The 63112-nt window shown below is 36.5% G+C and overlaps 3 protein-coding genes across 4 annotated transcripts; all 3 read left to right on the top strand.

Annotated features, from left to right (window-relative positions):
- Positions 1-2795: 2795 nt before the first annotated feature.
- Positions 2796-10516, top strand: LOC145783154 (transcription factor E2F1-like). Its single transcript, XM_082594946.1, has 9 exons — positions 2796-2955; positions 3699-3825; positions 4812-4925; positions 5430-5605; positions 5708-5866; positions 6230-6388; positions 6574-6688; positions 7142-7298; positions 7836-10516. Exons 1-9 carry the CDS (start codon positions 2840-2842, stop codon positions 8150-8152), a joined length of 1440 nt encoding a protein of 479 aa, XP_082451072.1. The 5' UTR covers positions 2796-2839; the 3' UTR covers positions 8153-10516.
- A 12577-nt stretch (positions 10517-23093) lies between these two features.
- LOC145783144 (sodium/hydrogen exchanger 9B2-like) lies at positions 23094-37323 on the top strand. 2 transcript variants are annotated; one of them, XM_082594933.1, is made up of 13 exons: positions 23094-23488; positions 26146-26251; positions 27303-27452; positions 29704-29874; positions 30097-30239; positions 30623-30750; positions 31339-31514; positions 32119-32225; positions 32569-32702; positions 33119-33243; positions 35209-35345; positions 35898-35975; positions 36278-37323. In XM_082594933.1, the coding sequence occupies exons 1-13, from the start codon at positions 23330-23332 to the stop codon at positions 36416-36418; spliced, it is 1755 nt and encodes a 584-aa protein (XP_082451059.1). In that variant the 5' UTR covers positions 23094-23329; the 3' UTR covers positions 36419-37323. The 2 variants fall into 2 exon arrangements, with proteins under 2 accessions (XP_082451059.1, XP_082451060.1); XM_082594934.1 differs by having other exon boundaries at positions 23382-23488; positions 26143-26251.
- Positions 37324-49517: 12194 nt separating this feature from the next.
- LOC145783017 (CCN family member 2-like) lies at positions 49518-55440 on the top strand. Its single transcript, XM_082594778.1, has 6 exons — positions 49518-49736; positions 51191-51437; positions 51871-52022; positions 52363-52537; positions 53247-53452; positions 53594-55440. The coding sequence occupies exons 1-6, from the start codon at positions 49680-49682 to the stop codon at positions 53888-53890; spliced, it is 1134 nt and encodes a 377-aa protein (XP_082450904.1). The 5' UTR covers positions 49518-49679; the 3' UTR covers positions 53891-55440.
- Positions 55441-63112: the final 7672 nt, after the last annotated feature.

Raw genomic sequence — 63112 nt, 5'->3', positions numbered from 1 at the left:
ATTGTATCGTTATAGTAGCCCATGGTTAATAGGCCCACCCGCTTATTAAGCCCACTTTAGTCTTGTCCAAAATTACTAAATGTACAGAAGTGGTATCCATTAGCTCAGTGGTTTCGCACCCGGCTCAAGATCACACGTCGCTAGTTCGACTCTCGGGGTGTGCGCTTGAGCAACGCATTTCAGGACTGCTCTCCATTCAGTGGTACCGTACCTAGTAAATGGAATATAATTTCGCGGCAACAACATTTCTACAATCGGAAAACTTCATTCTGCCAATCTCTGTAACCGGCCCTGCGTCAAGAGTCTCTACATTCTACAAGTATTCGAAACTACCAGGAATAATCTGTCAAGGATAAATTGTCAGTCCGGGGATAAAGATTCAAAAACCAACCAACCAACCTGATAACGAAGTCCCCCCGCTTAATAAGCCCAAAATTGTCCAGTTCCAAGGTAGGCTAAGTAGGATAGGCATGGAATGCTGTGTAATCTGGCTGTCGAGCATGAATTAGAGCTTGTGACTGTGTTTATCATAATGGGCACTAAGTAAATCACTGTTGTTTCTTGCTGCATTTTCTGTATCAAGAGTGTTCTCTCTATGCTTTTTCGATTGTGTTGAAGTTCAAGAGTTTTTATAAATTAATTCTAGTTGACAAAAAACAGGGTTTGGCCACGTTTGCATCACACTATTACATCCTATTCACCGCACAGCTTCTTACTGTAGTTAAAGTCCATGAAATTTTGTTTCAGTGAAATTGTTCACTAATTTAATTTTGTTGAAACAATTGATTGTACGCACTACATTTTCACTGTAGGCTATATGAACAGCTTTAGTGGCTGGACAAATTAAAAAAATGATTTCTAAAGAACGGAACCTATTTTAAATCAATGGATAGCTCAGTTGGTTAGCGTGTGGCTTCTGGAACGAAGAAGCTTCAAGATCAAGTGACGCTGGTTCGACTCTCGGGGTGTGCGCTTGAGCAACGCACATTAAGGACTGCTCTCCATTCAGCGGCATCTAATGAATGGAATAATTCTCCAGCAACAAGACTTCAACAATCGGAAACTTCACTCTGTCAATCTGGGTGACCGGGCCTATGTCAGTGATTCAAAGCCTCTACATGTCTACAAGTATGCAAAACTGCCAGGATTAAGCTCTGCAAGAAGCTTTCCCAGTCTAAAGATAAAGATTCAATCAATCATTTAACCTTCTGGTTTTGCTAGCCAAATTAGTGCTTTTATAGTGCATGCAAAATTATGTATTATTATGGTACATGTTAAAAATTATGTACTGTTGCATGCAGGCGCGGATCTAGGAGTTTTTTTGGGGGGGGGCCAGAAAATTTGAAAATGAATTAAAAAGTAATAAAGATAAAACAGATATGAACAATCAGTGGCGTAGCCAGGAATTTGGGGGGTTTTGACGGCCGGCGGGCGAAGCCCGCCGGCGTGTTCGCCAAAGGCGACACCCAGCGGCGGGGGGTCTGGGGGGCCTCCCCCAGAAAATTTTGAAAAATTACTTTGAATTTGGTGCATTCTGAGAGCATTTTCAACAAAAATATGGGTATAAATATTCCTGTAAAATGGTGCTGTCCGGTGGCATAGCAAAAGGATAAGATCATGTTTTCTTCGGCATTTTTTCGGTAATAAAGCTAAGTCTCTATGTTTTCTTGTTGCTAATTCCTGGCTGAGATGTTTGGTATTGGCAAAACTTGCTCTTTCAATGCAGTTTCGCTTAAAATTAGGCAAACTTTGTTTTAGAGACATAAAGACTGAAAGCATCATTTTCAATATCGTGACTTCACACGCGTGCCAAAGGGGGGTTGTAAGTCCGCTGTGGGACTAATATCAGCTGTTTAGAAGCATATCAAACCATTCAACAATTTCTCACAAAATTTCGGGGGGGGCCCGGGCCCCTTGGGCCCCCCCCATAAATCCGCGCCTGGTTGCATGGTGTGTTTGAGTGCTTATTCTAAGTTGTACTTTACAATCAAGTGGCACATGACCAGTGACCACACGACTGGACTTCATTTTTGATGAAAAGGTGCTCTTAAAAATCGTCTCAGGAAGACATGGAGTTATGACAGGAAGCGGTGGCAGATGACCAACACTAGCCCCCTAGATCGTGATGAATGGAGACTGAGGATGTGCCTTGCCAGACCCCGTCCAACCCTGATTCTAGGAAATGAGACGTAAAACAGGAAGAAGAAAATGTGATTGCTTTTGAGGAATTTTTAAAGCATTTGCTGAGACATTTATGTGGCAGAATCTGACTGATCTGAACTGTGCTAATCTAACAGGGTGAAAATGAGTTGACCTTCCAATTAAAAGAAAAAATTATCCAGTAAAATTGTGCAAAAGGAAAATCGTGTCAGCTCCAAACCTAAAAAGGTTGTGCTTACGATTACATGGCAGGCCTGCTATGTTGCATTAACATGCTGATAGACTTACTTTTAGTGTTTAGCCAACCAGATATTCAATAGCCAGCCCAACATTCTCATCTGCTTTGTACAGATACACACACATAGTCTGCCTGTCAAATTTTGAGAACTTTTTGGTTCTCGAGTCAAAACGTTTATTCACCCCTACCTTAGATTCTTAGGCTTAGATGGTTTTTGGTTATCGAGACCTGCAGAGTTTTTCTTTCCAATTTTACGATTTTTCAGTGTGCCCACTGCCCAATTTTTCAATGATTTTATTATCTGCTACTGTTAATTAGAAACTGCTTTTCAACTTATTCTATTACCATCACCTTAATTTTTTCCTTTTTTTTGTATTTTCTATAGATATTGGTTTTCTTTAAAAATATTTTTAGCATTATTATTATAATAATATATATATTATGAATATCATGAATTCTGATAACAATAGAGTGTTTTCTACTACAATGGCTCGAGAAACATTTACAAATAATCTTGCCTCAATATCACCAGCAGCATCAAATCCTTTATCAATGAAGTAAGTTTATAACAAAGAGTATAAAGTAGTGATTCATTAACTCCATCAGTATTTTTAAAATGTTTCTACTTTATTGCCTCTTCTTGTTTTAGTTAAACTTACCAATATTTTGTGTTAGTAGCTTTTTTTCTTAATCATAATAGACCATTTTGTCACGGCTGTTCCTCTGGACAACAGTGGCACAAGCCCGTTTTCACTTTAGTCTTGTTTGTCTCATAAGCCTTAGCTTAGAGTGTGTTTGTTGAGATTTTAATGAAAGCCTTATTATAATAGAAAGTCTATTGAAGTGTAGCCTACTATATGTGAAGCAAAATCATATTAACAGCTTGTCACTAAATAACAAAGTTTTCATCCGCAGTTTGTTTTGTAAAGCTAACTAACATGTTGAATAAAGAATTTCTTCAGTTTAATTTCATCGGTTTGTTATGACTTATCCTTTGAAGATAGGTTGGTTTATAACCTTAAGTGTTAAAGCCAATCTGCACACTGGCGGCAAAAACAATTTCTCTAGTGATAGTGCATTGGATTTTGAAAGTAACGATATCGTTTGACTTCTGAATGAGATTACTATTTCCAGAAAATACATGAAACTACTCACTTAGCATTAAGTGCTATGGTCATTGGTCAATAGACTTTAGAGTACAATCAGACTTTGAATTGGCTATTATGCATTTTCGATTCTTTGGGATAGGTAAGTGTTGGTATCTATCTTATCCTAACCTAACAAATAAATGTTTTTATAGCATTATGCAACCAAACCTTTCATCCAGTAGTTATCAAGAAAGTGGAGCACTGCAGTGGATCACATCTAATCCACAATTGGTTAACTTATCCTCTAGCAACTTTGTTCCTTCTGACCATCCAGCTCAGGTGCGTCTAGATATGTTCTTACAGAAACAAAATCTCGCAGCAGCATTTGCATGCACAATTTGTAGGAAATAGTGGATTTGACTCGGAATACCAGAAACTTAGTTTGCATCAAAGCTGATCACTTTTAAAAACGTAACTGAACTTGTAGTACCGGTACAGTCAATCCCGTTTAATCGGCCCACGTTAAATCAGATTACCTGCTTAATCGGACCGTTTTTGCTGGTCTCGAATGTAAATCGTTTTTTGTTTACAATTTTCCCGCTAAATTAGACCACTACCTCGCTTAAACAGACCACTCCCTTACCAAGAATAGGTTTTATGATTAACATTTTGCTTTTTATACACATGTTTAGAAAGATAACATGTCAACAGTTGATGTTCAGCATTGTGCTATGTTCTCGCAAAGTTATTAGTGACAAGATTGCCAGATATTTTTTGTTTTCCAGCTCAATTGCAACTAAAAAGTAGCTCGATCCATTCACAAGTTGAAACAAGCCAAAAATTAAAAAGTTTGCACAAGTTAAAGTCAAAAACGAAATTTTTAGCTGGATAGTAGATATGATATTTATTTTTTGTGAAATTTGGTTTTAAATAAAATGAAACCAAACAAAATCAACCACCACACAACCCGACGATGCTAAAAAGTAAAATCTTTAAAATTTAGTTTTCAGTTAATTTTACTTGATCTTGTGCGGATTAAGCAGCACAGAGAAACACGGGACAGGAGTTCAAGCTGCACTAGATGGAATAATAATAACAAAACTTAGACGCTATAACACCCAAATAGGCAAAACTGGTAAAATTTGTTTTTCTTGCTTAATTGGGCCACACGTTTAATCAGACCGGTTTGGCCTGGTCCCCATGACCAATAAAGTGAGGTTGACTTATAATGCAAATCCATTACAGCAAAATTGTATATTGTGTTGTCAGTAAGCTACTTGTTTGAGCAATGGCACATTTACATAACAGGAAAATCAAATTATTAGGTGAAAAGAAAGTTGGAGCTGGATGCTCATGCACTGCTGCAAAGTTCTGCTACCTGTTCAAATCAAAATGATATCGAACAATTAGTCAATTTGCAACCAATTAATTTTAACAAGGTAAAAGGATTTTGTTGATTTTATAGTTAGCAACAGTAGATTTGTTTGTAAATGTCCTAGTGGATTTAAGGATCTATATTTTGTCTATGAAAAGTTTAAATATATTTATCATTGTACCTTACTCTAAATCCAGAAAAGATTTGCTTTTGGGAATTGTCCCAGCACTTGTCCTCCATGCAAGATCCTTCAAAATTTTTCTTCATTCACAAGATTATTGGAATATGCAAACCACTTTGTTGGTATTTCTATACGTTAGAGCTGCTCAAGTTGCTACCGGCCTTATAACGGTTGTCGAAATATTATATTGCGTTGCATAGAGTGACGGCAAGCTGATGTGGCGTCATATGGTGATGAAGAGTTGAAGAAATGCAATTATATGACGTCATATTGTAATTAATTGGTTTTAATTTGAACCCACGTCATACAAAAGTTGTGGCAAAAGGAGAAACAAAAGAAGTCACCACAAACGTTGTGTGAGCGTTACATTCTCATTAACGATTGCAGCCGGTGACACTGAAACCAGTCGGCAAACAAGGTGGAAAGCAAGACCGTTCCTCACAAGCCTCCAATACGCCCAATCGAAAGCGACCCCGAACCATATCCAGCAGCTCTGCCGTTGTCCAGCGCTCACCCGGAGAAAAATCAAGATATGATACTTCTCTTGGTTTGCTGACTAAAAGGTAGATTTTTCAAACTATTTTCTTGGTACTGAGTTTTGTTTAAATCGTTAAACTACGATATCTTGATTGTCAAGTTTCCTTCATTGATTTTTTTCTTTCTAGATTTATTCAGCTGATGCACAGTTCAGATGATGGGGTTTTAGATCTCAATCAAGCCGCTGGAATGCTTTCAGTGCAAAAGCGAAGAATCTACGACATAACCAATGTTCTTGAAGGGATCAAATTGATAGAAAAACGATCCAAAAATAACGTTCAGTGGACGTAAGTACAACTTTGCAACGAACGGGGTCACATTTCGCATTCACCACGCATAGTGCCAATGTACCTTCACTGTATCCACCGCGTGTGAATAGAATCAGAACAATATATTGCTTATAGCATGACATAGTTCTTGTCTTTTGCAACGTCTTGGTCGTATAACAATTTGCAAGATAGTGCACTGCGTATAGTAACTCAGGTTCCGCTTTCTAAAAGGCAAGTCAAAATTTAAATGTATTTTTTGGTGAGGCGCATAGTTGTAATACCGGTATAGAATTTAGACGACATCAAAACAGTGTTCACTAGCTAATGACTATTCTCAATACATTGGCCAATCTTGCATGTAACGTGTTGTCCACGCTACAGAGCATCAGCAAGCAGAGGGGGATCAGAATCGGATCAAGATACAGACCTCTGCCAATTTAGGCAGGATGTCAAGAGATTAAAGTCGAAAGAAAACGATCTGGACGACTTGATACGGCAACGGCAAATTGAACTTGAGCAACTGTCGGAGTCAAATTCAAAATATCCTTTTGAAAAATATTTTTCTATTTTAACCCAATTTTGTGCTCGTGTTGCCGTAACTGCTTTTGAGAATCCTCTTGAGAATTGCAGTGCATAATATATTTTAATCTTAACTTGTTCATCGTCTTTTCACGTTTTTGCAATCTATGTTTGTCAGTTTCCTTAACTCTTATTTTTGCCAATACGCATTCGTATGTTACTTACCATGATATAAGAAGTATCCAAAGTTTCAAGGACCAAATCGTTATCTGTATCAAAGCCCCCCAAGACACAAAACTTGAAGTACCAGATCCAGGAGAGGTATTTCCTCCTTTACATTGTTTTTCTGTTATTGTTGTTGCTTTGTCACTGTTCAGAAAAGAAAACTCATCTATGTGTGTTTTTATGCTTGTAATTCATAACCATTAAACCATGTTTGCGGACATGAAGCAACTGAAGACTCAACTATAATATAAACCTTGCGATTAGTGAAGGACATTGAAAACACGCTTCTGATTTTTCATCTAACCAGTAACCTACTACGAGGCATTTGAAAACGGAAAATTGGAATAAGCGTCAACACAAAGTAATCAACTTAAATTTCACGCAGTAAAAACGACTTATGTGTTAAATTTTGTCCATGTAGCCTACTGTAACTCTTGCATTGGTGTCTTGACGGCGGCCACTGTTTGAAGATTCTTGTGGTGCAGTTAAGTTAATATGTTTTTTCATGTTCTACAGTTGGGTTGAATAAATTAGTTATATTCTTTACAGAAAATACAGATGTTGTTGAAGAGCACAAAAGGAGAGATCGACGTGTTTCTCTGTCCCGATCCAGAAGACCTGGCATCACCCAGCAAGTCATGCATGTCACCTGCTTCTGGAGACGGCTGTCTATCTGATTCCACTTTAGAAAATTCTCCTAAACTTGGTATTTATTCAACATACGGTAATATTAACATGTGCACATCCCTTATGATCGCCATACATCCTATTAGAAACGCTACTTTTTACTTTTCGCACTTAGCATGCGATGACCGAAGCATATGGCACTTTTTTTCCATATGGGTCACTCAAGTAGGTTAACAGGCTGAATAAAACCGGTTTTAGTAGCCTGGTTAACACCGGGAGCAGCTGACTTATTTGCTGGCTGTTGTGCTGCATTGCTGCTAGGCAAATACATTTGCACACAGAAAGCTTGTCTGTTCACACGTATGTTGTCGTAACGGGCGTAAAAATATAATTATTGGCAAGATGATAAATTTACATGAAGTTTTAATGACGTTTTGTGCAATGTGTAGTTTTTTTATTAATTTTATTTGTCGTCAGAGGTTTGTAGTCAGAATACTTATTTCTTTGTCGATCCCAATGGTCGTAAAGTTGAAAATATCAAGTCATAGTTATATCGTCAAGATTGAAACAAACAAAACTATTCATTTTCTCATTCTGATTTTTCACAATGTTTTAGATTTGATGGAACGTTTATCCTCGCCCAGAGATGAAGATCAATATGACTCCCTCCTAACGGATGAAAACGCCACCATACCATCATCCCTAAGATCTTCGCTCTTGCAAGCAAAGAATCCTTACGGAGAAAGAGAAGCGGAAGCTGATTCTGCGTTCATTGATGAAGACTCAGGATCATTCATCGCTCTTTCTCCGGCTATTAACCCGGATGATTATCTCTTCAGTTTAGATGACAGCGAAGGAATTGCTGAATTATTCGACATAAACGCCACTGAACTGCCCAACTCATCTAACGCCTTCTCTCATTCGACCTCATAAGAAAGGTGATATTCTTATTGGAAAGACACTTTATCTGCAATGAAGATTCATATTGAAGTTGTCCACATGATTGTTTTAAAAACTTAACGCGTAGCAATTGCAAGTAGTGACGTACTTGTAACCGACATTTGAAAGATTACATCACACCAGCAATGGTTGGTTGTTGAAGGGATATTTTAAAACAGTAACTTTCACCTCAAAATCTCGTTCTTTTGAAGGTTTGCAGTAACTTGTATTAAATGTGAGTGCTAATGTGCACACAGTCTGAAAGAATAAACTATGCTGCGACATTGCATGTTTAAAACACTGCCGATGCCCCATTTCAAACTTTGTCTTTTTACCGACCTCCACTTGTGCGATCCCGCTGTAGTAAGTTGTGTTTAGTTAGAATTTTTTTTTATAGTTTTGTGTTACCGTCGTTAATTAAATGTATCTTGTCTTTTGTGTTTAATAATTTTGTCTCACTTGTTTTGTGCGTTCTACGTTTTTTTGATGTTCCTATCGACTCTCTGTTGACTTGCTCAATATGCAGTTACAGTATGTCTGTTGCACCGCCAGCTACATCAACTTCACAAAAACGCAAAGCTTCATTGTGAAAATCACAGTGACCTATATACCATACTAACATAACCTACATAGTAGGTAGGTTATGTTAGTATGGTATATAGGTGACTGAGTTTCGCTTTCAGCAGCATGATCGTTGCTTACGTCACGATGTAGATACTTACGACCTATTTTACCCTGATGCTGCCAGTTTCCTTGTCATGTGCTATGATGAATGGTGTTAGTTGTTCAAGTGATTTGACAAAATTTTACAGCAATAAGGCCTTACAGGTAGAGACGTGAGTCGTTTTTTGTGCATCATGCACGTTTGTGCTAGGGACGGTACATTACGGACGCGCAACTCCGTTGTTCCGCCAACATTAGAAGGGTCAATTGCCAATTTGACATTTTTTACGCTTTGCTGCTGGCTTGCTTGTAACTAAAACCCTTAAATTATTTTAAAACCAATTTCACTCTTATATAACCCATAAAAAGTACAATATTTTGTAAATTGGAAAAAAAACGTAACCCTTCTAGTGTTGCGGATAAGCCAAAAGCGGATGTAGTTTCGCTGTATGATGATGATGATCTACAATCCCCAGTTTGTGCATGTAAAAAAACATGTTTTAAAAAAAAGTGATCGTTTGTTTTGCACCAACAATCTGTCTAAAATTAAGATGTTGAAACAATCTGAAATACCGTAATCAAGACATCGATAAGTTGCCAAAATAAAACTTTGTCACTAAACTTTTCATTAAAGTCTTCATCAAAAAAAGTAGAACGTATCATACTAAAATTGACAAACTCAAGTTTATTAAATCGAAAGAACTTCAATTTGTCAATTTATTGTGGTGCTGTCTATTTTTTTATCGATGTTAACCCGTATCAGTTGACTAGACTGTAGATTCACCAATTAGACTTTAAACAACATCATAATAGGCTACATGCAATGAAAGAAATGACAGGAATAAAAGATATAAACAAACTAATAAAAGTAATTAAGACAAGCAACAAAGTAGGTTGACTGTTGACATGGTCAAGATTGGTCACCACTGGAACCGAACAGTCCTCATTGGTAGCACTTGAAGTTGGTGGTTCATTGGTACCACTTGCTGAGCATGCGACCACACTTCTGACTTGCAGAACTTAGTCAAAACTGCAGCAAACTAATTTAAAAAAAGTTATTCAGCATCTATATTTCAGCACTTTCTTTTGCAGTTCTTAATGATAAATGAAAACAGTTGTTACTTGAAAAAAAAATATAAAACGATTGAAAATAGTATAAAAAAACAAATAAAAACAACGATTAAAAAAAAAGTTTTTAACCATTCATACTCACAGCACATAAACTCGACAGACAACAATCAAGACAGCAACCTCAAGCCAAACAAAAGAACGACATTCTGACTCCAACACCATTCATCATGACACATTACTTGGAAACTGTGTTCTGAAAGCTATTTGCAAACCGCTACTACCACAGCGAACTCGCAGCATCAGGCCAAGACAGTTCATTAGTGTCTACATTGTGAAATACCTGAGTTGAGACTAGGGTTGAACGGATAGTTGTAAAAGCTTGATATCCGTATAACGGGTATATACGGATATTTGGCAATTTTATTACCCGGTTAACCGGGTATTGGAAGGAACACTGAAAGCTACCCTGTCGCAGCATATCTAGTCTTTTAACCACTAAAATACACATGTTATCTTACAAGCAACTCAGTTACAAGTTAATGGTTCAACTCTGTTTCATTTTTACACAATAAAACGAAAACTATCGAATGCTTATTTTTTCTGTAATGCATTTCGAATAAAGCACAACGCATCAATAGTTGAATCGTTTAGACGAGACCGGAGTTTTGTAGCAAAAAGCCCGCATGCACTGAATGCTCTTTCTGCTTCTACAGAAGTGGACTGAATGGTAAGCAGCGCTTCATAAAGAATTTGAAGATTGGCCGGCCGTTTCGCTGTTGCTTCATAGACTTCACATTCTTTTCGGATTGTCCTTCTGCTAAGTTCTATGGTATTGGATTTGGAAGGTGGAGTTGCAGTAGCAGCAACAGATGCTGACATGATGGCTTGCTCTAGTTGTTCCTTCAAAGATGTAGGCCCTCTTTCTACCCTTGCAGAAGTAGTTGATACCAAGTTGCTTTCATTTTTCTACTCTAGATTCAGGATCTCTTGCAACCTCTCCAAGTAACCTTTGCAATAGGGTTGCTGCGAGAGCGTATACCTTGCTTCTTTTTCTGAATTCACCAAACGTGTCAAGTTTATCATCCATCAGAAATCTGGGATCATGCAGGTATTCAAGTAAGTGAGTGAGACATGTGTCTCGCCTTTCTTTGATTCTGGTCTGAAGGCAAGATCTGATACATTCTGAAAACGCAGAATCAGTATCAGAAAGAGTTTTAAGTACAAAATCGTGAATTTGTTAAGCTGTCAGCAGCGTGGAATCTCTTCTTCAAAGTGCATCTACTGCGTGTTTGACAGGTTCAAGGACATTAACCACATCTTTGAGGATCTTTGTTTTCCTCTCAGTGATTGTAATGGGAGAATTAACTTCAACAAGAGCCAATCTGATGCATTTCTCCACTTTTACAAACCGTTCTATCATTTGTAAAAGGCTGTTCCATCTGGTTTTTGAATCTAGAATTAACTTCAGCTCGGTATTGAACTGTCTTTGAACATGCTTTTGCAAAATTTCATTCTTAAGACGACTTCTGCGAAACAGAATGACCATCTTTCTAACCTTCTTTATCACGTCAGAAACAAATTCTTGAAGATTTAAGCCATTACTTTCACCCTCCACAAAATCTAGACCATGTTCTTCTACTTCTTCCATCTCCTCTTCTAAATGTTCCGATCCTTCATCATTTTCACTTTCTTCTTCCAGTTCATCAACGTTTTCTTGCCTAGCATACAAGAAATCCATGACAGCTAAATGATAACCATGTGCAAAGCAAAGCTGATGGATGCAACAAACCAGTCTTCCAAAACTTTTCATCACACTAGCTCCATCTGTGGTGGCTGCAACAATATCTTCCATCTTTAGGCCAAATTCGTGCATTCTTTCTTTCACCAAATCCTCTACTTTTTTAGCTGGCATGGAGCCTTTTATCCTCGCCATTCCAAGATTAATGTAGTCTTCGTGATAGTGAAGGTTTAGATTCATGTATCTTCTGTTTCTTGTGCTTGTATACTCATCAAGCGTGATATAGCAGAATTTTGTACTCATTTTTTCCATTTCGATTTTATCTTTCGTATTGCTTTTCAGTTGGTGGTAGAATGTCATGACAAGATTTCTGACAGTTACCACGCTTTGTGGTAACTTATATCCTCTGGATCAGGGGTTCCCAACCGGGGGTACTCGTACCCTCTTGGGGTACGAGATTAAACATCAAGGGGTACGAAGGTCCTTGGGCCACAGAGCAGCTTTTCAAACAGATTTCACAGTACAGTTTTATTTTGGAATTGTAAGTGATATTATACGGTCTTTGCTTTGAAAGAAAATTGTCTACAAATAATTGTTGTTATTTAGTAGGCTAAGAAGCCTCATTGTCTCATAACAATGTGTTTTTTTACTTGCTGCTGCTGAAAATGGAAACCTTGCTAATTTTCCTTATCTTAATCAAATTGCAAATAACTCTTTGCTGCAAAATCTCAAAAATGAAATTATTTCCCATTTAAAGATGCTGGTTGATTCTTTCGATGGTTACTTTTTTGCTGGTGAATTGAATTATTTCCAGCATTGGATCATAAATCCATTTCTTTTTGGTTTAACAAAAATGTCGGATGAGGATAATTTGAAGGAGAACATCATCGAAATGAAAAGATGCCAAAAGTTGAAACTGTTATTTGACAAATCAAAGCTAGAAGATTTTTGGTGTATTGCTATGAAGCCTTCCCAAGTCTTGCTATGGAAGCCATGATAGTGTTAATTCTCTTCTCAACAACTTATTACTGTGAAAGTGGCTTTTCGACCATGATGTGTATCAAGAATAAGTACAGAAATCGTCTGCAATATGAAAGATGATTTGCGTGTTGCCTTAAGTAAAATCGAACCATCGTTTGAGCGAGTTTTATCAATGAAGCAGCAACAAATATATGACAGAGAAGTGACAAACAAAATAACTGAATTTAATTTCTTTTTGTAATTTTTGCATTTTTGTGTGAAATATCGGTTTAATGTTTAAATGAGCTATGAAAGCAATTTCATTTAGCAATAGCTACCTAAAAAATTCAATCAGAATTTTTGAGGGTACGAAGAATGCTCTGACCTGACAAAGGAGCACGAGCAGCAAAAAAGGTTGGGAACCCCTGCTCTGGATAAAAATGCTTGTCTCATTTGATTGCTGGTAGCAATTGTGTTGAAAGAAATTCTGTCAACAGCTGCTAGCTTTGCAACAAATTTCTCTAACGAATCTTTGGCTGGTTTAAAAAAATTGTCAATCCTGCTTGTACCAGTGGAACTGCTGTCTGTCATTGCCAAAGAAGAACTTTGCATTTTTGTCTTTTTAGCCTCAACCTGAATCTTGTGTTTCAAATGCAAGTGGTTTCTCATAGCCCCTGTAGATCTTCCTTTGCAGGAAATAGTAGTTTTACACGTTTCACACTTTGCCTTCTCGCCATTTCTTGAACGTAGGAAGTAAGCCCACACAGGATTTTCACTTTTAAAACGTTTGAACTCCATTTCAGTCTTTTTTATACACTCGAAGTAAGATATAAGCCTACTGTCTCACGCTTCTTTCACTGCGTTTTGCGTTATCTAACTTTTGGACTGTGAGGCAGGGTTGCCAGATACTCAAGCTTTAATAAGGCCAAATCCATTATAAAATAAGGCCAAAAAAAGGCCAAATTTTTTATTTACTTTTAAGGCTAAATAAACGCTAACAACTTAATTAAAATAATTTTTTGAAAATGCCATTTTACAATCAAATGTGACAGATAATAATTTAGCACTGTCAGAGCAGAGTCACTATATACAGAAATAGTGTATAGTATATGTATATAGTGGCTCTGGTCAGAGCATAATGACCGGTTCGTTTGCATAATTTGATTAATGAAAAATTACTGTAGTAGCAGATAAACTAGAAACCATTATATATTACTTCAATTCATGAACAGTGCTATTCGGAACATCTAGCTAAGCAATAAGCATGAATTTGTCTAATTGAGTATATGTACCAGCACTAGCGTACGCAGGGGGGGGGCCATTGGGCCATGGCCCCCCCCCCCCCCCCTTAAAAATGTTTTAGTAGTTAACGACGTAGATTAAGGCATTTAATATGTTTTGGATTGCACTGTCAGAGCAATTAACAATGTTGTTCTATAGACTAAGCTAATACGAAATACATAGCCCAATCCACCAACCCCACCCCAGGTATGCCAATGTAGCGTAGTGTTCTGTAAGCCTATTATAGTGAGAAAAAAATGGATAAAGTCTAAACTAAAACCATACTGGGATATCATGAAGACGTCTGGGATATCAATGGCCAGTGGCGTAGCCAGGGGGGTTTGGGGGTTACAACCCCCCCTTTGGCACGCGTGTGACATCACGATATTGAAAATCATGCCTTCAGTCTCTTTATGCTTGGGAATGATGCTTTCAGTCTAAAAAAAACTTGCCTAATTTTAAACAAAACTGCATTAAAAGAGCGAGTTTTGCCAATACCAAACATTCAAACATCTCAGCCAGGAATTAGCAACAAGAAAACATAGAGACTTAGCTTTATTTCCGAAAAATGCAGAAGAAAACATGATCTTATCCTTTTGCTATGCCACCTGACAGCACCATTTTACAGGAATATTTATACCCACATTTTTGTTGAAAATGCTCTCAGAATGCACCAAATTCAAAGTAATTTTCAAAATTTTCTGGGGGAGGCCCCCCAGACCCCCCGCCGCTGGGTGTCCTCTCAGGCAAAAACGCTGTCGGGCTTCGCCCGCCGTTGTCAAACCCCTTCCTTTACAAATTCCTGGCTACGCTACTGTCAATGGCCCCCCCCTTGACAAAATCCTGCGTACGCCACTGTGCAGTGTTGTCAGATTGGGCGATTTATCTGCAATTGGGCTACTTTTAGTTGGGCTTGGCGCCAAAAAATGTTGGTTTGCGACTTGCGCTTTTTTGGGCTACTTTTAGTCTCTGATTTGGCGCGAGACGGCGCCTAAATTTGGCAGAATTTTAAGTTGTTTGACAGTGAATTTTGAGTTGGCAGTACTGAATAATTGGTAGAATCCGACCAGCCTTTGAAAATGTGGGTAAAGTTTCGGTTTATTACGGAAAAAATGACGTTATTTTTTTGATTCGGCATGAGGATTGATTTTACTGCTGACCATTAGCAGCTTTGACTGTTGTTACAGCAATGCTGTATTCATTTTCATCCGGGAGAATGGAAGGACTGACTGGCGAGTGGCGAAAGCGAAATTGCACTTGTATCGAATATCGGAAATTATAGGGTAGTTATGATCTTGGTTTAGTACGGTACCGTACCATAATTTTTGAAGCTTTTATTGCTGTCTAAGCTATAAATTAAAGTGGGAAAAATTGAATGTCAGTGGAGAAACTTACTGAATGTTAACTGGTCTTCCTTGTATGATTGAAAAACAATGATAGATTCTTGTATTTTTTGTACCAAGGTGTACGAGTTTAGAAATGCTGCAGGGGAGTATAAATTTAGAGAAGTTGCTCAATTGGCACTAACAATGTAGCCTATACCAATCAGCAATGCATTACGGTAGTTGAGCGAGCCTTTTCGAGAGTTTCTGCAATCAAAACCAAACTGCGAAATCGTATCGGACTTCAACTTTTGTCAGCGATTGTGAGGATCAGAACTTTGCTGCAACAATTGGAAAAATGCTGTTTGATCCCCGGTCATCAATGCGGAAGCATGACAGCTCTATATATGAAAATGAAGCTTCAGCAGTTGATGATAGAATTTTGTTGGGTGTTGGTTCTTGGTAGTTCATCTGAGTTGACGGGCTTATGCCATGCATTAGCATCTACTATGGAACCATTTGTATCTTGAATTTGAAAATAGGAATTTGTATGAAGTTTGTATAGCATTGGCTCGTCTAAGTTTTTTTCTGTTGAACAATGCTTGATTCAATATTGAACATTGTACTTATTGTATGTTGTATTAATGTATGTATTTTGTATCTACACAATCAGCATGATGGACAAAGATGTTGCTTTGTCCATGACTCTTGGGGGCATGCCCAAAAACCCCCTAGAAAGCCTGCGCCTTCGTTGCTCAACCGTCGACGTCGCGACGGCAAATTGGGCTACTTTTAAGTTGCTTTGGCGCATTTTTGGGCTCTTTTTTAAAAAAAAAATCTGGCAACACTGCCACTGTGTACCAGGGAATCAGGGATGTCTACAACTGCAGGATTGGAAACTATTTTCAGTGCTATACATGACTACAGAAGAATTAAATATTAAAATAAAACACTGTATGTATCAACTAAAGAATGTCTAAATTCAATTTCGCAATAACAATATAAAATATAGCCTTCACTCACATCAAAACTTATTTGATGTATAGAAGTTTAAAACCACGAATCTAAAAAATCAAAAATAAACGAATGCAAAGATTCCCTGTCGTTCTGTAGCATTTTGCGTATTGCAAACCGGATCAGAAGTAAACGTGGAGTGTTCAACAATCAGTGAAATGTGTTGTCGTAGGCTTTGATAATAAACTTATTCACAGACTAACCCAGTACGAAATCAATACGTTTAAGATGTCATAAGAACTAAAACTAATACTCGGTTTTGAAATTATTTAGCAGCAAACAAAATACGACAAGATTGAACAAATGGAATGCAAACACATCACATTAACAAACAAGGCAAGTGTATACTTTACGGTTTACGGCAGGTGCAACTTAATAGAACCGCCCTGTCCACCGCTAACACATTCTCTACTCTCTACCTATGTCTCTACTCACGAATTAAAATTAAAACGAATATAAGCTAGGCTCTAAGTGATGATAGGTGATACTTTTATATTACAATTGAAATTGAATTTCCTTAAAATAATACTTTCTAAACCGGTCAAAACTTGCAGCCATAAAAAGGGCCAAATAAGGCCAGATTTACTGGCCTTATTTGCATCAATTTTTTTAGGCCAACTGCAATTTAAAAAGGCCAGTTTTCTGGAATTTGGCCTAAAAAAAGGCCATCTGGCAACCCTGCTGTGAGGTGAGGACGTGTAGTAATAGAAAGACTTGCAGACTGCAGTGACGTCATAACAGCGCTAAAACCCGCCGTCTAGATCAATCAAAACTTCTAAGAAATATTTCTTCTAATGTTGCCGACTTCGCAGTTTTCACCTCCATCGGATTTCAAAATTGCAAAAGAGGCATAAAACACTCAACACACAGTAATACTTTTACTTTTTTTATTACACGGTTGACCGACAAAAAACTATCCGGATACCAGATAGATGGAAATGTCTTGATTAACCGGTTAACCGATATCCGGATATTTCAACCCTAGTTGAGACTGATGTGATTTTGAACCTACGCTGCATGTACTTTTTTCTTTTTGAAATATCATAAGAACTGTGATGACTGACTCGCAAACATTGCAAAACTCCGAGCTTCACTAAAAAATGGCAAACTTTTGCTAGTGCTGCTAAATGTTCTTCGGATTTCCAGCGTAAAAGTCGTCCAATTCGAGTTACATTTTACCTGAAAAGTGGTTTGATAGTACAGATAGTTCAACTTTTGTGGTTGCGTGTGAAATAACTTATTCACCGGACTGCTAAAAATATTCAACTTTTCAAACTGGACCTTTGTTCAGATTAGTTGAGTAACCCTGGTGTAGGATATGCAGTGATTCTCAAACTGTGTGCCGCGGCACACTAGTGTGCCACCACAGATTCTCAAGGGTGCTGCAAATCTTTTTGAAATTTTGGAAAAGAACTGTATAAATATTTAAAATAAGCCATTCAGACAAGCATGCGACTTAAAAGCGCTTAACTCCTTCAATAGATGATAAATAAGCACATGTGACGATGAAACCAACTATATGGCATTGCCGATACAGCAGGGTAATTGCCACGTCACTATTGGGCTGCTATGTTAGCTATTGCTAACATTACTTCCCACCATTTGGAAGCAATGAATCAAGCAATCTTTCTGCAGAAGAACAGCTCATTGATTTACGAAACGACCCATTTTTTCAAACGCTGTTTCCACAAAAAAAACTTGGATGCGTTTTGGCTGTCTGCTTCCAAATTCTATTTCATGATCCGTGCAAAAGCAATCAAAATTATATTGGCTTTTGCGTCTTCATGGCTATGTGAACATGGCGTTTCTGTTTTGACTGAAATTAAAAGCTGTAAACGAGAGAGACTGCTTGAAATTGACGATGAAATTCGGGTATATGTTTGTCAACAATGCAACCTCGTTTTAGTCGAAGCTTATATTGGTATAAACAAGCACATCCATCGCATTGACACGTGAAAATAATTTTTTTTAAAGCAACTTTTCTTCTTTTGTAAGTGTGCCGCGTGCGTTTTATATTTTTTTTAATGTGCCACAAGCTGAAAAAGTTTGAGAACCACTGATATACAGTGTCGAAAATAGAAGACGTTCAGCAAGGTTGCCAGGTCCGCGGTTTTCCCGCGGAATTGAGCTAGTTTGGTTGAAGAGTTGCGGGAAAAATAGAGCAGTTGCGGGTTTTTGGGCTTGTTTTTGTTTTTTACTGCGGGTTTTTAGGCTTGTTTTTGGAGCAATATTAAGCATAAAATAGCAAAAAATCACAACAGTTTTCATTGAAATTTTATAAACTTCGCTTTACAGTGAATGAATCAGAGTGAATTTTAAGTGAACTTTTTTTCTGTTAAACTGGATAAGCGCATTTAGCGCCTTAGCGAAAAAGTGGTGAAAACGTCTCGTGAAGGAGGAGTGGTATGGCTGCTTGTTTGATCTATTAATTATTACCCGCTCCCGGTTAGGGGCGCTGAAAGCGGGGGGGGGGGAGGGGCGAATGCCTCCCTGCCCTCAATTTTTCTGTAGATGGGGGGCAGGGGAGCAATTGTGCCCTTTTAAGGTCATGTAAGCTACTGCACAATTTGCAATATAACAATTTCTGCTATTCGCTTTCAGCCTAATTATAATCTTTCATTTTTGCTTCGAAATAATATTCACGACACAAAATTCGGTATCACAGTAAATTAGGTCCACATCATTATAACATAGCATGATGCCCTTCCGTGCCATTGTTCTTTGTATAACGGACACTTCTATCATTACTCGATAGATGAGCATTATCGCTATATCTTATCAACTTAAAAAAATGGCACTTCAGCAATAAAAGTGCCCTTTTTCATAATCCTGCCCCCCCCCACCCAGTCAAAAATCGTTCCGGCGCCCCTGCTCCCAGTGCTCTGTCTTACTGTCTACTAAAGTGTCTAGTAGAGTTATATACCGCTACACAACAGCAAGAGCAGACGGATCAGCAAATAACGACATCGCTTTTCCGTTGATGGACTTGTCATCTGTTGTAACAGCGATTACCATGAATCCGATGTTTTGAAGCCCAACAATAACTTTTTCAAGAAGTCAAACAATAAGCAGTGCGACATTTTGTTAGTTGACAAAATATGAACATCTTTAAATTTAGAAAATATTCCAGAAATCATGAAAGCAAAAGCTGTTCTTGCAGCATAAGTGCTGTTGAAAGCAGCACCTACAATGTTACCCCTTTTGTAATCATAAAAATGTTTTATGAGATCTTCGTCCACGAGTAGCATTACAGTTTTTGAACTAGAATTAGGCCTAAGTGTTTTGTATTTTAACTTGACATACGAAAGAAATAAGTTTTCTTCTTGCTCAAGAGAAGGACACATAGCACAGGGTGAAGTTAAGCTTCGAATTGTTGAATAACTTGGCAAAAGGCAACTTCCTTGTTCACGAATACATCTGTAAGCTCGTGGTGGAACATTATGAAATAATGGCGAAAGTATTAAAAAGTTTGGTGAATAAACCAATCGATTTAGTGTTATGAAAGTTAGCTGTTGACAAATAAACCAAATAACATTTTCATAATTTAAACAACCTTCAATAGACATTAAAATACTAATAACAAGCTCGCACTTTAATACAAAATCACTTTCACTTGAAAAGGTACAATTTTCAGAAGACAATAACAACAATTGTAATACTCTCTCCAATGTGGATATAGAATTTGCATGCAATGGAAAAACATAGTCACCATTTTTTTGGAAAATTCACTGAGCTTCTATATACGGTTACGTTTAAGTGTCCATCTAAAACCGCTGCACTGGTAACAGCAGGTTCAATTATATCATGGCTGTTCATTTCACAAATCAATATTTTATCATGTTCGTCCACAATCTGCCATGAAGAATTGAATTTGAACTTTTTCTTCACATCTTCAATTCAAGTCAAACTGTCCTTTTCCAGAGCAATGGTAAACTCTTCTTTGCTGTTTGCAATTGAGAGAGCTGAGCGTTTTTTGTTGTCTCAAATTTGTCATCACGACTTGCTTTTTTGGATGTCGAAGATTTGCTCAAATATGATACACAATTTGGTAATTGTTATGGTATGGCGCCAGGTACTAATTTCGAAACTTTCAAATCATGGGATAGATGTTTTCCTGTTCTCTCATCAAATGTAGAAACAGCTTTGTTGATGTCATGTTTGTGAAAGTGAAGTTCACATACCGGTACCTAAAAATTGCAAATATTTTTAAACAAAACCGACATTGCATCCGGACTCATTAATTTGCGTTTACTTGCTTTGTACAGATATTCCTCATTTTGCAGTTCAGGAATTTGTGAAAGCTGTAAACCAGCTAACAGCTCAGCAATCTGCTAAGAGTAAACAGCCCCTGACAGCAAAATCTACCATTTTTACATTGATTCAACGTCTGCAGACATTGAATCAATGTAAAAATTGTGGATTTTGCTGTCTTGGTAAAGTAACAAGCATCTGACAATATAAAAACGTTGTATAAAGGAAAACATTTCCTGGCTCAAAAAGACATTGCACTGTTTCGAACAATTAATCTATATCTAAACAAGCAAAACAACTCTATTCAAGCGTAAACTTAAAACCGGTGTTTCTTTTGCCAAGTCGCCTTTTTGAAAAGCTATTTCTGTGCTGGCCTACAGGGAACATTTCCTTCGACGATGCATTTCCTTCACAACTGCTTTATCCTCTCGTTACCTTTCCAACATTTTAGCTAGAAACTTGAGAAACAACTCACTTTATTGTACGTACAATGTACTCTGAATTTTAATCGTAAAAAGTATGTCAGATAGCAAAGTTGCCTGTTGTTTTCAATGATACGACCTTAGAAGACGAGTCAATGTAAAAAGATCAATTTTGTTAGTTGGGATACTGTTGATGTAACTTTATTTAAGGAAAATTAAACCGTTAGGTTTGGTGGCCGTGCTTAAATTTACTTTCATCGACGTATCCTTTAAATTTACATCGCATGCACGTTTTAAACTTCCTTGGTTTTGTCGCCGTTTCCTTTTGTTGGTTTTATTCCCGTAAACTGTTGGTAAATTTATCATTGCTGTTGTTTTCCGACAAAGAAAAATAAATTGAATTGAATTGAAATTACATTCTCGTTTGTCTTGGAGCGCAGACACTTCGTCACGTTTGTTTTATTCAACAGAAAATCCAGCTAGAAAGAGTTGCAATGTTTATCGTTTCAACGGCTTCAGATGTTGAAACAATGCAAATGTGGAAACTTTCCACATTTCTGGTCAGGCTTGGAGTAATTTTTGTCTATAGTCTTTGTTTTGCATCAGTCCATATTTTTTACAAGTGACGGGTGATTACTGATTATATAGTTTCGGGAGAGAGTTTGCTTTCTTGTACCAAAGACAGGCAAGACACAACAATACAGCAGGGTTGAGCATTATAACAATATATTTTACATATTTACAAACAGTTTTAACAGTCGAACGTTTTCGGCTTAACTTAAGCCCTCATCAAGAATATAAAAGTATTTATAAAAATGCAATAAAATACTAGATGTATATCACGTACCCTGTGGTGCAAATTCTTTTGTAGTTACGTTGCCTTTTACTAACGTAATTTGTTTTCCGTCTGTCTGTTTGTTTTCCACACTATTGCTTTTAATCGTTGCACATTTCTTGATGCTTGGGCCTACAGTCAATCAGCTAGTTAGGCTACCTTCAAGAAGTTGAAATTTGTTGCATTTTTATAAATATTTTCAGATTCTTGATGATGGCTTAAGTTAAGCCGAAAACGTTCGACTGTTAAAAATACAGTATTAATTTGTAAATATGTAAAATATATGGTTACAATGCTCAACCCTGTTGTATTGTGTCTTGCCTATCATTGATTACTGATTAGACAAATATTTTTCTGAAATCAAGGCATAAGTCTCCATTATTGTGAGCTCACTAAATGTATCCGTAGTGTGTTCTATTTGGTATCTTGTTTTTATGTGGTTATTGGTTTATTTACATGAGAAAGGTTGTGGTCAGCACCTAGTACTTTCTGTCAAGAGTTATATCTCGGTTTTTTGGTTTACATATGTTTATAACAATATTATGAAGTCTCTAGCGATTTCAAAGGCACTAGACCTTTTTACATGAAGATGAGGGCTCACCTATTCTGTACTTTCAAGTAAATCAAAAGAACGTGTCTAATTGATTCGGCTACAATTTTGACCACCATTTGAAATACTGCATTATAAACTTCTTGATTGTGTGTCTGCTGGTCAATTGAAATTTTTAATAAATGGTTTTGCAGTAACATCTGATTCACCAGGCAAGTCGTGCCAAACTGCTATTGACCTAAACCAACGCCAGCCTAAACACGCAAATTGTCTGTGAATGTAAGACGCGTTCAGCCTACATTTCAAATTAAAGTGGCGAAAAGAGTGTTTAATCTTTGTGTCAGTTTTATGGGCCGAAAGCAACCTCGCGTTAAGACTAATAATTGCAAAATAGAAACATTTATTGGAAAAAAAGAAATCTGATGTATCACTCCCGCATTGGTGACGTTTGGTTTGTTCATCGACATCGTACGAACGTCGAATTAGATTTAAAAGCGTCAGAGATTTGTTTTGACTTGAGTTTATTTTCTTGCAAGCTTAAGTGCAATTGCTTGACATACTTCAAATACTGCAGTTGGTTTGAAGTATTGCTGATTTGCAGGAAAACAGTGTGGGCCTACCACCAGTTTTAAAATGCAGTTCCAATTCCAAGTCATGTAGGCTAACCCCAATCAAGTTTGGTCTAAGACTTTTTCTAGCGAGAAAGTTGATAAACCGATGGGCTGTGGCAGTTTATTTGCTCACATAGGTGTTGCAATTTGGAGGTCAATATATTAACGAGATTTCTTTGCGATATCGGTCATTTTGAAATTATTGTCCAGGAAGAGACATCAGAAACCATCAGACTATTGGGGATCTGTTGTTATAGATCAAGTTGTTATAGCAACTTCACATTTCTTCAAAACTTATGTACCGGTTATTGAAGTTCTTTTATTAACTTTCATTTCAAGAACTGTCTTTTGCAATAGGCCTATCACTTTGTATTGGATCTGTGCAAGCAGCCTTTTTATCTGCCTGGGAGCACAGATTTTTTGTTGTGGCCGGTTTTCTCGTGTAATTTTTGAATGGATTTGGGAGAAACAAACTCAGTCAACCGTGAAGATCAAGTCATAGAAACACAGCCTCAACCACTTCATCAAGAAAATGATGTTTTTATAGTTAAAGATGACAGCCCTAATGGAAATGATATCACAATGATACAAATGAAGGAAACTAATTTCCTGGTAAGTCATTTGAAAAAGTTAACCTCTTCTGTTTAAACAGACATTGCCGTCGGCTGCAGCGTGGGTCAGGTGTATGTCGGAAGGCGTACACCGATGCATAGCGCTTAAGTCCGTTTTCCCGCAATGCAGGATAAAGATATGAAAAACAAACAAACAAAAGCCTGCCATAAGTGGGAGGCTGGCCCCAGAATTTTAACGACGCTAAAATTCCTAGCGAAATAAACAATGTAAATATTAAGATTGTAAAAATAGATTGACAGCGGATCTGGGGCGTATGCTCCCTAGAAAAGCTTGTCAGTAATTGCCTTGTGTCGCTTTTTGCGTAGCTTCTACTCAAATATTCTACCTTTGCCTCAGATTTACTCCTTTGTATTTGACTAAATTCATCCAACTAAAAACAAGATTTTCTGTAAAAATTAAAGCCACAGATTTTGTTTTAAAATTGAAGTTAAATTTTAATTTTTTTTATTATGGCCAGGAAAAGATTTCAATAGCTTATTTAGTGATAAAGTTTTGCCTATGGTCTCGCATAAGCTTGCTAATATTAAATAGACTTTCAAGGAAATTCTGAATATTTGTTATCTGTGTCCCCACCTTAAGCTAGGCTACTAGGTTACCTAATAAGCATGCCTTTACAAGGTACATTTCACCTCATACTTCTATCAACACTGGAGTAGCCACTGTAATTTGCTGTACTTGTTTTGGTTTTGGATCCTTATCCTCGGACTGACACAGCCTTGATAGGTTTTGTCTGATAGGTCATTTCTATTAGTTTCGCATACTTGCTGAAACTTTTGGCGTTGGGCCGGTTACTGAGATTGATAGAGTGAAGTTTTCCGATTGTTGAAGTATTGTTGCCGGGGAATTATTCCATTCAAAAGTGCCGTTAAATGGAGAGCAGTCCTGAAATGTGTTGCTCAAGCGCATACCCCGAGAGTCAAACCAGCGCCACTTGATCTTGAAGCTTTTTCGTTCACAAAGTCACGCGCTAACCAACTGAAGGTGAATTTTGTGCTTGACTTTCATTCGGAGTATTGTAATAGCCTATATTTGTTTTTGAGAAGCAAATAAATTCGTATCCCTCACTGCTGAAAACATGTGATTTCTATGTTCTATTTTGCAAACAAGCGGAGACAAGTAATTGTTTTTGTTTATTTTATCAAAATGCTCAAATAAACAAGACGCAGTTGCTGCAAACACTTAATTTATTGTATGTAGCCTACACAATTGCATCATGCCTCTTTGGGCACCCACAAAACATCAAATTATTTGAATTATATTAATTCGTCCAATTATGCCATGCAGCTCTGATTATGTAGGCTATTATGTTGTTTGGGCAATTACAAAGTCAACAATAGTTCGATGTATATAGCCTATAAACAATAAATTTTTACAAACATTGCATTGTGTCTTTACGCTTATATAGTTCAATTATAAGTTATAGGCTACAACTTCTGAAAGTAGGCTTTCAACAAACGCCTTAGCCTACTGCATAAGAGGCGGTTTCTATTGACTACGGCACAGTAGCCAGTTTCACAATGACCTTGCCTGCAGTTATTTCATATGTGTTTATAAATAAACTTAATAAATAGTTGTTTTGACAATTTTTTGAGTAATTTCAATAAAATTAAGCAACATGGACAATTTTCAGCGTTGCTTCCCTCATAATGTTTTGATTTCGTACGGCTATGGACTGTGGTAAAATGCTTTTTAACGACAAAAACCGCTAAGAGACGTTATTAAAAGAAGAAAAACATTACTTATCATCATATAGGGGAGACTGGGGTAAAGTGTGCAATGGGGTAAGATGAGCAACCCCTGTTTTTGGAAAAACGAGTCAGCGGATTTTTTTTTTATTCTGGATGTATCACTCATAATGCCACTTCATTCAATGTATTTGTTATGTCCACTGCGAGTTGCATTTTACAATGGCACGCAATTATATTGTTTATGTCGAAAATTCGAAATTTTTATTTTTTTGCCAAAAACTGAATAACTTTATTGTTACACTATGTAAATCAAATCTGTTTTTTTGTATTGGTAAGTATAAAGTGTGAGGATATCCAATAAAACCTTCAGGCTGGTTAGTCTTGTAGTTTTTGAAATATTTGTAATTTGGCACAAAAATTAGGATGGGGTAAAGTGTGCAATGCTAGTTGAAGTATCTTGGAGCAGTTGCTCAACATACGCCAAAAGAACTAGCCTTAGCTTATTTAATGTTTGAACTGTTGAATTTGTGTCTTTTTAGGTTCGTATTGGATAAAAAAAAACAGTGTTGTGTTGTAAAGCATAATGCCTCGCAATTATACAAACAAACTGACAGGAGAATGCATCAACTTAATCGAATTGCTCAACTTACCCCAGGTCATTGCTCAATTTACCCCATACAATTTATGCCGGGGTAAGTTGAGCAACACGCAAATAAGTATCAATAAACAAAAATATAAAAATCGCAAGGTGATAAAACTCAACCTAAAATGTAGCTGATTTACTAGTGCTGTTCACCCTATCAAAATTTTCCAAAACAAACCGTTCTTTTGTAAAAGCGACTTAAGCAAAAAGGTGCTCATCTTACCCCTCCCTCCCCTAATATGCTGGCATAAACAACTGTGTTACTAGTAAACTAATCGTTTTTCTTGTATTTTATGTTGGAGTAGACACCACCTGATTACCACAGTGAAAGAATCAGTAATGACAAAGAAGAGTCAAAATCTTTGCTTTTTAATTCAAACTCCAGCGATGTAACCAACAATCAAAATCAAGGTAGGATTTCATCTTGTAGATTCACTCTAAATACTGAAAAATTAAGGAAATAAGACAAATGTCTTGAAAAATACTAAATCATGAACCAATCAGTAAAAAAGATAAAAGTGAGTTCGATACTTGATCCAAGCATCGGGGGATGAGAAGGTTCTCATTAGACTAAGCCGACAGCACTTACAAGAGTAGGGAGTCCTGTTCCTTTCTCCCAGCCGCCTTTACTTCAGCAACTACGCCCACCCAATTTATTACACCCTGGGTAGAAGTGAGCAGTGTTTTTCAACAACCAACTTAAGCCGGGAGTCGAACCAGGATTGCATGATTGGAAAGCGAGCGCTTTATCCGTTGAATAAAACAGAATCAAAACAGAGGATTTTGGCTGAAAGTATGTGAGGATTGTGACTTCCACGATGTGTGAATATTGCACGGAACAAATGTAAAAACAGACCGTATGCCACATCTTAAACTAACCTACCATTACATTGTCGCGATGGTAAAAGGCAGATATGTTTGGCCCTTTGACTGAACAACAATGTTCAAACTATGAAGAAGTGTTTCTTTAACTTTTTTATGATGTCACCCCGTCAAAATTTAATGCTGTTTCACATTTCAAGCGTTAAACTTTAACCATAAGCTCTTACTTAGTGTTATGATAACTTAACATTTTTGTTAGGTGACCAAGTATGGGAAGTAGCCAAATACATTTTCAATGTGACAGTAAAATCAAAGAGATCACCATTTTTTGAAGTTAGAAGTGACAAAGCGCAACTTTGCATTGTTTCCCATCGGCAAATAGTCTTATTGTTGCCATACGACACAGTTCTTAAAAAGACCATGAAAAAACCTGCCCTGGCAGTAAATTAGTGTTTTTTACATTGATTCAACGTCTGATCAATGTAAAAAACAAATGATTTGTTTATATGGGTTGTAGCTTTTAGGGCTGCAGGTCCAACAGCAACAATGTATTTCAAGGTCCGCCCTACAGTGTTTACGACCAGTAAATTAAAATTTACTTTTTTAAACTGCAGCTAAGCTTTAATTATTGTATTTTCAGAATCTTGGTGTGACCGGTTGGAATACCTTTGCCAGTGTTGCATGTGGAAGTACCATGAGGAGCCGGAACAAGATGCCAGATGCGGCAAAAGATGTGCATGGGCTTGCATGTGTCCTCCTCATGGAAAAACTGCTAAATTTATTTGCATTTGTAAGAGACTTAAGTTATCGATGCAAAATGTTTTTAATAACATTTATACTTTGCATGAATACAAAACTACGTTTAATAATTAACATACACATTATATCATCTTATACAGTAAGCTTACAATATCTGCGCAGACGCGCAGTTGTTATGAACTGGGAAGATATAGCATATATTATTGCGTTGACTAAACCTACTACAGTACAGTACAATTGGGCCTAAATGGCATCACTGAGCTATTACGTCATCTCTTCATATCTAATGAATTTGCGTTAAGCCTGACCTGTGTGTGTAAGAATAAGAAACAAACCCAGACCATACCACCTGCATTTGCATCCCAACTAGAGCATACACCACAATTTAACATAACAGAATCAAATACCTGTTCAATTAATTTTTCTGTGCATCCCTTGATTGAATTGCAAGTTAGCAGTTAGAGAAGAGTTTCTGGACCCCTGTTATAGGGTATCACGAAAGTGGTAACCCGTAAGCTACATTTCAAATTGATATCAGTTAATTAACTATTAAAAAAATGAAATCATGACGTCTGTGCTCTGTGAAAGTGTTATTGGCTTTCCTGCAGCTTATCAAATTGATATCAGCTTATAAACAAGTTGTAGGCTAATGGAATTTTTATGTGTGATATTATGGTTGGGAGGCCATGATACTGTCTGCTTTGTAAAGCGCTGAGGAGCAACGCATTCTGCGATGGATACAGCGCTATATAAAAACAAACCTTATTATTATTAGCATCCAAATTCTCAGATCAAAATTTTTTCTTTGTTTTTTCTCACATTCTTGTTAGAGAAAAGTAGTAGCCTGTATTCGCGATGTACAGTAGTAGCCTAGCCTTAAACAACTCATAGTGCCGTAGCACTGAAATCCAATCATTGTTTTTCACGTTTAAACATTAATGAGAGGTTTTTTTGAACTAAAACTAAATAACAACAATAACTTTTCTTGCTGATTCATTCATTGTTATTTTGTGTTTTAGCAGCATTCAAAAAACGTTTTCTAAATAGTAGCCAACTACGAGAGCTACACAATGCAAAACAAATTGATAAGAAGTGCTGTAAAGTGCAAGCATCTGCAAAAACCAGCTAAATCAACACACTTTCAAATACGTTTCAAAAAAACAACTTTAGCGTTAAGGTTGCCATTTGCGTTTTCCTAATTCGGTTTACTGTTATTCCCATGCCAAAGCAAATTAAATATGTTGCTCAAAAATGTATTGCTGAAAGATAAATATTGCTACCGACGAAAACTACAAGGCTACAAACTTTAAACGTGCTAAAATGCTGCATCAACGCAACTTCACTGTATTTGTTCTTTGGCGTCGGACTTGCCAGATGAACGTCGTTTCTTAGCAACTAACTTTAAATTAACACCTTGTACTTTACAAGCGTTCAAATTTGATTTTGGAGTTTTAAGTGTATATTTGCTTTCTGTTCTCAATGAAAAGCAACCTTTCAGAAGAGTTACTATACTCTCAGTGCAATTAAGTTGGTACCGTGTTTGCTTGTCAAAGCTAATTAATTATCATATCGTGTGAAAAACGAGCAATGAGATCCATGACTCATTGCCTAAACTTTTTCACAAACAACAAAAAGTAATATTTCAATTGCTTTCGCAAAGTTAGAAAACTGAATGACCTTGCCGCTTCATCGAGGTTTTAGTAAATAAAAAAATTTTAAAATTTCTAGTTCTATTCGAGCACAACAATATATTTACAAGTGTTTTTCCATTTTTCCTTTTCGCAAAACACTATAATACATTACTATTTTGCATAATACGATATTTGTTTATGCTGAAATTAAATCTGACTCCAGCACCCATCATTGTTTAGTTTGATGGAATATACAAAAATATAAATAAATCACTCAAGATATATTCAACTAGATTATAACATCTAACCTATGGGCCATCAAAATTTCAAAATTTTATTTACAGTACAAATTTAAAAAAAAACTGTTATACAATTTTAGTTTTGAAACATTGCTACACGACCAATATATTGATAAAAATCAATTCTAAAAGTTCACAATAAAAAAAAATAGTCGACCCTACAAGTATTTAGTGCTTTATTTATTATGTTAAACAAGTTTTGAGGCTATTGTTTTTCTTGGGTAAATGTAGGCTATTGTCCCGCAGTAAACCTATAGCTGATAGAACATATTTAGCCTATAGATATATAACTTTATGACACTTTTTGTAGTATTAATAGTTTTCATTGTTTTAACTTTATGACATGTGTCAGTGATATTGGCATTTTTATCTTGGGCCGTACCATGGAGTATCACGCCAGAGGAGACGCTTCCTGGAGGAAACCTATTTGGGATCATTATCTTACTTCTTGCATGCTTGGCGGCAGGGTACTTGATCAGTCACATTCCCATTCCAGGAATTCCACCTCTTCCACCGTTGCTAGGTAGGTAACTGTGTTTACCTATCTCTATTGAAATCTTAATATTACCAAATAGCGCTTGATTTGTTTAATTGGTGCTCTAAACTACAGTGTTTGTGCATGTCAAAAGGCTAGTTAGATAAACATGTTAAAACAACAAAGAATAAAATTGTATTATGACATTTCCACAGTTATTGTTTTCTTTGTGTGCAAATTTTAATTGAATTTCTCTTAATCAAAAAACAGGAATGTTGATTATGGGATTTTTATTGCGAAACGTTCCGTACATTGACGTAGCCAAAGATATCGAGCAGCACTGGTCGTCATCGTTACGCCTGATTGCACTTACTGTCATTTTAACAAGGGCAGGAATCGGACTTGATGGAGAGGTATCAAAAATATCTTATTGGACTATTAACGTTTGACACCAGCTCAGCTTTTCTTAGAAAACTGATACAATCTTCTTAAAACAGTAGGCATCAGACTGACTTGGAATATTTTTTTAGATGACACCCTGATGTAATTTAAAGCGACATTTTGAACTCTAAAAGTTTATGCTTGAAGATTGAAGGTGTTTTGAAAATTAAATAACATATTGGCAATGAATATTTTTATAAAACGTCGTGTTTCAAAGCTTGTATTCCATTATAGTTATTCAAACATAAAACTAACTTTCAATATAGCCAACATTCCTTTCTTTGTTAACTTAACTTGTAGCATTGGGAAAGCATGGACAAAAATATTGCATGTTCACAAAAACATTATTTATTAGGCTTTATTCAAACTTAAATGGATTCTTCTTGGTTTTGCTATATCAACGTCTCTTGTGGAATGTGCCGTTGTAGCTGCGTTTTCCACTTTCATGCTTCAATTTCCATGGGATTGGGGATTTGTCATTGGGTTTGTATATTGAATGGTAGGCTATTGACTTTCTTTGTAGCGTAATGTGTCTTGTCAAAGCTGAGCCAAGTTTTCAAATATGTAGGCCTAAGCAAGATGTATATTTTACGAGCGATTCGAAAAGATTTGAAGCCTACTTACGTTTAAACGTTTTTGGACCAAATTTTGATTAAACTTAATCTTGCACCCACATTCAACCTGAAAAGTTTGACTTGACGTCTTCTCACAAGGAGAAACTTAAAAGAATGTGTGCAACTCATTAAATCAAAATCAAAAGACATGGTGCTGCCATGTGGAAGCAAAAGCCTATACTACTCCGTTGTCATTGCAACTTAAAACAAAATAGGCTACTCCGAAGCAATGAATTCAACCACAGTGCCCTTTCTAAGTACCGTACTGTATATCTTATATCTATTAATGTACAGATCACTTGCTTTTGATGAGCTTTTTTTGATACTTTCAAGCTTGGGTTGAGCATCAAAAGAAGTAGGTTATCAAACGTTATAAGCTGGGCTACCGCAAAACCAATAAAAAGCTATATTTGTTATGAAATGTCAACAAATCATAAATATGTACATTTGACTATAGGTTTGTATTGTGTGCGGTGTCGCCTGCTGTGGTTGTGCCATCTCTGCTGTATCTACAAGACAAAGGATACGGAGTAGAAGGAGGCATTCCCACATTTTTAATTGCTGGAGCTGCCTTGAATGATGTCATTGGAATCACAGGTTTCAACGTCGTGTTGGGGATGATATTTTCTTCAGGTAAATCGTGTGACCTCAGCAATACCCTTCAGTTGGATAAGTGGCCTCTTTTGCAAAAAAACAAACCAAAAAGACACGGCAAAATCGTCTGAGCTAATGCGCGAGTTCGATGCTTAGATCGTGCTCTAAGCTTGAGCAACGCATTTCAAGAACAGTTTTTCATCAAACGGCACATACAGTAAAGGGTGAAATGACTTACAGCGTTGCTTGCAGGCAACAACACTTCAACAACTAACAGAAATTTTACTCTGTCAATCTCGGTAAACTGGCTTGTGGCAGTAGCACAATCAATTACTCAAATCAGTCAAACGGAACCAATTGTAAACTGTGTTTGGTTACTTCTGTTGATTTGGTCTTGCAAAACCCGAGAAACACAGGGTCTCAAAATGAGATTAAACCAGCTCATTATTAGATCAGAAAACTAATGGTAGATTTCTTATGCATCTCTAACCATGCTAAAAATGTGAAAAAGTTTTAAAATTTCTAGTTAAGTACAAAGTTGAAAATGTTACAAAAGCGTTAGTTACAAAGATCCGATAAATTAGGAAGAGTTCTTAATTAAATGATGCAATGCGTTTTTTAAGCTTGTTTGTTTTGTTGGCAGGAAATTTAGTTGAAAAAATCATTCATGGACCCTTGGAGCTTGTGTTTGGGATCGGCGCAGGGGTCATTCTTGGCGTGTTTTTGTGGTACTTTCCTCCTGCCAATATGGTACGTTACGTTATCGATGGCCATAGTAAACCTTATCAACTCAAAACGTTTCCTATAAACGATACTTCGTATGAGTTCTGAAAATCTTTTCAATTGATGTTTATCTTTTTCAATGGAATCATCCACCAAAACTCATAGCTTCAATGCTGCAAAAAATTTGAGCACTATTTTCTCGTAAGCCTAGATATAGTGTATGTTTTGATGGTCTCTGCTTCATTTACAATATTACTTTATTTCCAAGTTGGTCTCTTTTGTATTTTTCGTCTTCCATTTTAAAACGATCGTGAGTGAATCAGATTAATTTGTGATGAAGTGCGTTGATACGGTGGTGTCATTATTCCAGAAAGGACGAAGTGGATATCGGTCGGCAATTCTGCTTGGCCTAGCTTTGTTTTGCGGATTTGGCAGTAAAGTTGTTCATTACGCCGGAGCGGGAGCGTTGGCAACTCTTGTGATGTCATTTGTTGCTGCAATGAGGTAAGTGATTTATTTGATGAAGACTTTCTTTGTCAGAAAATCATTTTATTGTTACATTGAGTCAAAGTCTGCATTAAGCTTTGCAAAGCTAACTTAAGCTTTGTTAAACGTGTTAGGCTGCAGATCAATATTCAAATTCCATCGTACTTCAATAGTTCATCCCATAGAGAGTGGACTAAGCATGTAACTTACATACAATGGCAGTAGGTTTACTTCGTAACAAAGATTTTTAACTTATAGTCACGTCCACGGCGAGCTATAATAGAGGGCGCCATGGTCACGTCACTGGGAGGCCTGTTGTAGCCTAACTGAAGTACAGTGGCCTACATTTGGCCTATTTTCAAACTCAGCTGTAAATTAAAACTTTTACATTAAAACATACGTATTTAAATCACCTTCGTGATGAATTCTTGTAGATGGGGTGAAGAAAAAAAGCCAGTTGCTAAAGTTTTTGCTAATCTGTGGGTTATCTTTCAACCTTTGCTCTTCGGACTCATTGGAGCATCAGTCAAAATTGAAAGCTTAGAGCCGGAGACTGTTGGTAAGTTTGCAAGTAATTTTACGATAGTTTTAATTAAATAATTGACTAGTTAACTATTTAACTATTTAACTATTTAAATAATATGAAACCAAGGTTTGAGAAAAGTTTTCTCTACCTATAAAACGTTGAATGGTAGTTTAATTAATTAACTATTTAACTATTTAACTATTTAACTATTTAACTATTTAACTATTTAACTATTTAACTATTTAACTATTAGTTTGCAAGTAATTGTAAACTACGATCAACTGGAGCATTTTCTTGCAAAGTGCAATGTGTAAAACAATTTTTAGACAACTCGGATGCACTAATTTATCAAAAACTTTGCACTTGCAGCGTTTTTTATTAAACAATCAATTTATCCCAAGAGAGCTTGTTTCAATCGTAAATGGATGATCAACAACATTGCAACTGTGTTGAATAGAATATAGCCTGCTGAAATGTTTAGGTGTCATGTCATGAGGATTAATCTATTAGTAGGGCCATTTAAAGTCATTAAAGTCATATTTTTTTCTATGCATCAGTAAGTCGTGAAATCAATTTTAACGCAAAAACCGCATCCCTATGAGGTATATTAAGAAAGTTATGAAGTCATATAAAGTCATATTTTCCTGGTTAGGTCATAAATCAGCTTTTTAAGTTATATAGTCATATTTTTGAGTTATAAAGTCATACCGTTGTACACTTTAAATAAAAAGTACCAATTTAAGCGGTGAAGCAATTAAGCACTAAGAAAGTAAGGCAATTTCTGATTGAACGAAGGCAAACTGTAGGATTGGCCTACATAACCCTTACAGTCACAGACCTATATTTTATGAGGTCACACATTGCATTGTGTTGCAACACAATCTGTTCTACTACTGTGCATTATTTATGTACAAATACAGTACAACTAGTAGCAAACTGAAGAATATAACAGTTAAATATACAGAGACTTAGACATAGAGAGAATATCTGGTTCAGCATGCCAAAAGTGAAAGAATCAAATGCAGCGAAAGTCAAAGCGATTGTAAAACTTCCTAAAGTCATTTTTACGTCCAAATCGTAACTTCAAAGACTCTAACATTCCACACTACATGAAACTGTACTACAACAGTGGTTTACAATAAAAATGGATGTGTATTACTGTTATGTTGCGTATGTTTTACTCTTTAGTTCCGTGAGTGACGTTGTTCGCATGTAAAAATAAACGATTTTCACATAAAGTCATATAAAGTCATATTTTCCAAAAAATAAAGTCATATTATTGATTTTTTAAGGTCATATAAAAATGGCCCTATCTATTAGTCTATCCTTTCTAGCAATAGATGCAACAGCCATTTGATGAACACAAAAGTAAAAACCGAAACACACGAGTTGTTTTATTACTTCACTAACGTTTCGAACACCATGATACGCATCCTCAGAGCGAGTAGCGTAAAGTAAAAAACTAAGCTTTTGAAATTATATACCCGGTACTGCAGTGCGATTGAAAACAAAAGAAAGAATGAAAAATACCCTATTTCAAATATTGAACGTGAGTCGTTACTTTATACGTTAGATAACCTAAAATTGTCACAAATTTTATTAGGCCTACAAGTTGACGCAGTTGAGACAAACAAAATACTGAGACGAGATTGAATTACCGAAGACATTTCCAACTGCCAAAATAGGCATGAAACCTGCCCAGTGCCCATCAAGATAATATAACTTAAAGTACAACTTCGGTAGAAGATTTCCAATCGACTTTAAAGGTTACTGAAAAATGCTAAATTCAAGACGAACAGGCAAATGCGCATCATCAAACAACTTCGTAACATCCACTTTTTTAGCCGGATGTTAACGATCGGTAAATGGCGCTAGAGTGTAAAAAAATGTGCCAATTTAGCCTTGCGTGGTCGTAGCCTACCCTACAGGCCACTTATACAAAGATAACATGGTAAGTTACTCAATTGTAAAAAACTGTTCTTTTATTGATAACCACAGGTCTTGGAATTGGGTTAATCTTGATTGGTTTGGCTTTTCGGAGTATCTGTGCCTTCATAGCTGTGTATTGGTCAGTGTTTAACATGAAAGAAAAAGTTTTTCTTACCGTTGCCTGGGTTCCAAAAGCTACTGTTCAGGTAAAAGACATTCGATAAAAATAGTATAATAGTCTCACTATTTTGATTTAACCATGTAAGTCTTCAACTTGTAAGAAGTTAGATCAACACTTACTTTTTTTATGCGTAACTTGTAAACAGCGAGGGGTTGACCATTCAAGGGGAGAATTTTATGTTTTATGACCATGTTTTTCTGCTGAATTTACATTTGTTTCTAATCAAACGTGCAAGTTAAACAGCAATAGCAGCTCAAAAGTTTTAAAACTATTTCAAGTTTGCCTCACTTTTGAAAGCTTTTGTACCTAAAACTAAAGTTTTGTTCACATAATTGAAACTGTTGAGTTAGCAGTTTACTCAGGGTCGAAGGAAGCGCTTATTTTGTCGTTGGCTGGTGAAAGTTATAATAGACTTCATATTTCAACACAATTTTAAGAGTTACTCTATGATGGTTAAAATTTGAACTTAAAACAGAGTTTTTTTCCTTATGTGTCAATTCGTCCTACATAGCAGTAATAAAACAAACATTAGCCCGTAATTCTTGTAACTTAACTGTTGTTGTGTGTTTTTCATTAGGCGGCTATTGGAGCTGTTGCTCTTGACATGGCAATTGAGCATAATGCGTCAGAAGAAATAGTCGGATATGGAACAAAGGTGAGACGTGTAGTGGTGTAATAGCAAATTAAGTCTTTTTCATTTGGCCTCTTGTAGACAAACGTCTATTTACTTACCCCAGTGAAGGTGCTGCTGGGTCGTTCATAATCCCCGACATACAAATTTCTATCACTATTTAGGCTAAAAATTATGCAGTTACTGATGATGTAGTTTGTAATATGTTTACCAGCGTCACTCTTGCAAAAGTGGAAGGTACGTTCACATTTCATTAAGCAAATAATAAATAGATGGACTTTATTTTACAGTTTAAAGTGTGATTACATTTTTTTTATTCTTTGTAGGTTTTGACTTTAGCTGTACTGGCAATTTTGCTAACTGCACCAACTGGAGCGGCAGCGATTGGTTTGCTAGGACCAAAGTTATTAAAGCGAACTCCGGTGGAGGGTGAGGAAGACCTCGACAATGAAGTGAAAAAAGTTTGATAAGATCAAGATTTTGTAAAATTGTCTTCGTTTCCGATTTCTTCGTATATTTTGATCTTGTATAATACAAGAAGTTAAAGAGACTTTTTATTCACTCAGCCCATACCGAAAGCTTGCAATGCGTGTTTGTTGAAAGGATTTTGAATAAACCATTTGACTTTTGCCACTTTCAACAAGAAAAATATTTTTCTATTTTTGTTTTAAAAATATTAAGTTATTGATTGGTTGAAAAATAAAAACAACGTTTTCATTTAAAAAATAGCAAAATATCTTCTGCCCTTTATAATTAAAATCATTTTCACTATTATGATTAATCAAACTTTTTGTGGCGTATTCAAACTCAGTATCTTTTGAAATTACTGTATGTACTTACTCATCATCATAATCCATCGTCGGTTTGTTCCCCACTAGTGGGGGTGGCCGATTGTTTCCGTGTAGCAATTGTCTTAATCCCTTTTCTCCATTTCACCCTGTCCCTTGCATCTTCCTCCTTCAGTCCGACTTTTTTAAACTCATCCTTCACTTGTTGTTTCCACGTTCTTCTTGGACGACCGCGTTTCCTCTTCCCATCCACCTTTAGATCTAGTGCCTTTCTAAGAAAACTTCCTTCCTCTCTCCTTATCACATGTCCATACCGTCTTACTCCATTTGCCCTTGCCAGTTGGTCTATGGTCTCTCTCATCTCTAGCATATCCAACAATTCTTCAGTCCTACAAACTTTGATGCGTGTATATATATGCATATAGATTTTGTGCGTTTGAATAATTATTGTTTAAATCTTCTGAAGTACTTTTACGTTATTGTGACGTCGTTCACAGACTACCGTCTGAAATAGTTATTCAATTAACTGGTATTTTTCTTTAAATCACCTCAATTTTGAAAATAAAATAATTCCGCAATTTTTAATCTAATCTTACTTGTTAAGTCATTTTTAGTTGAGAACACTCAAAGGAAGCTTGAAATCAATTGTTCTATTCAAGCAACATTTAAAGTAAATTCCAATGATAATTACAGGCTGAGTTACAGTAGTAAGATAGAGTAAAGAAACAGCTGAATTTGATAAAATTACTTTACATGGAACGCATCTTACATCAGTGACAAAAGTAAACTTTTTAAACTTATAAAATGTTCACATTGTTGACGAAGTGAAAGGTAAATAATTAATTAAACTACCATTCAACGTTTTATAGGCAGAGAAAACTTTTTCTCGAACCGTAGAAAATTTCATTATCGGATCACCGCTTCAATGCGTGATGGAAATCTACAGATAAATCTGCATCAGGCATTGCAGAGTGCAAAAAACAGTGTTGCAGAACGCGTTTTCGAACGCGTTTTCAGAACGCGTTATTTCTGAAAGTTCCTTGGTTTCATATTATCTGAAAGGTAAATGTCAGGCATACGCGTTTCTTAAATGTTCAGGCTACTGCAAAACTGTTTTTTATGGAGGCTCACAATATTTTCATTAAAAAAATACACAACGTTAAGCCAAATATTGCTCTCGTTGAAACGTGCAGTTGGCTACAAACCAGCCTCTAAGTCTTTCCTGCTTTGATTTATGGCACATCTGCTTTAAAGCAACTTAACATGTTGGTGTAAAGTGTATTTGAGTCTTTGGAAATCCTGTGAAAGAATAGACTTTGAAACAAGTAACTACAGAATCACTCTACAGTTTTTACCGTCAATCAACATATAATATTGTCTAGTACGTATTACTACAACAAACTGTCAGGTCGGTTATTGACTGCACGAAACACAGCGATATTTTGAAGAAGGCCACATTCCGGAATAGAATAGGCTACAATGTTTCAATGAAAGAAAGAAAAAAAAATCTTTCAACAAAAGTGTGGTAAGTAGGCTATACACATGTTTTGGCCACTGGATTTGTCGTAAAATACATAATTAGAAAGCAAGAGTTTGAAAGTTTTCCTTTGAGTGACAGCCGTATTGGGAGGGGTGCCTATGACAGACAACGCATAACATTTTTATTTAATTTTTGAAACAAAATGATCAGTAACCAAGAACGCGTTTGGAATTTGCGCGACCAAGATAGCACTGGTTACTACGAGTTCAGAATTAGATTGATCAAAGTTTGCATCGGTTTTGCAATTAGGTGATGATTCGCATTTATTCAAAAAGCATTTATTCGCATGGAAAAAGATTTGTCTAAAGGAATTGATATCAAGCGTGGAGTACGCCAAGGGCCTGTACTTTCTCCATGTCTTTTTAATTTATATACAGAAATGATATTTCGACGCATGGATGATATGAAAGGGATAAAAGTTGGTGGCTTGAACATAACAAATTTACGCTATGCTGATGATAGCTTACTGTTCTGTTGGCTGAATCACAAGACGATCTTCAAGAAATACTGGACAATGTTAACTCAATTAGTAAAGAATTTAATACGAAAGTTAACGCTAAAACATATCAATGATAATCTCAAAATCACCAGACACTCCAGTAGCCTACTCCAAATTATGATTGACAACGAAAATATACAAAAAGTAAAATCTTTTTCCTATCTTAGATATTTACTAACTGAAGATGGGAGGTGTGACCATGAAATTTTAAGACGGACAGAAATTACAAGAACTACAATTGGAAAATTAAAAATGCTTTAATCATTCAAAGTTTAAATTTATCAATTCGTCAAAGGATATTGAAATGCTATATCTGGTCAACTCTTTTATACAACTCTGAAACTTGAACAATGTCACAAAAAATGGAGAAACGGATCGATGTCATCAAGCTCTAGACATACGTGCGAATGTTAAAAAATTTGTCGAAACAAAAGATCACTAACGATGAAGAATTATCCAAATTCAATTCAAGCAAAATTCTCTTACTAATAGAGGCAAAAGAAGAAAAATGAGGTATTTCGAACACACAAAAAGGCAAAACTCGTTACAAAGATCATTAATGGAAGGGAAGATATAAGCTTACGGTAAAAGCCTATGAAACACGTCTGAAAGTTTGCATTATGTCGGTTCTACTTTTTTCTAAACTTTGTCATATTATAGTGAGTGTTGTTTTCGGTGTGATAGTAAAAAAATAAAAACAAACTAAATTGAAACGAATAGAAGAGATGCATGACTTGACCAAATGTATGTTACCGCTAGAGTTTGCTAGAGGGCCTAGCACACACACGCGCATTCCATATAGCTGGCGTAGAGATACAGTTTTTATTGCATGCTGTACAGCCGCTTTGTCTTTGTCACTTTAGCTTTGTCACTCAGACTTTTTATCAGTTAAATTCTCATTACCTTCATTCACTTCTCTCAATACTGACACCATGCCGATACGTCAAATCGTTACCCATGTTTGAAGGCTGACAAGATACTTGCCCAAGGCTGGCCTGATAGCATACAACAGTTGAGAGGCTGTTCTACTTACGTCAGTTTCAAAATTCTCTGTCATTGGAGATGCACTTTCAACTCAAGTCATATTCCGGACCAAGCGATATTAATAGGCTGCGGATAATTCGACTTTACAAGCGGTTGTTTGACACTTTTTTTTATTTGCCACAGACTTTTCTGAAGACTACTTGGATGTCATTCAAATCATATTCTTTATTTTTGGTTATTAGTTATCTTCAAAAAGTTGAAATTTATTGCATTTTTATAAATATTTTGCGATTCCTGATGAGGGCTTAAGTTAAGCCGAAAACGTGCGATTGTTAAAACCATTTGTAAGTATGTAAAATATATTGTTATAATGCTCAACCCTGTTGTATTATTGTGTCTTACCTATCTTTGGTAGGCCTACAAGAAAACAAACTCTCTCCCGAAACTATATTCTTTACTTTTCCTATGATGTAAGCGTTTTGCTATGTTTCGTAGGAGAAAATAATTTTCAATGAAGAATGCTCTGAAGGGACTCATCGACAATCCTTCACCACAGCTGACCTGCAAATCAAAAGAAAACAGTTTTATAATGCTCTTGCTTTTATATTTAGAAAATTGATCATTTTACAAACTGTTTCAATCGCTTTGTGTGATAATGATAAAGTAACCATCCAAGCTTAACTTTGGATGCCTGGTGTGCAGTGGCGTAGCTAGGGGGGCGGGGGGGGGGGGAGGCGGACCGCCCCGGGCGGCACGTCTGGGGGCGGCACTTTCAGACTACGATTTTTGATTTTGATTATAATCTGATAAAAAAACGCATTTTATTTTCACATGCTTTTGCTTGAAGGGGCGGCAAAATCTGAATCCGCCCCGGGCGGCACATTCCCTAGCATTCCCTAGCTACGCCACTGCTGGTGTGTGTTATGTAAATACAAAGCAAATTGCTATAGCTTAAAAATTTAACCTTAGATTTCATATTGGAAACGTTGTTGCCGAAGTTTATAATTTCTTTCAGTTTTAACATCTAGGCTACATTTACAAAAAAGCCCATTCAATTTTAAATATCTCTTTATAAAGAATTTCGGAACCTCAAAAGGGGACAAACAACCAGCACGTCATTCTTTTTTTATCAATTTGAAAACACTGATTTGCTGGCTGGGAAAGAACACCTTCATCTTTTTACTTTAATAGAAATGTGACGTGAGAAACAAAAAAATTTGAAACATTTTTCTTAGATCTTTTTTTCACGTGATTAAAACATTTCGAAAAAGCTACAATAATCCCTTTACAGTCATGACACAGCACCAAGGTATTTTTGTATTTCTAAATCGGCTTAAAGTTGATCATTACAAGCGAATTATCATTTGTCATGAAAGAAAGTTCAACCGAATCAAACGAATTCATCATTTGTCTACAAAACATAGATTTTTCTTCATTTAATCACGGTTTGAAGATCTCGAAATGAACATTATGTCATTGCCTCAGGAAGGGCTCAATCAACTTCCTGTTGAAGTTAGCCTACTTAAAGCTCGGAATACTATGAATCATAAGTACTGACTACTGAGTATTAGCAAATGATGTAATCAAGAAGTAACTTCACGCCCAGGGGATAGCATATGCATTTGTACGGTACATTCCTCAGTGCATTCCTGGTGGTTTTATCAATCATTCTTAACTCTGTCTTATCTGTAATTTGTTGTACAACCACACGAGTTTTACTTTGATAGCACAGTGTCTGGTGTAGTGCCTATGATGTCAGTTTGTGGCCTATTTATCTTAAGAAAAATTTTCTGAAATGACTATACGTCCCTGCTAAGAGTCATCGAGGTAGTTGCTCCCATTCATAGCCGCACTGCATAGCCGAGTGGTGAAAGCCCTGGAACGACACTCGAAAGAGCGCCGGTTCGACACTGCTCAAGAGCATACAGCTGTTTCTTTGGCAGGACACTTAAAGGCATGCTTAAAGGTGGTCAAAAAGATAGGCTTCATTGCCTTCCCGTCCACTTAATCTAAATCTTCAACCACCGGGCGTAAGCCTGGATATAACGACGACACAATTCTTTGATAAAAGGCTAGTGATTCAACAAGGTTATTTTGTTGTGTGTCATAATTATTTGCTATGACTAAAGTGCTTCATCAAAACTTTTGTGTAGTCAACCGGAGATCACCGTTGCCCTACCGGCAGTAATTGATGCATTCTCTGGACGAATTTCTTAAAATATTTGCTGCTGCACTTTGATAAAACTTATTTCTTCCAAGACGATGATGTCAATTCTTTATATGACCAACAAAAATACTCGTGATGTCGTCGTAGTAACTCTCGTGAGAAATAGAATGATTTGTGTAGTCTCGTAAGATTACTTACTTCAAGTGGGAGAAACACGTTCTAATTCTTAGCGATGCGTGATATAAAAATAGATTTGATTTTGAATTGCTTAAGCTTCTGGAAATATTGCATTGATTCGGATTTATTAAATTAAAATCGATATCATGAGCTTATTGAGATTTTCACCAGTACCGTGGCTCAATTATCTTCAATCCGAAAATCGGTAAAGGTTAAATCCAACTGGGAAACGAATTCTTCCAATAAAGTCTTTCGTGGTTTCTTTCTAAACCTAAAAAAAATTCTACCGATTATTTTATACAGGTTATTTCTTATAAGGCATGCTTTATAGACTGTAATGAAAAAAGTCTTGATTTAGGAAAGAAAGCGAAACTAACCTTTTGAAATAAGATAATGATACCAGAGGTGGTGGGAGACGTTAAAGTTAAAGAGCAAACATTTCTGCCACATACTGAATATCTAAAACGTGATTGACTAAGAAGTGTGATCTATTGTAGATGCAAGATCACACGTTGGTTGGATTATTTCATTTAACTTACTTAAACAAATATCAAAATAGTATGTCCAAAACAACTTCCTCTTGATACTTCTTTTAAGGCAGGTTATAAAACACAAAAAAGAAAATTATGTTTCCAAAAACAAATCATGAAATAGCCTGCATTTTTATTTCACTGTCATTTTCCTGTTAAGTAAAGCGTCCATCGAAGATTAAGTTAAAAATATGTTGAAAAAATTGTTCATGGATTTATGTCAGATTATTCAAAATAAATCATCCAAATGGTGACAACTGGCAACTGCGGTTTTACTTGTCACGTTCCGGTGGCAATTGAATACTGATGAAGAGTGACGCAGTAGTAAAAGTACGCCGCTCAGAATTATTCAACAATTAATTCCTTGTAAGCCTTAGCCGCATGTAAACAGCATTGACAACTTACAATAATACGAAAAATCACTAGAAACGCAATTAACATTTTGGGCATGAAAGATAAATTTGGTGCTGCTGTGGAATGAAATTTATCACACTATCATAGTGTAAGGTCTATCTCCACTCTCCAGTATAAAGAATGATGCAAATAGATGGTGGCTCCTCATCATCTTCCAGCAAAAGCAACCTCAGAGTGGAACAGGTGACGACCAACACATCACATTTTCTTCGGAATCACCGAACTTGCGTCCAACCATAGTGTTGTTTTGGTGAGGTAGCTGGGAAAAGATATATAAACAGGCAAAAGCATCTGGTGGGGACCACAAATGTTTTAATGCTTAAAATAAAGATTTTGTTTAAATATATAGCTGCTAAATGTAGCCAAACTTTTATGAATCGTCATTAAACACGTTATGCTATGTCATTAAAACGTTGTAGGCTAATAGTGTGAAAGACATTATTTTTTGGAGAGGTAAGAAAAAAATACTGGGGAGTTGATTGCTCTGCCAAGCCCCCCGTGGCTACATCTCCAGTGTTGCCACATGTTTGAGGCTGGTCACGCGGCAGACCTCACGCTATAGTAGCAAACAGTTGTTTTCCTGTCTGTTTTTGCGCATCAGTCCACAACGGTACAACTCTCAAAGAAAAGAACGTTCGAAATTTCCAGATTGCGTCAGAGCGTAAAGACATTACGTAAGGAAAAATAGTGTAGCAGTTCATCAAAATTTTACAACGCATTTACTGTGATAAAGAAGGGAGCATTCTTCCTGGCTATCAGCACAAGGCTGAGCACTTACTAATGTTTGAAAGCGGGTCTGTATGTTTAATATCTGGCTCCACATATGGCTCATACTAATTCACATTGCATAGCTAATAATATTTTGCGATCAAGGTGTTTTTGACTTGTCGGTTTAAAACTAAAAATCGAAATTTATGATAACAGAAATGATTTAAAAATTTATACGCTACATTACAGTTGAACAAAGCCTGGTAGAAGGCTAGAAAGTAACAATTTTCATGGCAAACTAGATGCTAAAATTTGCTGTCTGGGTGGCTTAATATTTTTCAAAAGTGCCGCCGGTAAGCCCTTGTAGCTAGGCTTGTCTCCCTGTCACAAGCCTTTCAGTTACAGAACTTCTTTGAACTCAGTTGCTTTTTTCATTCTTCGTGTGGGGGTGATTGTAAATGTATAGACCACAATTGTCAAAAAAAAAAAAAAAATTTAACGGTTATGTTAATGGGTATGGTCTCCGAGAAATTGTAGGGAGTAAGACATACGTTATTACATTAATCCTGACGCGCACGTGTGGTATCTCCTGGTGAGCATCGAGAACATCACAAAAGTTGTAATCTCGACTCCATCAGTAACCATCTCAACAATGCAACACAAACCAAATCACATCAGCAGGATGTGTTGAAATCCTATACCTGACATGTCTCAGATAGCAAAATTGTTCTATTTACGTTGACTAATCGTTTACATGCAGCTGTTAGTTGATTGTAACTTTGATAAGCTTAAGTAGGCTAGACCGGACTATAACTTGTTCAACTTCCACGCCTACCCACAGATAGCGCTAATTAGGCATAGATTATTTTGATGATGTAAACTACAATACTTGGAATATATGATAAAAAAGTTTAATTAAAAAGAGGAATAAGGTTTGACTGACATATCTGCAATTTATTGCTGCTATCCTGGGCTATTTTTAAAACTTATGTTTGTAAAGCGTGCTCAGAACGAAGTTTTAGAGCAATGTCACTGTCGCTGTCATTTCATAAATTTCATCTTAAAACTTCATAACTAATAAAGTATCTAACAATGCCATTAATTAATTACAAAACGCCGAGCTACCATCTAGTAGGCCATCTTAGCCTACATTGAAGTGCGGCTGAATATTCGATTGTTTAAGCAAAAAGACAGTGATCATTCGTAGCTGTGACCAATTTTAAGAAAAAAGATTGACTTATTATAATAAGAACAAAAAAGATAATTTTATTCTGTAATCTTTCATTTCACTAGTTTTGGCTAGGGTTACCATATGTCCTCTTTTAGGAGGATTTGTCCTCTTTTTTCATAAAAAATGAATTGTCCTCCGAGGACACTTAAAAATGCTCAAATGTCCTCTTTTTTGCACTGCTATCATTTTCAACAATGTTTTATTTTTATGTGACGTTTGGCGAAAGCTAAATAAGGCTAAGCAACAATAGCCTACCAAAAGGAAAAGATGTTTTCTGTGAGCTGTGGCAGAAGTAGGCTATCCTTGTTTAAGAAAAGTGTTTACTGACTTTGAAGTTGACAATACATTGCTTGGTGGATACGGTGGATAGGCTACATTTATTTCTGTGGCAAACGAAGAAAGTGTTACTCGATGACCATGTCAGATGTATTATGATTGTTTGACTCTTGCGTTGCCTATTTGGATGAATAGACCACTAATTTCATTTTCCGTGTTCACATCCTTTGATTGGATGCTTATTCTGTCTTACACCAAAGAATAGGATAACGCCTTTCAGCGGTGTGTGAAGTATCTGTCAGAGAAAAATGTTGGCATTGATGATGCTGAACTGTTCGATCTATATCAAAGCTAGTGCAAATGTGTCTTTAAACCTGATAGTTAGCTTGCTTTAGCTTTTTTTAAATGATGGCACATTAAAAAATGAACAGAATAGTTTAAACACTGAAGAACTTTTTTAATAAATTGTTAAAAATCGAGCAATTCTTCGTCTGCAACCAGACTAAAGCTCAAAATGCAAAACTCTTTTTTCTGTGATGAAAATTGAATGAACAGCAAAATGTTCGTCGACTGAATCTGACAAATAAATATGTTATGTCTTTAGTTGCCACTTTTTCTACATAGGCCTATAATCATCTAAGAAGATGTAAAATTTGTTTAAACCTAAAAACCCACTGGCATTTTACTTGCTTACTAAACATGTCCTCTTTTTGGGTGATGAAAATATGGTAGGCCTAGTTTTGGCAATACTTATGCAAGCAAGTTAATTTATAAAAATCATTGCCTTACAACAAAAAATAAAATAGGCTACATTTCGCAATGTGCTGCATGCAGGGCCTGATTAAGGCTCACGGGGCCCGAGGCACAGCTAAGTTTAGGGGCCCCTATTGGCAATCGCTTTCGATGCAGAGCAGGAGTGCTCAACGGTTACTGCAAAATTGATACACATTTTGAAATCGTTACTCCAAAATAGCAACTGTGCACACACTGGCACAACAATTTTCACTATCGGTACTGTTGTATTTCCAGACGTTTAATATAAAATAAACAATAATAATTGTAGCGATAGCCAACCAAGTGAGAAAACCATTTACCTCTTGTTACTTACTAATAATAATAATAATGTTATGGTTTTTATTTATTGTCGCTCTACAACAGCTAAGGTCTTTTAGCGACAGGGCTCATTTTTCATTTATATCAGGTTTACGATGTTATCACATTATTACCCGACTCATTCTCACCGCGCTATGCAGGATAGAACACAATCGGTACCGTTTTTAAAGTCTTCGGTTTGACCCGACCTGGAATCGATCTCAGATCTACCAGCACCAGAGCCGAAGGCGAAACCACTCGGCCACTGAGCTGGTCGTTGTTACTTACTAATAATAATAATAATAATAATGTTATGGTTTTATTTATTGTCGCTCTACAACAGCTGAGGTCTTTTAGCGACAGGGCTCATGTTTAATTTATATCAGGTTTACGATGTTATCACATTATTACCCGACTCATTCTCACTGCGCTATGCAGGATAGAACACAATCGGTACCGTTTTTAAAGTCTTCGGTTTGACCCGACCTGGAATCGATCTCAGATCTACCAGCACCAGAGCCGAAGGCGAAACCACTCGGCCACTGAGCTGGTTGTTACTTACTGATTCACTGTATAAAATCAACGCAATATATAGTAAGAAAGAAACGCAAAACAATCAACTGAGGAACGTGGTACAGAACGCTCAATTGATTACACGCGCAGTGCGGTGGTAATCAATTCCAACGTCTGTACCAGAAAACGCTGAACGGTGATTATGTAGTGACGCTGGTCACGAGTTACATATATTCAACGTAGATGACGACTATAACAGGTACCTACGACTACGGTAGGTTACTAATGTAAAAAAAATTGGGGGCCCCAAAACCATGGGGCCTGAGGCCTGTGCCTCGTGTGCTTCATGGTTAATCAGGCCCTGGCTGCATGCATAAAACATACAATCCTGAAGAGAGATTTTTTCCGCTAGCATATACGTTAAAACAAGTGCATGTTCATAAAATGTGAGTGTAAATGGACAGGAAACTACTACAAAACTAACTTCATATGTGAGTTTATGGCGACGCGATGTTGGCTCGTTCGTCAGAGACAGTTGATGATGACTAGGTTTTGATGGTCATGTGAAAACTGTAACACCTGCATTGCATCCGGCTATAGGCCTAGGAAATAATGGCGCCGACATCACTGTCATTTTTTTGTCGTTTCTAAATCGTTGGGAAACCCATCTACATTGAGATGTAAAACCATTTAAGGCTATGTTGTTGATGCTTCAAAAACTACCCAGACTTTTCATCATTTCCAAAGTTGCGTACCGCATTGAGAAAGTTGTCACTAGCTGGTTGCGGAGACCAGCGGGCATCAGGAAAACAACATGTTTTCCAAGATGTGCAAATGCGGAAACGATTGAAACTGAATAGCCCATTGAACTCCAAGACCCTTGGAAGAACTTCCTATTAAAATCAACCAAGTCCTATGTAGGAAATTAGTCACAAGAGCATGATATGAATAACATTGCGACAGTTTCAATTTACCGCTTTGGTTCTATAAATAAATTTTGCAAGCAATTGTTGGAAAACGAGCCTTGCCAAACTCTTTGCACCTTTAAATGACTTTTTGACAGCAAATTGTCCGTTTGCTTTCAGCTGCTCAATTAATAAGACCGGAATCCAATTAAAATAATTCAGGTTAGCAGAATGACAAAGGCCACATCTTACTTTAGGCTTCTAGCCTACATCCTAGGCTGCCATTTAGAAAACAATTTATTGTTCTTCTCAAAAGGACAAACAACCCGTTTAAACTTTAAAGTAGGCTAACAACAAAACTATAACAGCCACTATTGAATGTAAACTACTGTAGGCTACTACAGAGGTCATATTTCATTTTTGTGTAGAAAGCTGAAAAAGTTAAAAAATGTTCTTAAAATAAAGTTATTTGTTAAGTTTATTTTTTGCACAAAAATTTTGCAGGTTGGAGTAATCTTGATGAGTAAGCTATTACTTAAATATGTAAACACTGTTTTTTTAAAGCAAAACATTTTCATAACGCAGAATTTCTAAGCCATCACGAAATTTGCGACACAGGTCACACAGCCTACGGTTGCTTTAAGATTTCACTTTTGGAAAATCAACTGATTAAAATATCTTGCTTGAATGTGGCCTAAAATTTAGATAAATAGTGAAAATTGGTATTTAACTTCATTGCCACTTTGATAACACAATTTCTTCCTCTTTGTGTTGAGCATTGTTATTACAAATTCTCCGATGGGTAGCGCAAGTAAGTAGAAAGTTCAGTATAAACACAATTGACTCAGTTCCAAAGCCAAACACGACATGCGTAGCTCTGTTTTTGTCGAGGATAAACATTTAGACACTCCTTGGCTGACATCTTTTGTAACAAAAGAATAAAACTATTTCAAACATGCGTGTAACATGGCTTTAGATTGTTCCGTTAATTCTTTGCATACCATCGCAGTGATGCGCGCTTCTAGTCATGTAGAGGTTTTAAGCAACTTGACTTTGTACCTATTCCTTTTAAACAACTTTGGTAGGCTTTATTTTCAAAAAAGGGTTCAGATTTTGCTTTTTTGACATTATTTTGTTGCCATTTGCCATACACTGCCTCTCTGAATAAAACCAACGAGACATACATTAATTTTTCGGTTTTGGTCAAAGCTAGTAACAAACCATGGCCAGTTAAAGTAATTAATTGTACACAAGGATCTTTAAGTAGAATGTTTGTTTGGTGATTTTTTGTTTAGAGCTAAGATCGGCGTGCAATAGAGAGAATACTAAGAGGTTAGATTGTTGTGCAAATGCCAGCATTTGATGAATGCAAAATAGCAGTACCATGCAATAGAGAAGTTTTATTAATGTCTTAATCAAGCAAGTGCTTTTGATACGGGCCACTTATCAAAAATTTGATTCAAAGAACAATGCAGAAATGACACCTTTTTTGGGAAGAAAAATTAGCAACACTTGTCAGAATATATTAAAAATAGTTGTCGATTTGACATCAAGGAAATTCTTTCTCGTTTTTTTTCGAATTCAAAAACATTCTTTTTACTCTTTTTCTCTCGATGACTGTTTCTTTGTGGCGTCGTTCGCTCTTCTTCTACGAAATCTCTTTCGCAACCGGTTGAAAATATGCGGAGGCCAGATAAATTCACCTCGTTTCAAAACTAAGAGTCATTCTGCTCAGACATCTGCAAGTGAAAGCTAACAGAGCAAAAGAATTACAGATTTTTGACAGATTGCCTTGCCGGCGAAAACCTAAGCAGATTTATTTTGAAAACAAACTTTAACTTTTTGACCAAAGTCAGTCTTTTGTATTTATATAACTTCCATTGACTTTCGAATTCGCAAAGAAGATGTCTTTCAGCAAGATTGTGCTTTTTTTCGTCACTGCCTGCACGTTAGCGATGACGGTAAGTGAGCATATGCAATAAATATAATCACATATTTGTGAAGCTTCAGCAGCTTCGACATTACTTAAACTGGAAGATCCATTACTCTCAATGCAGGAAATCTTGTAGAATCATAGATCTTTGCTTGTTCTGACGAATTAAACTTTCGTAACTGTAGTTTGGTTGGTTGTTTAAAATAGCTTAGGCCTACGTATATTATAGCGTTGTATCAACAAACAGTAACTAACGTAGAAAGATCGTTTATCAAATGAAATGACGAGGTAAAACGTTTGTGACACTAGTTTTTTCCATCAGTTTTTTTTTTTTTGCAAACAATGGCACTGGAGGTGAAAACAATCAAGTTTTCGAAATGTCTGCTGAATTTATATTTTGGGATATAAATTTTTTGATTAGACCGATCAGGAGTTCTAAGTAATTTGCTCCCAATGAGATAAATATTTAGCAGAAATCATCTCATAAATAGTTTAGTTGATTCTTCAAAATGCGTATCAAACGTAAAGTGACGGTTATTGCGCGTTTGCAGAAACATCGAAGCATAGACGAAAGTTCGATCATTGGGACTGATAAAAAAGTATCATTGTTTTTTCAACATTACTGAGCACAGAGTTTCCAAAACGTTGTGTGATACACGCCGTTGGCGCAATGACGTCAGTAAAATACGGACCACTACGTAATAATAGTACGTAAGCCTATGTATAAGTTCCGTAAGGACGAATAAAAATATCTAAGATACTATTAAACTGCTGACAGCGTGCAGACGGCAGTAACTTTATGACATCATAGCCTACATGGTAATTTATATCAAAATTTAGACTAAGTCGCCAACACGAATGATGCTTATTAACTAGATTAGATATATTGCAAAATCACCTTGGGAATTAACTTGATGGGCAAACTAACTTTTTAATTTAAATCTAACTGCGCGCATGTTTCGTCGTCATTTGAAATTCCTGGCGAGTTTCTGAGCCGTGGCCTAAATGTAACGATCGACGTAATGAGTTTTGACGCTAGATTTTCAAGCGGACTAAAACATTAAACATTCAGCGTACAAGATGACTAGACAGGAAATCATGCGTTGTTTCGTGTGTATCAGGTACACCCATAAGCGACGTAATCCTTTACGTAGTGATGTGCCAGTTGAATCTAGTGCACAACTAATAATTCATTCTGGTGATTTTAAGCTTTTTGATTGTAGCCTATAGAAGCTTGCGTAACAAGTGTTGCGACTTGGGTGTTGTCTCTGTCAAATTAAAAAAAAGTATTTAATTTGATGTAAATTAACAAGCAAAGAAACACAAGATTTTGATCACGTGCTTTGTTACTGCTTTTTGCGGTTTTGATCTTGCATAGTCACCTCCTTTATCAAACCAATCTATTCAAAATGTCAACTACATTCTTGTTCGTGAAAGTCTGTTGATTTTTTTTTTATCTAATAAATGGGTACTTTTTTTCAGATATCTACATTTGAAATTCCCAAATCCATCAAGACACGTTCTCCTGAGTGCATCCGAAGATGTGGCAACTGCCCACGAACACCGAGCTGCGCTCCCGGAGTCAGCCTAGTCACGGATCACTGTGGATGCTGCAAAACATGCGCGAAACAACTTGGGGAAACATGCACTGACGAAATGAAGTGCGACGTTCACAAAAATCTCTACTGTAGTTACAACGATGTTGATGGCAATGAAAGAAGATGTGTTGGTGAGTTGGCAACATTTGCTTGCTTGCAAAATCTACGAAAGTTGCAATTGGAAATCACATTTCCACATTCTTTTGTTTAAATCTTACACTTCTAACCATTGCTTGAATCGAAAACTTGGCTCGTATCGTCATCAATCAAAAGGAGTTGTTACATATGAGGATGGCATTGTTTTTTAAAATGTTAACGTCAGATACACAGAGCGTTATGTTTCAATTAAGGTTTACCATACAAGAAAAGCTGTTCAAAGAAAGATTCCTTGAAAGACTGTAGTGTATAATAGCCTATAAGGATTGACCACAAAAGTGTTTGAAACTATTTTGTTTTCCTTATTGCAACTGTCAAGTTGCACTGATTTTCGTGTTTGGCAATACAATCAGAATTTGACATATATTTTCAAGTCAACAAAAAACTCATGCAAATATTTTTTTGCAGCAAAGCCAGGCCGGTCGTGCTTTTCTGGAGGAAGAACCTACGTGAATGGGGAATCTTTCAACATCGGTTGCAAAGTCACCTGCACATGTATTGACGGTTACCTTGGCTGCACACCACAATGTCCTATCACTATTACAGCGGTAGCACCAAAGGTAAATGAACTACTTTATTAAAAAAAGTCAAATATCTTTTGTGTAAGAATCTAGGTAAAAGTCCACACGAAAAATATCCCGACTGGAAAGTATCCTTCTTTTTCGAGAGAGGAGATATTTTCCTGGTGGATATTTTCCGAGTGGGTATTTTCCACTGGAGATTTTTTCTGTATCGAACTATTTTCCATATAGACATTTCCAGTATGGATTTTTCCGTGTGGAGTTTTACCGATTACCTTTGTGTAACTGCTATTGCCAGTAGCACAAGCTGTTTGTGTACTTTGGTTCAAATGTTCGTGAAAGTGAAAAATTCCATTCAGTGTTTGTGTGTTTGTTGCAGAATTGCTTACACCCACGACTTGTTACTAAGCCCAACAAATGCTGCGAAGAATGGGTGTGTACTGGTGACAGGCTAAACAACACAACTACTGATCACGCTCAACGCACACCCATCAGAGGGCAAAGACGTGTCACAGCCCATGTTTCACGATATCGACCAAGAGTAGTTGCATCAGGTAAGAAAGAAATGAAGATATTTTGTATGGGCTACGCTTTGCAAATGTACCATAATGGTATAATAGCATAACATATCATTATGAAGAGCTGTAAACGATATAAAATGATTGTGGTTGAGTGAAACCGTAATGTGGATGACCCAGCTAGCAAAGTTCGTGTTTTTTACAATAGTGTAAGTAAACGTTGAATCAATGTAAAACAAGCAAATTTTGTATGCAAAATGTAGAAAGCATTAAGCTTTTCTTGAAGTGGGCAATATGTAGGTATTTTCATGTTAAGGTTATTTGTTCTTGTCAACACATTTTTATGATAATCAAATTAGATTACCCAACGATAAATGCCAGATGCCAGGCTATGTTTTTGTTTACCGATATTCTATCCATTGCCTGATATAAAAAGCTACTGCGAGCTAATGTGGCAACAATGTTGCTGATGCTCGCCTGAGTAATGTCTTAGCACCGTAATTCAGAAAACAAAACTAAAGTCATGAACCCAGCTGAAACAAATTAAACAGTTCTGTATTGATTGAAAATCTCCAAGCGCTCCATTTCTGCAAAAATGTGATAGAAAATGCCATTGGCTTGGGCGTGTTTATTTCCGAACGACTGCAGCGAGTTATAGCCTAAACGCAAACATTTCAGAACTAGACAACGATGAATATTTTCGTGACCCATTTTAAATATTTATTAATATTTTTTTTTCTTTCAGCTAACAGACGAGCTCCAATTGCTGTCAGCGTACGAACCAAAGACAGGTGTAAAGTACAAACCACAGAATGGTCATCCTGCTCAAAAACGTGCGGCTGGGGCGTGTCAGAACGTGTCACTAATGACAATAAGGCGTGCAAGTTGAGAAAACAAACACGATTATGTCAGCTTCGGCCATGCAAAACCGATTTCACCTCAAATATCAAGGTATGTAGTTCTCATGCGTACTTTGGAGATTACAACTTTTCAAAGTATCAGTACAGTAGAACTGTTTAGCTTTTTATGGTGTAAAAAACAGTTTATTTAAAATACTTCAGAAATCTAACCGTGAGTACGTTTTTTTTGTAGAGAGGAAAGCGTTGTGTTCGGACCGTCAAGGCTCAACGACGAGTCCGCTACACCTTCTCGGGGTGCCGAAGCAAGGTATATACTCCCAAGTACTGTGGGGCGTGTGCAGATGACAGATGTTGCTCTCCAAAGCAAACCGTCACTAAACCAGTTAGGTTTGTCTGTGATGACGGCTTTCGATTCAAGAAACGAATGATGGTGATCAAGTCTTGCGAATGCAACCATAAGTGCAGAGGGTCAAATAACGACATCTTCTCTCCTTACCGACGGATGGGTGGCGACACTTCGCGAGAGTGAGAAACGAAATCTCTTTTTGAACCAAAGGTTAAGAGGGCCTCCTTTGCTGCTGCCAAGACAAAGTACAAGTGGAAGAACGTCAATTCAACAAGCGATTGTCGAAACGCCATCGTCGGTTAAACCGGCACGCTGCCGATGGCGACGCCTACTTCCGGGGCTTTGGTTTCCGCAGAAATTCCACTGTAATGCCGAGTATTCAAGTGCAATAAAACAACAGCGTGAGTGCGTAACGACGACCACTGGTTGAAATTTGGAGAGGAGCGAAAAATTACAATTCTACACACGAACAACTTCAATCGTGTAGTGAAAAACTGCAGCATTGCTGAAGGCACATTTTCAAACGCCTTAGGTTTTTCATCTTGTGTCAACATTGTTTACACGTTTTTATTTTCATTAGGTTATTTATTTAAATTTTGACTTCTCGACATCCAACGTACTAGCACGTACTGTATTTGCGAGTTTTTATTCGTACCTAGTTGTCAGAAAGTTACCTTGAAGGATATGAATTTTGACATAGCGTTGCAACTGCAACGTTAATCTTCTTTGAGAACTTGAAAGAAATAGATTTTTGCTACAATCAATCAGGTGTGAAATCCACGTGTTAAATTGTTGATTTTTTTCTCTTTTCAAAACCGTTAAATCTTGAGTGTTTAATATAAGTTGCTAAATGGCGAGAAAGGAAAGAGGCTTGGTCGCTGGTATGCGGTTTGCGTGCGAGCAGGGTGCCGTCTTGTCAGATCATTCAAAAGTTTTTCTCTCTCTTTTGGATCGGTTTTTTGTTTCGAAATCCCGTGTTGTGCAACGTGTTTGTTTTCATCACGGATTGGGTTGATTTATAGAGCGAGTGAAGCGTTCAAAGTTGAAAAATCACGTCTGCCTGTTATAATTTTTTTTCTGCATAATGCGTGAGTTACTCTCGAAACAAAAGACTTTTCTTAATTTGACATTTTAAAATTTCGAATAAAACTAACACAAGTCAGAAATTATTACTAGCCTACTTCTTTACCGGTTGTGTGTTTTATCGTAGCAACTATACCGTTTACTCTGTGACAATACCTGCTAGCCTTCCTATTTAAAGGCTGAGCTTTGAAGGTGAATTTCTAGTTTTTGTGTGTTTTAGCTGGTATTTTCGACTGTGTTTTGCGTAACAATAACCGAGTGTCGCTTGATGTATTGATCGATTAGGAAAAACGATACTATTTTTATCGTGATCTTTCAATACAATAATAAAATTCGTAGTAGTCTACCAGTGATTTGATTGGAGAAGCTTTATTCCAATAGCTTTTCCATTTAACTGCTTTTGTATAAACTGTTTGCGAAGTAATGGCAAGAACAAATTTTTTTACCAGAGTATTTACAACGCATTTACAACACATCAAGTGTTGTAGGCTGTGTTAACTCCATACCGCAAGTTTACCGTCACGTTAAAGTTTTATTTGTTGTTTATTTATTCAAATCGTTTCTACTTCACAATCTCAAGGGTATTGAGAGGTTCTGTATTTTTGTATTGATACTGATCGTAAAAAGTACAGTAAATAAAACCGTTTCATCCTTAATGTTGTCGGTTTAAATATTAACAGCTCAGAGACAACAAGAAGGCTGTACGATCAAACGAAAAGATAAACCGATTGTATTCTTACAGAATTGACAATATCACTAAAATACATCGTCTTGCGATGAGGTAGATGGACGAAAAACCTGTTAAAGTTTTTTTTTAACTCAAGTTTGAGCAATATATTGCTGTGACAGAAAAGACAGCTGTTTACAGTAATCAGGAGTCAGATTAAAGCACCTTACCTTCAAAGGTGGGTTTCAAATAAGACAGATGCCCCTTTACAATTTCGAAGATAATCTTGATGATCCAACATCAGTTGTGGTTGTTGTGATTTGATTTGTTTCAAGAAGGGCGACATCATACTTCAGTTTGGGTCAGTCTCCCACCTTGCCAGTTAAAAAGAATCTCAGCGCAACAATATTTCCAAAGCAAATCGAACACAACATAATTATGTTGATGCTTATTATACTTAAATGTAGCATACACTGGTGGCCAGTGGCGGATATGAAGTGAAACCTTCTCACTGAGATTGGTAGCCTATTGTTAACTTTGTTTTAAAAATAATATCGTTTAAGTTCCATAGACTCTTTCGGTTTGTTTGTGTCGCTCTTTTAATGGAAGAGGAACAGGCGGTTGTGCGGTAGATGGTGGAAAGGGAACTCATTTGCCCAAGAACAGGCGGTTGAAGTCATAAAGCTCCACGGCTGTGAATTACCAACCCCGATCTTTTTGCCGTTGGACAAAACTCATGGCTTGTCGGCACACCTAGCTTCTAAAACAAGCGTCATAAAATTAACTAAATGAATTATTTAAATGCGCGTACAGGCGTCTTCACATAACACTAAAGGCTATGAGGGATCGACAATGCATAACAAAGACAGGCAAATGAAAGTTGAGAGCTGCAAGCCTGCACTCATCATGTTAGAGATGGCAGCTTGCTATGATATTGCCCCCGTTCAAGAACAGTGCTGAAACAACACACTAGAAGCATACAATTCAGCATCATCTTCACATCAGCTGCAACAGATGTGAAGCGGTGGGCGCCATGTTGCGTTTTATATAAAGAGTTGCATAAGAACAATGGATGTTGAGAAGGCAAAGTTTTAGCAGTTTTAATGAATGTTTCAGAAGGAATGCCTTGACTATTTTAACATCTTTTGGTCTGGGTTTCATTTCTCAATACAAAGGGCAATAGGCTACTAAAATTTCACTAAATACAATTTTCACAACGAAAAGCATTGTCACAAATTTGCTGTGTTTTCAACAGGCAGTGATTCTGTCATAAACTAACTAAGGAGAAACAATCCTAGATTTGCTCTTGATGGTGGTCGCTGTTGAAGACAAAAGCTTGTTTATTAAAATATATAGCATAGGCTAATATGAATAAGCAAATTTATATCAAGAGTCATAGTCATACTCAATTTACACATTTCAAAGTCATGACAATGACCACAAGATCAAAAATAAAGCTAAGTATGAAAGGATATTTCACCGGTAGTTAGAAACAATTATTTTTGGAAACCCCATATCCCTGAGATGGTAACATTCGATTCCCTCCTGGCCACTTTTACGTTAATTTCAATACCTTTCTCCAATGACGATGCCTCAATCAGAACTATTGGTTCCTTTTACATTAATTCACCGTCTGCAGACGTCATTCTATAAAAAGACCAATTTTGCCGGCTGGTTGCTCATCAAGCAAAGGTATTTCATTTTTCATTGAAGTTACGTTGAAAGATGTGAAATCAATCAACACGCATCAAGCATTTCCTAAAAATCTTCTTCCTCGAAAGAAACTCTCCAGTTACAGATCTATTGTGCTGCGAGAGATGTAAGAAGGGAGGTATTGGTATCGGCTTTCAACTTCGATCATATGTAGATTTGGTATTCAAGAAAATCCTCAGTACAAAACGTTTTATACAACAACAACTAACACCCATGTGCGCAAGTGACGACCGTTCGAACTCAAAATGAAGACTTATCAATGGATAGTGGTTTGTTTTAAATAGCTTCAGCTTTCAATTCAGAGTTAGCTGAATACATTTCTGTCTATTTTTAGCCACGCCACAAAATGCAGCGCACAGTCAACGAATCATGTTACCTTAGAATTGTAAACAAACAGCTGAACGGGAATAAATAAATAAAATGTTTACCATTATCACCGAATAAAAGAGGTGTGAATAGTATCACCATTCTTCTTCAAGTCTGAATACAATCTTGAAGCCATTTAAAGCAATTAGTTATTTTTAGACAAAGCACTCTTAGTAGAATAAAGAATTCTAGCTGTAGACTTAAATCTCGTTAGAATTGGACGTAGCCATAAACCTAAAAACTTTACGAAATCGAGCGATATTTTTGCATTTGCGTTTTTTTTTTTTTATATTAATCAAACATTCAACTTTAATTTTGTTTTAGGAACAAACGAGAGTTCGTGCAGAATAAATTTAATCTATTGCTTACAAAACACATTTCTTTGTTGCAACGTTTTCTTCAAACAAGAGAATTGATCAATCATCTTAGATCTCAACAGGTCTTTCTATGGTATTTTAATTAACGCCAATAAGATTTAGCCTAAGTTCTTTCCGTGGAATCTTTGATAAACTTTTGTCTTGTGAGTGGGAGAAGCTTATCGCAAAACATATCATTACCCGATGAAAGCCAGCGCAACCCACGCACAGCCAACAAACTGGCAGTCAAAAGTGAAACTACTTCGTGGCTTTTTCTCACATCTGCTCTTTGAAGTCAGGATCAATTACATATATCGGAGTCAAACTAACAGTGGTATTATCTAACACCACTCTTGTAATGCCAGCAAGCCTCCACAAAAGAAGCGTATTTTCGTAAACAACACTTCGCGTAGGGTGATGTCAGTCATTTTATTGTCAGGTTTTGTTTGGGTATAAAAATTGGACAAAGCGTAAATTACATCAGACTTAAAACTCAAGCTATTAATCTATATTGGGAAATGCTTTAAACTATTTTTTAAACATGAATTATTGCAGTATACGCATCGCTATATTATTGATCAGACACCTTTAGGTGTTAATTTTAAATGATAATATAAACAAGACCCTACACAAGTTATAACAATTAATCCTTTATTTTGTTTTGAACACTTTCAAACTTGTTACAATTATCGCCTGCTTCACATTTTCTTGTTTTTTTTTAATTCTGACACGGCTTGCATTTTCTGATTCGTATATTGACTAGTAGACCCTACTAGTAGACAGTAGGAATTGGAGAAGAGCGAAGGCATTTAGATGTTATGGCTTCTCAGTCTTGTTTTATCCTTGCAACAATATGTGTGGTGGACCAGCCAAAGCTTACCTTCCCTTTCACAACGTTTAGAGTCAAGAGTTCGATTCCTCGTCGAGTCACAGCAAAAATTATGAAAAAAATAATATTAGTTTACCTCTTTCTTACGTGAAGCAGTAAAGAGAAATAGAGAGGTATTCCGTGAACAATTCTCTGGGGTAAATGTACTGTTTTCATACTGCAAAATGTTTATCGAAATATTTGCATCAAAAGGAAAACTTACCACCGTTAAATTTTTACCATGGGAAATATTATCTAGGAAATTATGAACGCTATTACCAGCATTATTAATATTATTATTATTTGTGTTTCCATTGTTACATTTTGACAGTTTATGCTGTGCTTGTGAATATATCTATTGCTAACAAATTAATAAATCTATGATCGTAAAATTATAAAGTCGACGCTGAGTACGGCCACGGCTACCTCGCCACGGCTACCTCGCCACGGCTACCTCACAGTCACAACAGTAGTTCAACTACCATTTATTTGAATGCGATATAGGTTATAGCCCAGATAGGTTGAGGGAAACACTAGAACTTTAAATTTCTGAACAGTTTCCAATTGAAATTTTGATGAGGTTTGTGCAAATTTGAGCGAAAAAAAGCAAGAGAAGATAAAATGATCCGGCGTCTGAGTACTGGCAGCTTGAAAGGCTTAACAAGTTCTGACATAAACTATTTCAAATTGTTTTCATAAGCGTCTAAGAAGAGATCGGTTGAAAACGAAACATCGTTTATATTATGACACATATGTGTCTTTTGTAATCGCTGAACGATAAACGAACGTGTTTTCCGATAGGCTGCTTATTATATCAGAAAGTTCGGATAACAAAATGCTTAAATTAACAAAAAAATTTTCTGAAAATACTGCGTGTCAGATCGAAAAATGTGTCAGTGATATTTACTGCTCTATTCACAAAAACATAGTTAATATTGGAAACAAATGCTTGTTTTTAGAAGCACTGAAAAAAAAGTATAGGCCAAAACTTTTTGTAGCACAATTAAGTTAGTTGGAGACTGTATTTCCGTTTCGTAAGAAAATGTGCAGATTTTTTTAGCAAATAAGGTTTTGCAAACGTAGGCTACGTTACCTCAAACTACTTTCCTCTTTTCAAATTTGCACATGGCCGAAGGAGTAAAGTTGCCAAAAAAGGTAGGCTATAAACTTTACAACCCAAATAGTAGTCACAAAAAGTACGAAGTTAGATTCAGAAAAAGGTTGGAAAGTGTCAATACCATATGAATTTCGTTGCACATGTAAATCAACCGGCAGGGCTGAAACAGGCAACTTCTGATGTGTTGCTCATTGTTTTTGTTGTCGTGCTTGTTCAAAGCTATTGAGCTAATTCGACTGATCGACTCATCGAAGCAGTACTTGTACTCGAAAGTTTCCTTTCTGCTTGCTTGAAAGAGGTTAGTTTTTCCGCAGGTTAAAAAGAAACCATGAATCAGTTAAGAATTGTCTTGGTAGTGTTGTATTTTTATTGTTCCTGATCTTTCGTATGTAAACAAGTCTTGTATTGCCGCTTTTTCAGGTCTTTGGTCATTTCAAGCCGCCTTGAATTGGTCTATTTATGTCGCTTATCAACTTAAAAGAACAACGTCCTGCGCTTATTACTGCCCAATATTGGCTGCGTGTCTCATGCCAGAAGTCGGCATAGGAAATCACGCCTTCAGTCTGATTTAAAGAAGCTAAATCGAAAATAACCATACAAAATGTTGAGCTTGAGCAGCTTTGCCAAGTTGATATCGATCAAGTGGGCAAGTCATACCGCTGACCAAAGCCAACAATCTAAATATAAAAGAAACAAAAACAAGATGGTGCCACATCAGAGATTTCACGTCAACGCAAAAACGTTTGCAATTGTATTCTATTCGACAGCCCAGTAGTTGGTTTGTTGTTTGAATTGCATTCACGCCACACCGTTTGAAATGGAGCTTAAAACCGGTGGTGCCTTTGTATCATTCAGAGGAAGGAATGGTCACACTGATGTAGCTATTTGTCCACAAAATCAGATGCTGGGTTATACAAGATAATTGCATTTGTTACGCCACGACGTTTGTGAACAAGTTAGTTATATAGTCTATCAAAGCAGTCTATCAAAGCAGTTTCAATGTGTAGAGCCATAACTACAGCAGAAAGTACAATGACAGGCAAGGCCAACCCGATGCACCACCGAACCGCTATTTATCTACATCCGACCAGTTTACAGTACTTTTGATATTTGTTATACCTATGCTATAGCTTACATTGCAAAGAAATCTTAAACATTTCATTAATTGAAAACATGAGAAAATATGTGCTTGGGGGAAGTTTCTTTTCTGCATTGTCAATGAATCTTGATTCAAGTCGTAGAATATAAATAATTTAATTAGAACAAACCAACAAAATGAATCTGGTGAAATTTCAAACGCCAACCAAGTTATAAAACAACTAAGTCCAATTAATTTCTCTTCTAAAGAATGGAAGCGTGATGTCCTCCGACAATTGGAAAACTTTTTTTTTCGGTAATGGCTAAAAGTTTCACAGGAAAATATTAATGCCACAAAAACAATTCTCGTTGTAAATACCCCCACGAGGAAAAGTACTTTATGGAAAATGTCCCATTTTGGATAATATTTCGTGTGGTAAATCAATTTCTCATACAAAGGGCATCTACACGATCAAACAAATTGTTAAAAATGCATTTAATATTGAAAAATTTAATGACTGGCCATGTCATTCTAATTTCGTTTGGTTTCATTTCGACCAAAAAAAATTGTTTCGAACAATTTGACTGTAGCAAAACTTATAACTATTCAATCCTGTTTTCGCTGCGCTAAATCACGCCATTGAGTCACTTTGCTATGACCTTTCACAAAACAAATTCAACACGCGCCTTCATGTTAAAAGTATGCCGTTGGCACACGCATTGAGCTCAAATCGCATTGTGTTTGTTGCTGTTCTAAATAAAACTTAATTTACAAGTCTTGTTATCAGTCAAAGGTTTTAGCAAGTTGTCCATATGTGTCTGCAAAGACGAACATTAAACGCTATGTTGTCAGAAACAAAATTTATGGCAGCTTTTCTCACTCTCGTCAATATTGCCTTGAAGAAATTCACAATAGGATGCCAGAGAAGTATCCAACAAATTTCCCATTCTTCTCTTTCATGTCTTTTGAAACAAGCCAATTAACCTTTTGCAAATTAAAAAAAAAAACATTACGATGTGTTAGGCTATAATATTAGATTTACCGATCTTAAAAATAAACTACTGGATATCATACCGCTATACCTTAAAAGTTCATAAGTCAAATGGTCTACGAACTGAAGCCCGACAAAACGAAAATATTTTGAAAATCAAAGTAAGCAAAAATAGTTTAAGTATAAAATTTCAAAATTTCGTGTCGTTTTGACAAAAAAAAATCCGCTACGAAAAGTCCTACCATCAACTTCATCAACCTTATATTGAAATCAGCCATAAGATGGATTGTAGTGATCAGAAATTAGTTTATCTTTACATATATTGGCTAATTAATGCAGAAAATCATATAATTTCCGCTGTCCAGACGTTGCAAAATTAAATTTGTTCTAACTTGTGAAAATCTTCATCGTCACTTTTACATTTGGTAATGAAAAACAAAACTAAGAAAGCATTGTTCAACAACGAACTGTAATGTTACTTGCTTGACGTCAGCACATAGAAAATGTTAAATCACTGACGAAAATATACGTCATCCGAAACCTCAATGTTATAATTGTGGACACTTTAGTTCTCTCTGGGGTCAAGATGCTAAAGCCCATAACGATGCTTTACAAGTTAAACATGCAATTTGCGGGCTAGTCAACTGGCTGCAAATTCACTGGCATGTAACGCAGGTGCAATGCCACGACTTTGGTTGGTACTTGCAGTTCATTGTAAGAGATGTTCAGCGGAGCTTTGGCGACCGATTCTGCAAGAAACGATTGACCTTGACAGATTGATAATGTCTGCTGGAAGGTCTGACGTCTACACCAAACCAATTATTTAATGAAACGAAATGCCATGAAATATTATCATTGGTTTTTAATTTTGCGGTTCATACAAATCATTGCTTGTTTCATGTTTGACATTAGACCTACATGGTTTTAATGTAGGCTAAAACGCTTGTAGATATTGTACTATTCTGTATTAAATTTTATGTAATAACTTGTACAGTCATTGGGCAACACTGTGGTCGGTATACCTTATAACCTGATTTAGGATTTACGACAAAGGTATTTTAATCACCAAGTATCTGTTCCCGACAATTATTCACCAAATCAAACGTCATATAAAACCGTTATGGTCTACTTAACCTAGCTGGCATCTTACGTCATGAAAATTGCTA

The sequence above is a fragment of the Aplidium turbinatum genome, chromosome 14, assembly GCF_918807975.1.
Source record: "Aplidium turbinatum chromosome 14, kaAplTurb1.1, whole genome shotgun sequence".
Taxonomy (NCBI): domain Eukaryota; kingdom Metazoa; phylum Chordata; class Ascidiacea; order Aplousobranchia; family Polyclinidae; genus Aplidium; species Aplidium turbinatum.
This window is presented reverse-complemented; position numbering and strand designations above follow the sequence as displayed.

What these genes read in the sequence shown, in the direction of transcription:
- LOC145783154 (XM_082594946.1), top strand. Translation starts at nt 2,840, where the DNA reads ATGAATATCATGAATTCTGATAACAATAGAGTGTTTTCTACTACAATG. An exon ending in CTTCTGACCATCCAGCTCAG is followed by an intron (nt 3,826 to 4,811) that starts GTGCGTCTAGAT and finishes TCAAATTATTAG; the next exon opens with GTGAAAAGAAAGTTGGAGCT. An exon ending in AAGTACCAGATCCAGGAGAG is followed by an intron (nt 6,689 to 7,141) that starts GTATTTCCTCCT and finishes TATTCTTTACAG; the next exon opens with AAAATACAGATGTTGTTGAA.
- LOC145783144 (XM_082594933.1), top strand. Translation starts at nt 23,330, where the DNA reads ATGGATTTGGGAGAAACAAACTCAGTCAACCGTGAAGATCAAGTCATA. An exon ending in TGCTAAATTTATTTGCATTT is followed by an intron (nt 27,453 to 29,703) that starts GTAAGAGACTTA and finishes GACATGTGTCAG; the next exon opens with TGATATTGGCATTTTTATCT. An exon ending in GATTGGGGATTTGTCATTGG is followed by an intron (nt 30,751 to 31,338) that starts GTTTGTATATTG and finishes ATTTGACTATAG; the next exon opens with GTTTGTATTGTGTGCGGTGT.
- LOC145783017 (XM_082594778.1), top strand. Translation starts at nt 49,680, where the DNA reads ATGTCTTTCAGCAAGATTGTGCTTTTTTTCGTCACTGCCTGCACGTTA. An exon ending in ACCAAGAGTAGTTGCATCAG is followed by an intron (nt 52,538 to 53,246) that starts GTAAGAAAGAAA and finishes TTTTTCTTTCAG; the next exon opens with CTAACAGACGAGCTCCAATT. An exon ending in ATTTCACCTCAAATATCAAG is followed by an intron (nt 53,453 to 53,593) that starts GTATGTAGTTCT and finishes TTTTTTTTGTAG; the next exon opens with AGAGGAAAGCGTTGTGTTCG.